General features: G+C 37.3%; 4 protein-coding genes across 6 annotated transcripts in view; 1 reads left to right on the top strand and 3 right to left on the bottom strand.

The window, feature by feature from the left end:
* The window catches only part of ddah2 (DDAH family member 2, ADMA-independent), a 30,207-nt gene extending 13,333 nt beyond the window's left edge, over positions 1–16,874 (bottom strand). Inside the window, exons 1-4 of one of the 2 annotated variants that reach the window (XM_061982809.2) lie at positions 16,642–16,874; positions 15,717–16,204; positions 5,064–5,252; positions 1,515–1,634 (exon numbers count right to left, since the gene is read on the bottom strand). In XM_061982809.2, coding sequence (XP_061838793.1) covers positions 1,515–1,634; positions 5,064–5,252; positions 15,717–16,016 — 609 coding nt within the window. In that variant the 5' untranslated portion in view covers positions 16,017–16,204; positions 16,642–16,874. The remainder of the gene's footprint in view (positions 1–1,514; positions 1,635–5,063; positions 5,253–15,716; positions 16,205–16,641) is intronic. The other variant, XM_061982808.2, reaches the window with a different exon arrangement.
* Positions 16,875–31,081: 14,207 nt separating this feature from the next.
* Positions 31,082–34,791, top strand: LOC133621031 (prostate stem cell antigen-like). The gene is made up of 3 exons (XM_061982812.1): positions 31,082–31,249; positions 31,877–31,996; positions 34,284–34,791. The coding sequence occupies exons 1-3, from the start codon at positions 31,201–31,203 to the stop codon at positions 34,487–34,489; spliced, it is 375 nt and encodes a 124-aa protein (XP_061838796.1). The 5' UTR covers positions 31,082–31,200; the 3' UTR covers positions 34,490–34,791.
* Positions 34,792–36,702: 1,911 nt separating this feature from the next.
* On the bottom strand, positions 36,703–57,709 carry clic1 (chloride intracellular channel 1). 2 transcript variants are annotated; one of them, XM_061982810.1, is made up of 7 exons: positions 57,576–57,709; positions 57,281–57,331; positions 48,757–48,866; positions 48,516–48,641; positions 48,331–48,437; positions 46,572–46,753; positions 36,703–41,883 (listed from the first exon to the last, which is right to left on the bottom strand). In XM_061982810.1, exons 2-7 carry the CDS (start codon positions 57,320–57,322, stop codon positions 41,722–41,724), a joined length of 729 nt encoding a protein of 242 aa, XP_061838794.1. In that variant the 5' UTR covers positions 57,323–57,331; positions 57,576–57,709; the 3' UTR covers positions 36,703–41,721. The 2 variants fall into 2 exon arrangements, with proteins under 2 accessions (XP_061838794.1, XP_061838795.1); XM_061982811.1 differs by lacking the exon at positions 57,576–57,709 and having other exon boundaries at positions 57,281–57,560.
* Positions 57,710–66,207: 8,498 nt separating this feature from the next.
* The window catches only part of lye (lymphocyte antigen-6, epidermis), a 9,652-nt gene continuing 3,770 nt past the window's right edge, over positions 66,208–72,089 (bottom strand). The window contains exons 2-3 of the mRNA XM_061983417.1: positions 70,972–71,082; positions 66,208–66,777 (exon numbers count right to left, since the gene is read on the bottom strand). Coding sequence (XP_061839401.1) covers positions 66,566–66,777; positions 70,972–71,082 — 323 coding nt within the window. The 3' untranslated portion in view covers positions 66,208–66,565. The remainder of the gene's footprint in view (positions 66,778–70,971; positions 71,083–72,089) is intronic.

Below are 72,089 nucleotides of genomic sequence, written 5' to 3'. Positions count from 1 at the left end.
TGCAGTTCTGAGTGTTGCTGGGTCGGGTTTGGTTTTGGAATTAGATTGCATTGTTATGGTATTGCTGTGTATTGTTTTGTTGGATTGATTTATTAAAAAAATAAAAATTGAAAAAATTGAAAAAATATATGAAAAATTGAAAAAATAAAAATAAGATTTTTTAAAAATGAGAATCGATTCTGAATCGCACGTGAGAATCGCGATTCGAATTCGAATCGATTTTTTCCCACACCCCTAAAAAGCAATGTGTATGTGAAGTTAATGCCAATACATTAGGGGTGATGGACGGATGGGCAGAGCCTGAAGAGCTGCAGCCTGCCACGGTAGCCCCCACTCCCTCCCCTCTGATGCAAGTCTCGAGATGTACCGTATTTTTCGGAGTATAAATCGCTCCGGATTATAAATCGCACCGGCCGAAAATGCATAATAAAGAAGGAAAAAAACATATATAAGTCGCACTTGATTATAAGTCGCATTTTTTGGTGAAATTTATTTGATAAAACCCAACACCAAGAATAGACATTTGAAAGGCAATTTAAAATAAATAAAGAATAGTGAACAACAGGCTGAATAAGTGTACGTTATATGAGGCATAAATAACCAACTGAGAACGTGCCTGGTATGTTAACATAACATATTATGGTAAGAGTCATTCAAATAACTATAACATATAGAACATGCTATACGTTTACCAAACAATCTGTCACTCCTAATCGCTAAATCCGATGAAATCTTATACGTCTAGTCTCTTACGTGAATGAGCTAAATAATATTATTTGATATTTTACGGTAATGTGTTAATAATTTCACACATAAGTCGCTCCTGAGTATAAGTCGCACCCCCGGCCAATATATGAAAAAAAACTGCGACTTATAGTCCGAAAAATACGGTATGTTGTAATATGTATATGTGCTTTGCTATGGAGGTTTTTTCCCACTCCAGACAGGGCCCCCTTAGTAACCCAGTCTAGATTGTATTTTTTAATTCATCCTCCCCCAGCTTTGACCTTTTTCCCCATCTTTTACCGGGTGCCTTGTGGCGACCTATCAGCGTTCCTGTTCTGTAACCCTGCACACTGTTTGTTTGTCTAATCTTGAACGGGTTTGTGCTAAAAATCTAATTTCCCCTCGGGGATTAATAAAGTACTATGTAGTCTACATAAATATGACATGTTATCATGAATGTGCCTGTTAGTACTTTACATGTATACTTACAGCGTGTATATAAAACAACGTTTTTGGAGCGCATTATAGGCGGAATAGAGCGACTCCCATTTTGCTAGGGGCGACTTGTCCACGGAGCAGCGGTAGAAAATAAATGGATGGATAGAACGCATAAAAGAAAGAAAAACATATGTCTTACATAAGGATTGTGGATGATTTAACGTATGCACGTGTGAGTTTGCTGCCTCGCCCTTTGGTCCGTACAAGAATGCCAGAGCATGTTATACGTCATGGAGGACTTACTAATGAGTCACTTTCACAGTCTTGGCGTACAAAGCGAACACACCCACCCTGAGAGTCCTCTTGGCCCCGTTACTGTCGCTGAAGATGATGGTGTCGGCGCCTCCCATGGAGCACACCTGCTTCAGCCGAGCTCCGCCGCAGACCGGGACGATGGACACGGAGAAGTCCTGCCAGCCGCACAGCGGGGGTGAAAAAACAAAACAAAAGGTTGAACCCTCACACGTACTTTCCCACGTTGCTTTTATTGAGCCGTCCGTGCAGTTCGGCAGACATTGCAGAAGCGCCTGGTATGAAAAACACACCCGTTTTTTTTATTTTTTATCTATGGAGTGACTCATTCATTTGAACAGGTTTTACAGAAAAGGAAAGTCATGCAATGACGTCCGCTTTATGATGATCTTCTCCCATTGTTCTCAGGTGCGTACGCGCTCCAGTGAGCACGTCGGCTCTACGATTCATCACGCTGCCATGCAACTATGTGTCTGTTGTTGTAGTCCACCGCCTTATTTAGCACCAAATAAACACTATTTGTAAAGAAAGGATTACAGCTCTTGTGCTGTGCAAGTGTACCTAATGATGTGGCCAGTCATATTTAATTTCAGTAGTTCTCTAAACTTTTGACCGACATTAAAATACAGTAGCGTGGTAGACGTACGTATTCATTAAAAACAAGGCCGATGTTTTATTTAACAAGTATATTTAATATTTTTGGCAACTAACATTGCACACAATTTGAACGATAACGTTGTTTTTGAATATAGGAAAATAAGACGCTACTTTAATCAAGTAATTCTTTGGCGTACTTCTACTCAGGGGTGTCACACTTATTTTAGTTCAGGGGCCGCATGGAGGAAAATCTGTGACTATAAAATCATGGCATTAAAAGTAAAAAATAAAGACAACTTCAGATTGTTTTCTTTGTCTTACTTTGGCCAAAAATAGAACAAACACATTCTGAAAATATTACAATAAAAATATAGGAAAAAAAATACCGGCAGCGGTACAGTTTAGATCCATGAAGGAAAGAAGAAAGTGAATGAATGTTTATAACTGAATACATTTACATATGCATAAAAATGTTATGTTATGTTTTATGACAACCTTTTCCCAAAACACAATATAGAATGTGAGATACAACAGGATAATGCATACATTTATCATTTGTTTTCAAAACACTTACAAAAAAATGGGACCCCAAAAATGTACTCTAGGACCCCATTTTTATGACTTGATGGGACCCCATTTTCAAAATTCCTAGCGCCGACACTGATGGAGTATTGGTGCGTGCAAAACAGCAGCAGGTGGCTGTGGCCTGCGGGCCGGTTCTAATAAATGGTAAATGGGTAATACTTGTATAGCGCTTTTTTACCTTCAAAAGCGCTTTAACACTATTTTCACATTCACCCATTCACACACACATTCACACACTGATGGCGGGAGCTTCCATGCAAGACCCTACCCACAACCCATCAGGAACAAGGGTGAAGTGTCTTGCTCAAGGACAAAACGGACGAGACGAGGTTGGTAGAAGGTGGGGATCGAACCAGGTTGCTGGCACGCCCACTTTCCCAACCGCGCAACGCCGTCCCCATAATCAAATATCATCCCGGGGGCCATAGATCATTCATTCTGCCTGCATGATTTGGAAAGACAAAACAGGACATGCAACGCTAACAACGCGGCTAACGGTGTTAACCATCTTCCCTGCGACGGTCAAGTTGACCAAGTTTTTGCAGAACAACTGCGTTTTTGGTTTCAGCACATCAAAGCCCAGTTTTAACTTAGAGGAATTACCCAGGCTGTGATGAAGTATTTTCCAAGTCATGGCCGTGTTTTAGTGGCCCGGTGAAGGCCATAGCAAAGATGCTTGGAGGAGTACGGTAATCTACATTACAACACACTCCAGGCTCCTTATTTTGGGTGAAAGGAGTGTAAAGGTGACTATATGAGTGTTATTTCATGTTTAGAGGGCTTTATTATGTAAAATAAAACATTTAGAAGGTTGTAAACAGTCCAACTATGAAAATATTCAATTTATTAATATTGATCTTAATCCTGAAACCAATTTAGCCGACTGTAGTAGTAGAGTATTTACTATTTACAGCAATATTTTATCTACAAATGTAATGTGTAGTTGTATTCATTTTAATTATAGGAACACTTACATTACCTTACCATAAAATACAATTCTTGCAGTAGTGTTAAATATAAAATAAAATAAAATAATTTCAAGTCTATATTTTATTATTAAAATGTAATATGTAGTTACATTTATGTCAATTATATTTTACACTAATTTAACATTCCGGTAACACTTTAGTATGGGGAACATATTCTAAGTAACAACGACTTAATTTAGAGTTATTTGGACACTAGGGGAACAAATAAGGGGTTACTAATAAGCAATAATTCTGAGGTTATTGAGGGAAGTTAATGGCTTACTGGTTGTATAATAAGGCTATGCAGAATAAGGCATTAATAAGTACTTAATAATGACTAATGAGTAACGATACGTTACTAATTTGCATGTTAATAAGAAATTAATGGTGAATATGTTCCCCATACTAAAGTGTTACCAACATTTATTATTTAAACAAAGTTAACTTTTTACAGCAAGGTGACATTTATTAAAATCAAAGTATTTCTTATTAATATGTTTTTATTATGTAAATATGTTTACATACATTTTTTAATTAATAATATTTCAATAAATGTATGTGAATTATACGTCATTCATTCAAAATCATTTAATATTTGCTGATTATTTAACCAAATACATTTTCATTTTTATACTTAAATAGGAAAGTGACCTCCAATATTATCTTTTAATAATGATAAACAAAATTTTGCTGGACTGTTCACAGCCAAATGAAAATGCTTTAGAGATAGCAACATTAGTCCAAATAGTACAATGTGTCTCAATAAAAAAACATGTTTGCTAGATGTACAGGATTGGTTGTTGCAATACTGTACAGCTATTTTAATTAGAGATGTCCGATAATTTTGGACTGCCGATATTGTCGGACTATAAATGCTTTAAAATGTAGTATCGGAAATTATCGTTTTCGTTTTCAAAAAGTTACATTTATGACTTTTTAAAACGCAGCTGTGTACACGGACGTAGGGAGAAGTACAGAGCCAGGCACTGCCTTTACGTGCCGGCCCAGTCACATAATATCAACGGCTTTTCACACACACAAGTGAATGCAAAGCATATGGTCAACAGCCATACAGGTCACACTGAGGGTGGCCGTAAAACAACTTTAACACTGTTACAAATATGCGCCACACTGTGAACCCACACCAAACAAGAATAACAAACACATTTCGGGAGAACATCCGCATCGTAACACAACATAAACACAACAGAACAAATACCCAGAACCCCTTGCAGCACTAACTCTTACGGGACGCTACAATATACACCCCCCGCTACCACATGTATGTGCAAAAGGCACTGAAGAGAAGGAATCAATGAACGGTGGTCATGTGACCACTAGTGATGGTCTCTAGTATTCAGCCAGACTGGTGTTCTAAACTACAATAGCCTAAATGCAACAGTGCACATGTAGTTTGTTTAGTTGCTCTCGTCTCACCTTGAAAGTGTCCGCCAGCACCTCAGCTCCTCTGTGGTTGGTGTGGGAGGAGATGCCCACAAAGAACTCCCTCCCTGTGAAGAGCACGTCACTGCCCTCCAGCGTGGCCCCTTCAGAGTTTCCCTGCGTGTCGTCCATGTCCACCACGATCACGCCGAGCTCGGACAACATCCTCCGCACCATCTCTGCCTGCGCGGGAAAGGAGAGGTTGAGTTGAACAGACATGTTTGTTTTGGAGCAGGCAGAGTCTGGTTAGTGTATCCTGGATGAACACATGTGTGCCTTAAAATCAAATACAGAATTACAGATTTATTGTTATTATTCATTATCAATAGTGCTATTTCTATTGGTATTTTTATTGCTCCATTTGTAGTGCAATAATGTTCATTGTCATTTCTGTGTTATTAATATTTACTTCACTAACTGCTTCTTTGCAATCACTTTTTGTATCATAATTATACAAAACCCAAGACCAGTGAAGTTGGCACGCTGTGTAAATGGTAAATAAAAACAGAATACAATTATTTGCAAATCCTTTTCAACTTATAATCAATTGAATAGACTGCAAAGACAAGATATTTAATGTTCAAACTGAGAAACAATTTTTTTTTTTGCAAACAATCATTAACTTAGAATTTAATGGCAGCAACACATTGCAAAAAAGTTGGCACAGGGGCATTTTTACCACTGTTTTACATGACCTTTCCTTTTAACAACACTCAGTAAACGTTTGGGAACTGAGGAGACCAAATTTTGAAGCTTTTTCAGCTGGAATTCTTTCCCATTCTTGCTTGATGTACAGCTTAAGTTGTTCCAACAGTGCGGGGTCTCCGTTGTCGTATTTTACGTTTCATATTGCTCCACACATTTTCAATGGGAGACAGGTCTGGACTACAGTCAGGCCAGTCTAGTACCAGCACTCCTTCACTACGAAGCCATGCTGTTGTAACACGTGCAGAATGTGGCTTGGCATTGTCTTGCTGAAATAAGCAGGGGCGTCCATAACGTTGCTTGGATGGCAACATATGTTGCTCCAAAGCCTGTATGTACCTTTCTGCATTAATAGTGCCTTCACAGATGTGTAAGTTACCCATGCCTTGGGCACTAATACACCCCCATACCATCACAGATGCTGGCTTTTGAACTTTGCGCCTAGAACAATCCAGATGGTTCTTTTCCTCTTTGTTCCCGAGGACACGACATCCACAGTTTCCAAAAACAATTTGAAATGTGGACTCGTCAGACCACAGAACACTTTTACACTTTGCATCATACCATCTTAGATGAGCTCGGGCCCAGCGAAGTCGGCGGCCTTTCTGGGTGTTGTTGATAAATGGCTTTCGCTTTGCATAGTAGAGTTTTAACTTGCACTTACAGATGTAGCGACGAACTGTAGTTACTGACAGTGGTTTCCTGAAGTGTTCCTGAGCCCATGTGGTGATATCCTTGACACACTGATGTCGCTTTTTGATGCAGTACCGCCTGAGGGATCGAAGGTCCGTAATATCATTGCTTACGTGCAGTGATTTCTCTAGATTCTCTGAAGCTTTTGATGATATTACGGACCGTAGATGGTGAAATTCCTAAATTCCTTGCAAAAGCTCATTGAGAAATGTTGTTCGTAAACTGTTAGACAATTTGCTCACGCATTTGTTCACAAAGTGGTGACCCTCCCCCCATCCTTGTTTGTGAATGACTAATCATTTCATGAAAGCTGCTTTTATACCCAATCATGGCACCTACCTGTTCCCAATTAGCCTGTTCACCTGTGGGATGTTCCAAATAAGTGTGTGATGAGCATTTCTCAACTTTGTCAGTCTTTTTTGCCACTCGTGCCAGCTTTTTTTAAACATGTTGCAGGCATTAAATTCCAAATGAGCCAATATTTGCAAAAAATTAAGTTTTCCAGTTCGAACGTTAAGTATCTTGTCCTTGCAGTCTATTCAATTGAATATAAGTTGAAAAGGATTTGCAAATCATTGTATTCTGTTTTTATTTACGATTTACACAACGTGCCAACTTCACTGGTTTTGGGTTTTGTACATACTGTGTTTCGGTCTTCATTTTTGGGCAATTTTGCAAATTAGACAATGACATCATCTAAAACAGGTTCCCCAACCTTTTTTCCACCAGGGACCGGTTTAATGTATGCATTATGTATTATCACGGACGGGCTTTTCACGTGTGGCAGATAAAAACAGCAAAACAATTAGCATGAAAAATCAACTCACTATAACGCTGAAATAATGGGAGCCCTGGGCGTGTACATATACCAGTGTTTCTTAACCATAGGGCCGGGGGCCAGTGTTGGGCCGCGAGCGCCCTCTAGAATGTAATATATGCGTTTTTTCAGCCGTGGTCCGCACAGGCCACAGCTGTACTTAGTTGCAATACACTTTTCTACCACTTGTGGCAGTAATGACAATATAAAACTACCATAGTGAAATTCATAGAGAAATTTCTTAAGCGCAAAAATTATGACTAAGGTGGTATTTTCATTTGCACTTTAATTTTATTGACAGTTTGGTTAAAAAACATATTTATTATTAATTTAGTTTATTTATTTTAGCAGAACATAATGTATATTGTATGCAAATTTCTTTTGTCTAATCAGTCTGACCTAAGCCCAAGGTTTATTTGTTAAATTAATAATTTAATCTTTGTCATAAACACATGCTTTTATATCATTTTACAAGGTACGGAACTGTAAGTAGGTCAGATATTTTATTTTATTTAATATGATCAAAATCAAGAGTAAGATTACTAATTCAGGGTTAATATTGGAGTGGGTCCCGGGTCCCTCTGTAATGTAGGTCCTGAGGTGAAACAGGTTAATAACTGCTATATACAATGACCCTGCAGATGAAAATTAACCTTTGGCTACAACCTGACATTAAAATTGTATATGTTCATTAATGTGCATTAATGTACGATAACAAATGGCGACTTCCTATCAGGAGTTGTAATATACATCTATAAACAAGCTTATTGGTGTGTTTAGTTGGACAGGTGAAAGTTAAGTTGGAGAAAATGTGTTAGTTTATAAATTAATTAATGTTTCTGTGCAGCCCGGTAGCAAATGCATCACGGACCGGTACCGGTCCCTGGACTGGTGGTTGGGGACCACTGATCTAAGATATTTCCCTGTGGATGGGACGTTTGGGTACAAAAAAAAACAAAGCATAACAATTACTCCACATGAAGTAGTTTATGCAGGAAGGAAGTTTAATTTTCACCCTTGCACTTCCTTCTTTAAACGCTCCACCTCAACGCTAACTATAGAACAATAGTAATGACAAAAGATGAAGACAACACATAACAATGATATTAATCACAGTTCATCTAAACTCATCAAGTTTTCCTGGATATAAGTTCAAGTAGATTGACTGCTCTTTTTTTTTTAATGATATTAGATGTGGATTTGTGAGGAAGTACAAAAAAGCGGTGGGAGATGGATGGATGGAAAGATGATTAGGTACATAAAATAATGAATAATAAATAGACATTAAAATAGGCTTAATTAAGAGATTAAAGATGAATGGCTAAAAACTGTAGTCAACATTTAACAATGTGTTTATAAATAAATAACACTGATAAAAGATTGAGTAATCACTCACTCATAATAATGGCATCATCAAGCAATCCTATGACCAAGATTTGTGGTTAAGAAAGGTGCTAAAATAGTCCAAAACTTCCTCAACCGGAAGTGAAATGCCAAATGAGACAAACATTGTGACACAAATCAATTTCACATCATGCCTTTTTAGCCGTCATAAAAAGTAGTGATCTTATTTATGAATGTTAAAATGTCACTTAAGTAAAGTTTTATGACTGTGTAAGTTTATTTGTATTTGCATTATTTCTAATTGGAAACATTTTTCACAGAAAACCATAACTTGAGCTCTTTGTGTAATTATGTTTGGATTAAGTATGACAAGTGTCAAACTCAACGCCTGGGGCAAGATGCGGCCCGCCACTTCATTTTATGTGGCCTGCAAAAGACTGAAATCAATATGCGTCAATAAATCACTTAATCTTTCCTAATAATAATGATAATAATAAGGGATTAGATTTATATAGCGCTTTTCTAGACACTCAAAGTGCTTTACAGTGCGAAATGAGAACCTATCATTCATTCACTCCACATTCACAAAGGGTGGTGGTCAGCTACATATGTAAATGTATCCATTCCTTCAGATTTTGACAAAAAAGTTGCATTCAGTGCATGTATGTATTTTAATGTTATTATCTGACAATGCAGCAAACATAACATGCCAAACTCTTTTCTTTTTTATAGTATTAAAGTACAAAACCCAAAACCAGTGAAGTTGGCACGTTGTGTAAATCGTAAATAAAAACAGAATACAATGATTTGCAAATCCTTTTCAAATTATATTCAATTGAATAGACTGCAAAGACAAGATACTTAACGTTCGAACTGGAAAACTTTGTTATTTTTTGCAAATATTAGCTCATTTGGAATTTGATGCCAGCAACATGTTTAAAAAAAGGTGGCACATGTTACAAAAAAGACTGAGAAGTTGAGGAATGCTCATCATACACGTATTTGGAACATCTCACAGGTGAACAGGATAATTGGGAACAGGTGGGTCATTCACAAACAAGGATGGGGCGAGGGTCACCACTTTGTGAACAAAAACGTGAGCAAATTGTCGAACAGTTTAAAAACAACATTTCTCAGCGAGGAATTTAGGGATTTCACCATCTACGGTCCATAATATCATGAAAAGGTTCAGAAAATCTGGAGATATCACTGCATGTAAGCGGCAAGGCAGAAAAACACCATTGAATGCCTGCAAAGTGAAAGCCATTCATCAACACCCAGAAATGCCACCGTCTTCGCTAGGCCCAAGTTCCTCTAAGATGGACTGATGCAAAGTGGAGAAGTGTTCTGTGGTCTGACAAGTGCACATTTCAAACTGTGGACGTCGTGTCTTCCAGACCAAAGAGGAAAAGAACCATCCGGACTGTTATAGCGCAAAGTTCAAAAGCCAGCATCTGTGATGGTATGGGGGTGTATTAGTGCCCAAGGCAGTTCGAACATTAACTATCTTGTCTTTGAATATAAGTTGAAAAGGATTTGCAAATCATTGTATTCCTATTTTTATTTACGAATTACACAACGTGCCAACTGTTCTGGTTTTGTAAATACCTAAAACATCTGTTTGTCACCCTGACTTATGAGTTCAAAGTAAGTTATCAATCTGAATGTAAACAATATAATCAAATGCATAGGCAATCATGTAATATCTAAGGCTGAAACGACGCGTCGACGTAGTCGACGTCATCGGTTACGTAAATACGTCGACGTCGTTTTTATGCTTCGACGCGTCGCATATTTACGTCACACTGCCGTCATGGCGGAGCGCAAAGCAGATGATGCGAGCGGTGCGAGCGAGGGAAAAAAAGCACGCCAAAAGTCGTCAAAAGTGTGGGAGTATTTCAATAAACTGCCTAATAATGTTGTAGCGGTGAACAGCTGTCTCGTCAGCTGAAGCGCGAGCTCGCAACTGTGGCTGTTTAGCAACCAGCCAAACCCCACTTAATAAAATTATATTTTATCTTAGAGCACATCCGCATCCCTATTCACCTAGGCAACCCCAGGAAATGTATATAATTCGGCATTATTTCGGCCAGTCGGCTTATAAAATCAGAGCCGATCAGTTTACGTTCGCGCGCAGGTATAACGCGGCGCGCTCCTGTCTCATCTGCTGGTGCGCGAGCCCAGTAATTAGACCGCTGTGTCAAATCAAGGAGTACAAAAGACGCCAGCGCAGAGTGGAAAAAGGTTTAGTTCATTACAGATAACCCAGAGTTGTGCCAAAAGTATGTAAGATTTAATATTTCTCTTCGTGGGTGTGGCGCACCTGTTGCGCTGGTGAGATGGGGGGGGGGGGGGGGTTGTGTGCATGTAGCGTGCTTAGTCTGGAGTCTAAATACACACAGTGTGTTATGTAACTGTTGTTTAGTGTTGATATTCTTTGCTTAGTTTGATAAATGTTGGAGCAGTTTGCTTCATCAGGAGGGTGAAGTCGCTCAATTTAAAGTGTTGGATTTAACTGTGTTGGTGAGGGTGTAGAAAAAGGGGCATTTTTCTACCAGTAGACAGCGTTTAAGATTGAGTGTTTCACTGCTAAATTAATAATATATTTATATTGAATATGGATTTTAAATATGTATCTAAATAGGTGGTTAATTGGTTAGGTATTTATGTATTTGCATATTGGGTTTTCTGTTGCATTTATCTATTGTGTTTCTGGTGTTAAATGTATTTTATATGTATCTTGGTGCATTTATGTTGAGACAATTTATTTAAAATCTGTTTTAACTTAAAGGGAAAAGATGTGTCCATTTTCTTGCACTTGTTTAATGGTTAAGAGTTTGATAGCCTAATTAATTGTTGTAAATTATGGGATTGATAATTGATTGATTTTTTTACAGCATGTTAATCTTGTGGTGTTTTGTCCTTAAAGGTTTTTCACCTACTAAAGAAGCTAAAGGCTACTAAAGGCTACTAAAGGCTACTAAAGACAGCTAATGACAGCTAAAGAAACTAAAGTCTATTAACACTGCTAAAGACTGCTAAAAAGACTAAAGAAGAAAAAAGAAGCTGTTTCTTGGTTGGAAAAACTGTTGCAAACTAAAGGAAAATAAAAGGAAAAAGTAACTACGGTCTGGTCTTTTGAGTGAAATCCAGAAGCCACATTCAGCATTGGTACATCCCTTCAAGTGTGGGATAAGCACAGCGAAAAAAGCAAAACACTTGACAGTTGTTGTATGCACAGTGTCGAGCGGAAATGGCCTATCATAGCAGCACAACGGCTATGAAGGAACATTTGAAAAGAAAACACCCGACAGCGTTCTTGCCATCACCATCAACTAGTCAATCGTCCGCGTGAGTATACGTTGTCATCATTACACAAAATCATGAATGTGTCATTTGTATCTGCGTTGTAAATTCATAAACTAAAACCCTGTTTCGCTCTGAGAGGCGCGTTTGGCGTGCCTGTTCAGTGTTTACAAAGACGCGCTCCTCTTTAACGCTAACGTTAATTAGTTGTGCAAATACCTTTTACAACATTAACAGTTACATATACTATGTACAAACCAACAATTAACTTTCACTTTAATCATACTATCATTGTTGTGTTATTAAGCAAAATAAGCAATACTTTTACTTTTGTTGAAATGTTTACACTGTTACAGAATATTTCGTTTGGCACTTTTTTGTATTGGATGTTTATCTTTATTTTTGCACATTTTAAAGCAAAATAAGCAATACTTTTACTTTAGAAATGCTTATACTATTGCAGAATATTAAGATTTGCACTGGATGTTTACTTTTATATTTGCACATTAAAAAGCAAATAAGCTACTTTTAATTTTGTTAAATGTTAAAAGTTTTAAATGTTTACATTGTTACAGAATATTTTGTCATGTTGTTGTCAATGTTGACTGAGTGGCCATACTTTTTTTTTTGTATATAAAAGTCATGCCTTTTGAAAAAACTGGCCAACATTTATTTTTTCATCTTCATTTTAAATAAAAAAAATAATCGGTAAAAGGAAAAATAATCTATAGATTAATCGAAAAAATAATCTATAGATTAACCGATTAATCGAAAAAAAATAATCTATAGATTAATCGATAGAAAAATAATCGTTAGCTGCAGCCTTAGTAATATCATGAGGTGATTACATTAATATTCATATATGGTATATTTACCTTTACAAGCAGCCTTCTGAGGACATCTTGTATGTGGCTCCTTAATGAAAACAAGTTTGACAACGTGCAAAAAAGAAACAAACTCTCCAGAATCTTAAGATTTTTAATAATTTTTTAAAATGTTTTTTAGGCCATCCCTGCGCATATACAGTGTTCTTTCGCCACCAAGCGGTTCACCTACTGCGGTCTCAGCGCATCGCAGTAACAATAAGATCTTTGAGATTTGAGTACCTATTTCATTTTTTTTTTTTTTTTTTACCAAAAAAATGAGAAAGGATTTAGAGCAGTGGTTCTCAAACTTTTTTCACCAAGTACCACCTCAGAAAACACTTGGCTCGCCAAGTACCAGAATAACGACCAACATTAAAATAAAGTAGCGTACCAGGCCTAAGTATTCATTAAAAACAAGGCAGCGGTTTTATTTAACAAATATATTTAATAATTGTAAAATTACACACAGGTTGAACAGTAACACTGTGTTTGACTATAGAAAAATTAAACACTGTACTTTAATATTAGGCGTAGCACAGTTTGAGAATCCCTGTTTTAGAGCAGAGGTGTCAAACTCATTTTAGCTCCGTAGTCCACCGCCTTATTTAGCACCAAATAAGTACTATTTGTAAAGAAAGGATTACTCTTGTGCTGTGCAAGTGTACCTAATGATGTGGCCAGTCATAATTATTTTCAGTGGTTCTCAAACTTTTGACCGACATTAAAATATAGTAGCGTGGTAGACGTAAGTATTCATTAAAAACAAGGCAGATGTTTTATCTAACAAGTATATTTAATATTTTTGGCAACTAACAACATTTGAACTGTAACATTGTTTAGCTCTGTGGTCGGCCCTAAGCTGTGTAACACTCTGCCCCTCCATGTTCGAACTGCTCCCACAGTGGAGTGTTTTAAGTCTCGTCTTAAAACCCACTTTTATTCTTTGTTTTTTAACACTATGTGAGTTCTGTGGTCCTCTGTGTTTTTAAATTTTTGATTTCTATTAATTGGTTTTTACCCTTTAAAATCGTTTTTCATCATATTTATTTTTAAAATGTTTTCATATTTATTTATTGTTTTTATTCAGTCATTGGTGGAGCTAAGGATAATATTTGAATATTGTTTTTAATATTGTTGTGCAGCACTTTGGAAACAGTTCTGTTGTTTAAATGTGCTATACAAATAAAGTGGATTGGATTGATTCGATTGAAAATAGGAAAATAAAACGCTACTTTAATCAAGTAATTCTTTGGCGTACCCCTATAAGGGGTGTCAAACTCATTTTAGCTCAGGGGCCGCATGGAGGAAAATCTGTGCACACGCGGGCCGGACTATTAAAATCATGGCATTAAAACTAAAAAATAAGGACAATTTCAGATTGTTTTCCTTGTCTTACTTTGGCCAAAAACAGAACAAACACATTCTGAAAATATTACAATAAAAATATAGAAAAAAATACCGACAGCGGTAAAGTTTAGATCCAAAGGAAGAAAGTAGAGATGTCCGAAAATATCGGCAGGCCGATATTATCGGCCGATAAATGCTTTAAAATGTAATATCGGAAATTATCGGTATCGTTTTTTTAAATTATCGGTATCGTTTTATTTTTTTAAATTTTTTTTATTTTTATTAAATCAACATAAAAAACACAAGATACACTTACAATAAGTGCAAAAAACCTCCCTCCCGCATTTACACTCATTCACACAAAAGGGTTGTTTCTTTCTGTTATTAATATTCTGGTTCCTACATTATATATCAATACAGTCTGCAAGGGATACAGTCCGTAAGCACACATGATTGTGCGTGATGCTGGTCCACTAATAGTACTAACCTTTAACAGTTAATTTTACTCATTTTCATTAATTACTAGTTTCTATGTAGCTCTTTTTATATTGTTTTACTTTCTTTTTTATTCAAGAAAATGTTTTTAATTTATTTATCTTATTTTATTCATTTTTTTAAAAAGTACCTTATCTTCACCATACCTGGTTGTCCAAATTAGGCATAATAATGTATTAATTCCACGACTGTATATATCGGTTGATATCGGTATCGGTTGATATCGGTATCGGTAATTAAAGAGTTGGACAATATTGGAATATCGGATATCAGCAAAAAGCCATTATCGGACATCCCTAGAAGAAAGTGAATGAATGTTTATAACTGAATAAATTTACGTTTGCATAAAAATGTGTTTTCTTTTGTATTATTTTTTTTTTATGAATTAAGTAACGTTTATGACAACCTTTTTCCAAAACACAATATGTTCAATCCCGGGCTCGGGATCTTTCTGTGTGGAGTTTGCATGTTCTCCCCGTGACTGCGTGGGTTCCCTCCGGGTACTCCGGCTTCCTCCCACTTCCAAAGACATGCACCTGGGGATAAGTTGATTGGCAACACTAAATTGGCCCTAGTGTGTAGATGTGAGTGTGAATGTTGTCTGTCTATCTGTGTTGGCCCTGCGATGAGGTGGCGACTTGTCCAGGGTGTAACCCGCCTTCCGCCCGATTGTAGCTGAGATAGGCTCCAGCGCCCCCGCGACCCCAAAGGGAATAAGCGGTAGAAAATGGATGGATGGATGGAATATAGAATGTGTAACAGGATAATGCATACACCACATATCATTCGTTTTCAAAACAGTTACAAAAAAGTGGGACCCCAAAAATTTACTGTGGCACCCCATTTTTATGACTTGATGGGGTCCCTGGGACCCCATTTTGAAAATTCATAGCGCCAACACTGATGGGAGTATTGGTGCGTGCAAAACAGCAGCAGGCGGCTGTGGCCTGCGGGCCGGTTCTAATACTAATCAAATATCATCCCGGGGGCTAGAGATGATTCATTCGCGGGCCGGATGTGGCCCGCGGGTCTTGACTTTAAAGAGCATGGGAAGTGTTTATAAGTGTGTGTTACCTCACTGCGTCTCTGCTCTCTGAAGGGCCTGGTGATGAGCGCCGTGTGCCCCTGGATCACCGCCACGTCCTCTATCTTCCAGCTCAATGGCAGTTCCGGGTCGGCGGGGATCTCGATTAGCTGCAGTCCCACTTTCTGCCTCAGGGCCCCCGTCAGGCAGCCAAACTGGCGCTGAGCCTTGGCCAGGTCCACTGAGACCTCCTTGTTCTCGTCGTTGTCTCCCACCACCTTCCCAAAAGTCTCCGGGATGCCGCGCACCACGGCGTGGGTGTAAAGGCCATACGGGCACATGTTGGCCATCTCTGTGGGCGTCCCAGCGGAGGAAGAAAGTGCCAAAACAAAAAAACAACAGCAAGAAATGGAAGCAACTTCTGGTCTCACACTCTGCTGTTGGACTTTTTAGGGTCCTAAAGAAAAGACAAGAGACACCTTCATCACCTGCTACTTCCTCACCTGGATTCTTACAAAAAGGTAGAAAAATGTCCAACCTAAGAAAGCAATTGAGAGAGTTCAATTAGAGTAAACAAACAGACTTAGAAATACAGTCCACAATTGAGGGCCATGTGGGTTAAGTGAGGATTATGGAGTGTTATTAGGAATATTTACATAGGCTAGCTACGAATATCAATACATCATAAAAATATGGGAAAACAACTTTTAAAAGCCTTTCCTGTTTATATTTTAGTTATAGTGGAACATGTAAATAAAACATACGTACGTAGTCATTCATTTCGTAGTAAAAAAAAGTGAACTTTTAGTTTGTATTAGTTGCTTTTGTAGCTCAGCATCAGTGCAAGCTGTGCTAATTAGCAGTGACGTAAACATCTCACTCGCGTATTGCTCACAATATACTTTTAACACTTGTTCCTTAAGCAAAACCACGTCCCAAAGTAACCAATAATGCCACAAAAGTACATTTTCTTACCACTTTAAAGCGTCTAGGCCAGGCCAAGGTCCACGTTCCCAACCGTTTGATGTCTTTTCCCAAACAGGGCCGTTCCCGTTATCCCCTTTTTTCCCTTTTGCTGGTATTCACCTCCCGCCCATCATCCTGTTGAATTATACAACATCCGGTTGTGGATTTCAAAATAAGCCGCCTTTCCTTAAACGTTGGCTTGTTTGAGGTTGGGGACTCTGTGTCTTTGTAAAATCTCTTTGTAAACATTGACTTTGTGACGTGTGTGCGCGATGAAATCAAACTGGTCTTTAAACAAACGATAACATGTTGAGGAAAGCGAGAACTTCCGACCCAATTTCCGGTTTGCATTTATTTTGACGCGGATGTACCCCACCTTCGCTTCGCCATGGAGGTTACTTTGTGTCTTTATTAACATTTTTCTTGGACACTGAATTTATGTAACCGAATTTTTCTTTTCACATCAAATTATGCTGACAACTTCAGCGTATAAAAATGTGTGAGCAAAATGTGTGTGTTTAAAATTTAAGTTTGTTAAAATGCAGCGTTTAAAAATTCAGTGTAAATAATCAGTGAATAAAAAGTCAGTGTAAAAAGAATTGGTGCAGAAAAAATCTGTGTAAAAAACAGTGCATAAAAATTAATTGTAAAAAAAAAAATCAGTGCAAAAAATTTTTTAGTGTATAAAAATTCAGTGTAAAAAATGACCCCAAATTCAGTGTATAAATGGTGCATAAAAATTCAGTGTAAAAAAAATCAATGCATAAAAATAAATTGTAATTTTTTTTTAATGCAACAAAAATTCAGTGTAGAAAATGGAAAAAAAACAGTGTATAAATGGTGCAGAAAAATTCAATGTAAAAAAACTGTCCATAAAAATTAATTGTAAAAATCAGTGCAAAAAAATTTCAGTGTATAAAAATTCAGTGTAAAAAAAATTACCCCAAATTCAGTGTATAAATGGTGCATAAAAATTCAGTGTAAAAAAAATCAATGCATAAAAATAAATTGTAACATTTTTTTTAATGCAACAAAATTTCAGTGTATAAAAAGTCAGTGTAAAAAAATAATAAAAAATCTGTGTAAAAATGGTGCAGAAAATTTCAGCTTATTCCCTTTTGGGGTCGCGGGGGGCGCTGGAGCCTATCTCAGCTACAATCGGGCGGAAGGCGGTGTACACCCTGGACAAGTCGCCACCTCATCGCAGGGCCAACACAGATAGACAGACAACATTCACACTCACATCCACACACTAGGGCCAATTTAGTGTTGCCAATCAACTTATCCCCAGGTGCATGTCTTTGGTAATTGTAAAAAAAATTCAGTCCAAAAAAATTTCAGTGTATAAAAATTCAGCGTAAAAAATGAATACAAATTCAGTGTAAAAAAAAAATCAATGCATAAAATTTAATTGTAAAAAATTCAATGCAAAAACATTTACAGAAATTATTAATTGCTTCAAAACTCAAGACCCACTTCTCATTGGCTGGTTCTGAGACAAGATCGATCGCTTCAGTCCTAATTTATTGGAAGTGGGAGTTTTGAAGCAATAAATATTTCTGTAAAGATTTTTTTACACTCAAGTTTAAAAGTGAACATTTAAACACACATTATGCTCACGTTTTTTTATTCAATTAATTTGTCAGCATAATCTGGTGTGGGGAAAAAATTCAAAGGCAAAAAAATGCAGTTACATAAATTACGTGTCAAAAAAGCTTTTGTAACAAAGACACAACTTAACCTCCACGTGTCCTGATTCTGTTATTAATTTACAATTAATCAAACTCCCTAAAACATGACCCTAATCAAATGAATTTATTTTTTTTCAGTGACTTTTAGTTCATTAAGCTAATGCTGTTCCAAAACATAGGCTGGTTAGACAAAATAATAGTAACAATATAAAATATTGTGTACATTTTTGTAACAAACATGGGAATCAAAATAGAAAATCTTAAATATTTATAAATATAAATTTACTATAAAGTCAGGATATTGAATCTTAAACTGAGCAGTTGTTTTGTCTGTGTGACATGACAAAAAAAATAATCTCTTAAGCCTATCCCAAATGGGTCAAATGCTGCTGGACACGTGGATAAACATGTTGCACACTGATACAACAAACACTTTAATCAAATGTTTTACTTATTGTCACAGTTCAATCTAAATGTATTTATATAGCCTATTTATATAAGAGACAACATCCCCTGATCTGAACCCACATCCGGGCAAGGAAAAACTCCAAAAGCCCAAAATGGAGAAAAAAAGAAACCTCTTTAAACACATATTTTTAGGTTTGGACAGATGACAACATGGGACTACTTTCTTTACGCTCACAAGGTTCCTTTGTTGGTGACTGAGTTACACACAGCACGTAAAAATTAGTGATTAATGGGGGAAAATAAGAAATAAAAGAGTGGAAACAGCTAAGTGATACAGTGGGAGTGGGTGGATGGCAAGTAGAGGGCACAGACAGGATTAAAAAACACCATCTGTCCACTCAAATCCTGCAGGCAAACAACATGCACGAGTGCAAAAGCCCCACAACACAACGTTGACATAGTAACACAAAACAGTATAATACTAAAAGAGTAATATATTTTAAAACTTACATTCAAGTTTTATTCCATTTCTGTTTTAGATACGTCACAACAAGTCATGTAGGCCTATTGCTTAGTGCAGAGATGTCAAACTCTCAACATTTTATGTGGCCCACAAAGGCACGGAAATACTATGTGCCAAAAAAGTACTTTATCTTTTCTTATTAAATGTTATTGATCTTTCCATTTTAACAGAAAAAAAATGCAGGTACCGCATGACATTGCATACCCTTTAAACTTTATATTATCCAATATAGCAAAAAATATATTATCATACTTTCTAAACATTTTATTTTGTTAAAATACTTAAATTTCTGCTTGACTTAAGGTTTTAGAGAAAGTTATTCATCAAATTGTACACTGTAAAAATTACAAAATATATTTTACTGTAAAATTTCTGATGTTTTTTACAGCATATTACTTTAAATTGAAAAAACTCTACCACTGTTTTTTTTACGGGAAATTCTGTGGATTGAGCTGCCAGTGTTATTACTGTAAGATCTATGGTCGTTATTTTTACTGTTATTGGTAAAACATTGGCAGCTCAGTTGCCAGAATAAAATAAAAACGATGGTAAAGTTTTTCTATTTACCGTAATATGTTGCAAAAAAAACATTGTACGTTTTATAGAAAGATTCTGGTGATTGAGTTGCTAGTTTTTTACTGTTAGAAAAAATACAGATTTTTTTTTACAGTGTACGCAACAAATAAAATATAATAATAAAATGCATAGGCAAATTCATATATCATTCGTAGTTACAAGCCGCCCTCTGAGGGCAGCCATAACTACAATGTGTCCCTCAATGAAAATGAGTTTGAAAACCCTGGTTTAGGGTTTGTCGACATCTTAATTTGAGTTTTTTATTTATTTTGTACTTATTGAATACAATTCAACTCTGTTCTGGTGTATTGTAAGAGAACGACACACACACATTCCCGCAGAATTACTTGCACCTTTTAAAACGTTGTATATGTTTGTTGCTGTAACAAGCAATTCCGGTAGAAATTGCATGCGCATGCTGAAAAGCATAAGCCGAACTGAAATACTAACAGATAGCACGCTAGCCAGATAGCGTAAGGTAAAAGAATCATATGACTTAACAGGTAGCATGCGTCAAGTGCCAAAATATATGACTCTGAGGTGTATGGCTGCATAAATAGCTAATAAAAAGCTAACATGCTAACAGTAACTATACATCAAGTATGACAGTGAGGTGTAATCCTTCAAAATTAGCCCAAAAAAAGCTGGCATGCTAACAGTAGACATTGTCAAGTACCAAATTATATGACAGTGAGGTCTCCATCCATCCATTTCCTACCTCTTGTCCCTCTCAGGGTCGCGGGGGAGCTGGAGAATATCCCAGCTATATAACTGCAAAAATGCTAAACATGCTAACATTAACATGCTAACAGTTAGCATGCGCAAAATACCAAATTATATGACTGAAGTTAATACTTGTAAAAATAGCTTAAAAAGTGAGGATGCTAACAGTTAGCATGCGTCAAGCACCAAATTATATGACTGAGGTTTATACCTGCAAAAATAGCTAAAAAAAGCTAATATGCTAACAGTAATTATGCATCGAGTACCAAAATATATGAATTTGAAATGTATAACTTCAAAAATAGCTAAAAAGCTAACATAGTAACATTAGAATGCTAACAGTAGTTATGCACCAAAATATGACTTTGAGGTGTATGCCTATAAAATTCGCCAAAAAAGCTAGCATGCTAATGTTAGCATGTAAACAGTAATTATACGTCAACTACTAAAATATATCACAGTGAGGTGTGTACCTGCAAAATTATCCCAAAAAGCTTGGATGCTCATGTTAGCATGTGTAAAGTATTAAATTATATGACGGAGGTATATACAGTACCTGCAAAATGATCTAAAGAAGCTGGCATGCTAATGTTAGCATACTAGTAGTATATACGCGTCAAGTACCAAAATATATGACTCAACAGTTAGCATGCATCAAGTACCATAATATATAACTCTGAGGTGTATACCTTCAAAAACAGCCCAAAAAAAAGCTAATATGCTAACGTTAGCATTTTATCAGTAATTATGCCTCAAGTACCAAAATATATGACTCTGAGGTGTATACCTTAAAAAATGGCTCAAAACTTGACATTTTTAAAATAAATTATTGTTATTTCATTCCTGCAACAGGAAGTTGCAGGAATGTACACATGATCCCCTGCTTACATCTCATTGTGCAACATGTGAATGTTTTAATGGGAACTAAATGCAATGTCTGAAAGGGGTACAAATTATTTCCAAAGCAGGACCTCCACCCAGACAAACAATACAAGTACACAGTTCATGAAAAACAATATTTTTTGTTATTGTCATTATAAGTGGGCCTAAACACTTATATTAGAAATGGAAATGACTGCTGTCATTTGATTATAATAATAAGAGAATGTTGTCTGTCTATCTGTGTTGGCCCTGTGATGAGGTGGGGACTTGTCCAGGGTGTACCCTGCCTTCCGCCCGAATGCAGCTGAGATAGGCTCCAGCGACCCCGAAAGGGACAAGCGGTAGAAATGGATGGATGGATGGAGATGTAAGTTGTTATTTAGTGAGGTTTGGGACAGGTGTGCTGCTGGTGTAGCCACAGTGTGCACGTCTAAAGTTGCTCACATGGACTCCACTCAATGCTCAGGGACTTTTTGCATTTGCTCACACATGAACAATTAGAGGGAACATTGATTGACAGAGTGTGTACCTTCAGCGGTGAATGATGAGAAGAGGCAGAGTTAATCCTTAAATGGTGGAGGTGAAGTGGCATCAGAGTCTCTGTCTCTCTTTACTAGCTTCGTCGAAGCATGTTGCTATGTAGCTTGTTTCAGCAGATTTGAATTGCTGTTTTGGGCAGTAGATGGCATCTTTGATCCAAAGCACAATTTACATTTAACTAAAATGTTATTTTCTTTGTGCTCGACAAAAGAAAAGTAGTGAAAATATCTCCATGTTAGCAAACTCGACTTCTGGCTCCGCCATGATCAGACACGCCCCCCCCTCGCTCCCCACACTCACACTCAGACACACCCACACAGAGCGCATGTCTCTCTCTCTCTTCTCCGGCTTGTGACACAAGAAGAATCAGAACTCCGATAAAACACACTTTATACTACATAAAAAGTAATGTAAAATAACGCAGTAACGCATCATGTAGTAACGGTAACGGAGTTACTGAATATAAAAAAATAACGCGTTAGATTACTAGTTACCGCCGAAACTAACGGCGTTACAGTAACGCGTTACTTTGTAACGCGTTAGTCCCAACACTGTACACCAGGCCCGGCCCTAATCAATCTGGCGCCCTAGGCAAGATTTTAGGTGGCGCCCCCCCACATCGGCAGTGAAGTGTATATACTCACAAGAACCCGAATAGCTTTGTCTTTGACCTTTTTTTTTTACTTACAACTATACCTAATATATAAAGGGGTGGAAAAGTGACTATTACCTGCAGGGCAAACATTAGCTAACCAGAAGGCAATAATGTAAACAAAAAACACCTGCTTAAAAGATCTAATACAAATGTCCCTGAGGAATGTAAGGTGGGAGTACTGTAATTACCTAACGTTACATTATTATTTTCCATAACAATTTAGCCCCCTCCACAATATTAACCCGACGTTAAAACAGAACTAGCTATTTATTGATTAGCAATTGCCGAATCATGTAACATTAGCTTAATGCTAAAAAGCCAAGTTACTATCACATTCTGTAACAGACAAATAATTTCATGTAGGCTAACGTTACCTACCTGCTACCTCTGTCTTTTCTCGTTTCTCCTCTTCTTTTCTCTTTTTTCTTCCCTGGGCACCTGACAGTTTTGGCCGTTTTGACATCTTGTGTTGATTTTTTGATGTGGTGACGTCCAAAAAGATACGGGAAGGGAGGGGGCGCACCGTGCGTGGGGAGGAGGGGGGGCGTAATGTTGTAACAAATAATATTTCTATTAAATAGGCTTTACTTTGCATTTTAATTAACGTGAGATTATTTTTTGTATTTAGAAATAATAGTAACAACTTTTTTTTTTTCTCCAACATTTGTGGCACTGGCATGGCGCCCCCTGATGGACGGCGCCCTTAGCATTTGCCTATACGGCCTATGCCACGGGCCGGCCCTGCTGTACACACACACACATATATATATATATATATATATATATATATATATATATATATATATATATATATATATATATATATATATATATATATATATATATACATACATATACATATATATATATATATATATATATATATATACACATATACATACATATATATATATATATATATATATGTTTATACCCAGAAAATAGATTAAGAAGCTTGTATGCTAACAGTAATTATGCGTTAAGTACCAAAAATAGTTTATAATGGGGCGAGCAAGTATACCAAGCAAGAGGTACACGGTATCATGAATTGATTAACGTGGACCCCGACTTAAACAAGTTGAAAAACTTATTCGGGTGTTACCATTTAGTGGTCAATTGTACGGAATACGTACTGTACTGTGCAATCTACTAATAAAAGTCTCAATCAATCAATCAAAAAAGCGGGGCTGCGACTCCTCCCCCTCCACCCAACATAAAACAAACAGGAGTAAAATAAACAATAGGTAATCACAGTTAAAATGCTGCATGAGACACTGCACATTGATACCATTCTGTGAAAATGTTGTCTCCTGTGCAAATTTAAAGAAAGTCAACAATGGAAATGACAAATGAGGTAGTTGATACATAGAAGGGTTTTAATTTATGCTTCATTTTGTTTTTGTTCAATAATAGATGGGCTGTGACTTAAAGTTTCATTGCTTTGTAGAAATGCTGAGTTGAAGTCTAAATTAATTGTGTTCTAATGGTGTTTTTGAAACTGCATAATTGTTTTTTTTAAGAATTTTTTTTACTAATCTGAAGTGTTTTGTCAAGGGGATTATTTGCGATATGTACATTTTCAGAATGTCCTTGTTCTATTTTGGGCCAAAGTAAAACAAAGAAAACAATCTGAAGTTGTCGTAGTTGTATTTTTAAATATTATGTGATTGGGCCGGCACGCAAAGGCAGTGCCTTTAGTGCCTTTAACATGGTCACTACTGTCTAGTTTCTCTTGCTATATTCTTATTTTACTGTTATATTTTCATTCTCATTGTTGCTTTTTATTTTTTATTCTTATTGTAACATTTTTCTATTTTGTTTCCATTATTTACTTTTAACTTTTTAAATTCGATCTCAACTCTGTACACTGCTGCTGGAATTTTAATTTTCCTGAGGGAACTCTCCTGAAGGAATCAATAAAGTACTATCTATCTATCTTTAAGGTTTATTGGCGCTCTGTACTTCTCCCTACGTCCGTGTACACAGCAGCATTTTAAAAAGTCATAAATTTTACTTTTTGAAACCGATACCGATAATTTTGATACCGATAATTTCCGGTATTACATTTTAAATTAAATCTCAATATATGGAGTGATATTTTTGATACATTTTAATAAAAAAAAGTTATATCATGTTATGAAAAGTATCATCTCAACATTTACATCTTTTAGAAAAGGGGTTAAAATGAGAGATGTCCGATAATATCGGCAGTCCGATATTATTGGACATCTCTCATTTTAACCGATAAATGCTTTAAAATGTAATATCGGAAATTATCGGTATCGGTTTCAAAAAGTAAAATTTGTGACTTTTTAAAACGCCGCTGTACGGAGTGGTACACGGACGTAGGGAGAAGTACAGAGCGCCAATAAACCTTAAAAGCACTGCCTTTGCTTGCCGGCCCAATCACATAATATCTACGGCTTTTCACACACACAAGTGAATGCAAGCCATACTTGGTCAATAGCCATACAGGTCACACTGAGGGTGGCCGTATAAACAACTTTAACACTGTTACAAATATGCGTCACACTGTGAACCCACACCAAACAAGAATGACAAACACATTTCGGGAGAACATCCGCACCGTAACACAACATAAACACAACAGAACAAATACCCAGAACCCCTTGCAGCACTAACTCTTCCGAGACGCTACAATATACACCCCCACTACCCCCTACCCCACCCCCCCTCAACCCCGCCCCCCTCAACCTCCTCATGCTCTCTCAGGGAGAGCATGTCCCAAATTCCAGGCTGCTGTTTTGAGGCATGTTAAAAAAAAAAAAGCACTTTGTGACTTTAATAATAAATATGGCAGTGCCATGTTGACACTTTTTTCCATAGCTTGAGTTGATTTATTTTGGAAAACCTTGTTACATTGTTTAATGCATCCAGCGGGGCATCACAACCAAATTAGGGATAATAATGTGTTAATTCCACGACTGTATATATCGGTATTGGTTGATATCGGAATCGGTAATTAAGAGTTGGACAATATCGGAATATCGGATATCGGCAAAAAAGCCATTATCGGACATCTCTAGTTAAAATGTTGAGTTTTTGGAGTATTTCATAGTAGTAACAGATTCTAAATAGCAACACCGTCCACTTGATTTTACATGTTGTTGTGTTTTAAGGCTTTTGGTCATGTGTTGCTACACAACCAATTAAGTGGTAAACAGCTTATCCGGTCTGAGCCCCCTGACTGTCGCCATCACAAGACTGGCAGTCAGCAGACCATCCTGCATGCTCGTCCTCACGTCTCCCATTACACCTTCATGATCATTAGGTTAAACTTCATTAAAATCACATTCCCAACAGAGCGATCATCATTCCTACACGCAAGCATAAAATAGACTGGGTTTCTAAACCTCAATAACAAATAATTGATGAAAATATCAAGCATTGCTTTATAATAATGCTTTTATTTATAAGATAGGGACAGCGCACATTAATAAACATTGATATAAAAACAATATAAATAAATAAAAACAGAATACAATGATTTGCAAATCCTTTTCAACCTATATTCAATTGAATAGACTGCAAAGACAAGATACTTAACGTTCGAACTGGGAAACGTTATTTTTTGCAAATATTAGCTCATTTGGAATTTGATGTCTGCGACATGTTTCAAAAAAGCTGGCACAAGTGGCAAAAAAGACTGAGGAAGTTGAGGAAATTCTCATCAAACACTTATTTGGAACATCGCACAGGTGAACAGGCTAATTGGGAACAGGTGGGTGCCATGATTGGGTATAAATGCAGCTTCCATGAAATGCTCAGTCATTCACAAACAAGGATGGGGCGAGGGTCACCACTTTGTGAACAAATGCGTGAGCAAATTGTCCAACAGTTTAAGAACATTTCTCAATGAGCTATTGCAAGAAATTTAGGGATTTCACCATTTACGGTCCGTAATATGGTAAATGGGTTATACTTGTATAGCGCTTTTCTACCTTCAAGGTACTCAAAGCGCTTTGACACTATTTCCACATTCACACACACATATTCACACACTGATGGCGGGAGCTGTCATGCAAGGCCCTAACCAAGACCCATCAGGAGCAAGGGTGAAGTGTCTTGCTCAAGGACACAACGGACGTGACGAGGTTGGTAGAAGGTGGAGATCGAACAGGGAACCCTCAGGTTGCTGGCACGGCCACTCTCCCAACGGCGCCACGCCGTATATCATCAAAACGTTCAGAGAACCTGGAGAAATCACTGCAAGTAAGTGATGATATTACGGACCTTCGATCCCTCAGGTGGTACTGCATCAAAAAGCGACATCAGTGTGTAAAGGATATCACCACATGGGCTCAGGAACACTTCAGAAAACCACTGTCAGTAACTACAGTTCTTCGCTACATCTGTAAGTGCAAGTTAAAACTCTACTATGCCAAGCGAAAGCCATTTATCAACAACACCCAGAAACTCCGCCGGCTTCGCTGGGCCCGAGCTCATCTAAGATGGACTGATGCAAAGTGGAAAAGTGTTCTGTGGTCTGACAAGTCCACATATCAAATTGTTTTTGGAAACTGTGGACGTCGTGTCCTCCGGAACAAAGAGGAAAAGAACCATTCGGACTGTCAATTGAATATGAGTTGAAAAGGATTAGCAAATCATTGTATTCTGTTTTATATAAAAACTTCACTGTTTTTTTTTGTTTTGTAATATTGTCTTATTTTCTTGTGTTTACAGTTGCTTGATAAAAGTATTCATACACTCTGAATTTTCTCACATTATGAACCACAAACTTTGATATTTTATCGGGATTTTATGTGAAAGAACACAGTTGTAAAGTACCGTACATGGAAATTGATTTTATTAATTTTTTTTACAAATATAGAAATTAAAAGTATAATGTGTCCATCAAGCCACTGGATATAAAGTGTATCCAGAATAAGTATTTACAGCGCTTCACTTTTTCCACATTTTGTTATGTTACAGCCTTATTCCAAAATGGAGTAAATTTGTATTGACCTCAAAATTCTACACATAATACCCCATGATAACAATAGCTATGTACACATGGATACATTTAATCGAATTAAAAGCCTAACCGGAATAAAAATGCTTCATGTAAACACATCATTCGGAATATTTTGACCCGATCACGCACATTCGGATCAAGATGGTTGGTTTATGCTGATTGTCCTTCCCATTGTAGTGCATGAAAAAACTTATATTTTTGCTAAATTATTGAAAATAAAATTAAAAAAATCACACAAACATATTTACCGCCTTTGCTCAATACTTTGTTGATGCACCTTTGGCAGAAATTACAGCACCTCTCAAGCTCCATCAGGGTGGATGAGAAGCATTGGTTCTCATCCAAGATATCTCTGTACATTGCCACATTCATATTTCCCTCTATCCTGACTCGTGGGGTATTGAGTGTAGAAATTTGAGGATAAAAATGACTCTGTTCCATTTTGGAATAGGACTGTAACATAACAAAATGTGGAAAAAGTAGAGCGCTGTGAATACTTTCCAGATGCATTGTACATGTGTGAAAAAGTACCACAGTATGTTTGCGTTATTGTTTTTCTTATTTCTTTGCATATATAATTATCTGGGCTATCAACATGAACAAGTTAATTCATGTGATTAATCACAAAAAATGATCGCATTAATCATGCAATTTTTTTTGACCGCAAGCTTTTTTTACCTTAACCGCTATCAGATAATGCATAAATGCATATGACCGCCCTAATAATCATATGTAATATCAATTATATTAATATTGATTATTTGAATACAAATAAATATTGATTAATATAATTGTCCAGGGTGTAGCCCGAATGCAGCTGAGATAGGCTCCAGCACCCCCCGCCTCCCCGTGAGGGACAAATGGATGGATAATATGTTTATATCATTACATACTAGATTATTATATATAGTTAAATCGTTGACAGAGATGTTTGCTGATAACATTATTTTTTTTGCCCAAAATCTTTGTCCTGTGTGTTCTGATTAAAGTCATGGTCAACAAATAAAAAGTAAAATCCAGTAATTTCCAAAAATCCTACAAAAAAACATTGGCATATTAAGGCCCGGGGGCCACATGCGGCCCGTTAAGATTTTCAATCTGGCCCGGCGGACATTCCCAAATATTCTTTTAGATCTTTAAGATGGAAACTGTAGCTGCCATTATGATGTGCAGTGATGTTTTCAAATGACTGTAAGTCTTCAACTATACAAAGTATTTCAATGGTTGGAATCTGCCCTTTTGCATGATATACTAGTTACTATGGTGATTTAATTAGTTACTATGGTCATCTAAGTCACAGCAGCTCAGACGAGGCACCAAGCAGTGTGGGTGGGGAGCGTTTCCACAGAGTGTTTCCAGAGTGTCAGCCTGAAACGTGGGTGTCAGGGACAGACGCAGAAGGAGATTTTTACAACAAAGTTCTAAAGTTTAGTGATATATCAGATATATCAGATTGTAGGTGGGGTTTTTTTATCCTTCACGTTCATATTTCGCTGTGTTTGTTGCATTTTTGTTGCGTTTCGCTTGATAGTAAAATATGTCGATCGAGAGGCGGTGTGACGTTCATATGTTGTCAATATTCAGTGTTTTATCTTTCATAGTTAATAATGTAAATCCCACATTCTTTATTTTCATGTACATTCTGGGTGTCTCATTCAGTAAACATTTTTTAAATTCCATTCCGTTTAAGGAGGTCTGTCATAACGTTTTAGCATTCAATCAGGCATTATTGTGAGGTTTTGTATTAGTGTTCCTAAAAATAGATATACCGGCCCCCAGACACATTTTTTTCTCAAAATTTGGCCCCCCGAGTCAAATTAATTGCCCAGGCCTGCTGTAGTGGATTAAAAACATGTCCATTGTCTTATGCAGCCAAAAGTATGGTGAAAGTGCAATGGCTGGTTTCCTTTTGGATTTTGGTGATGTCGACAACCGCTTATGTTGTCAAGACAGTCCGAGGGGCGTCGACATAAACAGGTTCCACTGCAGCTGCTATTGCCAAGGCGGTACTTTTTTTTTTTAGTAACAAGAACCAGGACTTGATGAGTTGGTCAACATAGACAGGTTGTCGACATAAGCAAGTCTCACGCGACCAACCATTTTAGTGCATATGCTTCCTCTTTCCATTATCAGTCGTCAGTCTTTTCATCACACTTACAGGGCGTTTTTTACATTTATTTTTAAACCATATTCTGGCCAAAAATGGAGGACATCAAACTAGGGTTGTACGGTATACCGGTACTAGTATAGTATCGCGGTACTAATGAACCAAAAACAGTACTATTCTGTTTGAAAAGTACCGGTATGCCTTATTTTTTTGACGGCGCGTCGTCGTCACGTCGTGACATTGCTAGTTTTACGAGCAGAGGAGCATGTTCGGCAGCGCACAATTACGGAGTACTTACAAGCAGACACAGTGTGTAGACAGAAAAGGGAGAATGGAACCATTTTGTGCTTAAAACTAAAGATAAAGGTGAAGCTATAACACTGAAACGCCCTCAGGAACAGATGCTTTAAAACATGGCTAGCTAGTTAGCGGCTAATGTCAATCCGCAATCTGCAATGTTTTAGCTACTTCTAAATCACTAATCCTCGCCTCCATGGCGACAAAAAAGTACTTTTTTTCAAGTATCATCCCTGCAGGACGAGGAATAGCTAAACACCGGCATCACAATGTAAACAAATGCCATGAGTGGATCTACACCCGACATCGACTGTAATGATACCAAGTAAAATAGCGTATCTAGTCAATACTACTATGATTACATCAATATTTTTTATCGTCACAAAATTATCGTGATATTGTGGTCATAAACTCAGGAAATACGTCCCTGAACATACGAGAACTTAAATTATGACCAATGCATGACCCTGTAACTACTTGGTACCGGATCGATACCTAAACTTGTGGTATCATCCAAAACTAATGTAAAGTATCCAAACAACAGAAGAATAAGTGATTATTACATTTGAACAGAAGTGTAGATAGAACATGTTGAAACGGAAAATACAGTAAGCAGATATTAACAGTAAATGAACAAGTGGATAAATCAGTTTTTACAGCTTGTCCCTCATAATTTTGACAAAATAATAGAATGGGGAATGACACAATATGTTACTGCATATGTCAGCAGACTAATTAGGAGCCTTTGTTTGCTTACTTACTACTAAAAGACAAGTTGTCTTGTATGTTTACTATTTTATTTAAGGACAAAATTGCAATAAGAAACATAAGTTTAATGTACCCTAAGATTTGTTGTTAAAATAAAGCCAATAATGCCATTTTTTGTGGTCCCCTTTATTTAGAAAAGTATCGAAATACATTTTGGTACCGGTACCGGTACCAAAATATTGGTATCGAGACAACCCAATACACAAACGCGGTTCATTATGCATGCATCGTGTTTGACACAATGCTAGTTTCAGCCAGCTGCCGTTCACAGTGGATAAAGAGGAAATGGGGGGGTGTGGACTCGGGCTTCCATTGAATTGAAGATAATTTGGGAGCAGCTGCAGAAATTGGAAGCAAGAGTGCAAGGATCCAGGGAGCGACAGTCGTTGGACTGGAAGCATCATGTCTGCCTCACAGCTGTTTTTTCTCCTGTGTTGTCTTCCCTTGGCAAGTATGTGGAAAAGTGATATTCTATTTGCTTTAACTATGCCAATGTACACTGTATTCACTAATGCACTTTTGCTTTAACTTTGCCAATGTACTCTGTATTCACTAATGCACTTTTGCTTTAACTTTGGTAATGTACTCTGTATTCACTAATGCACTTTTGCTTTAACTTTGCCAATGTACTCTGTATTCACTAATGCACTTTTGCTTTAACTTTGCCAATGTACTCTGTATTCACTAATGCACTTTTGCTTTAACTTTGCCAATGTACTCTGCATTCACTAATGCACTTTTGCTTTAACTTTGCCAATGTACTCTGCATTCACTAATGCACTTTTGCTTTAACTTTGCCAATGTACTCTGCATTCACTAATGCACTTTTGCTGGACTTTGCTAATGTCAGGATGCAGTAAATGCGATGCACTGTTATGTGGAAGAACTTGTTTCTATGTGTACTTTATGCTTGATGATTTGCATTTACAGATTTGTTGAGTTGTGTTATGACAAACCAGGCTTTTGTAGATATATTGGGATAGATGTGTTATGTACACTTGGAATCACATGCTGTCAAGACTCGGATGAAGTGCTCAAATAATATAATTTGCATGCTTTTACTTTGGTGTGTTTCCAGATTGCCTGCTGTGTTATACCTGTCTATTCCCCGCCGTTTCTCCTCTGGACTGCCTGAAGTTTCCACAGGAGTGTCCGGCCGGACAGCGCTGCCTATCGAGTGTCGCCACGGGCAGGCGAGGTGAGATCTCCAAGCCTTGTGTTTGCGGGAGTCAACCAGTATGTGCGTGGGAGGATCTGAGGCACTATTGTAACACAACTGCAACATAAAAAGCTTCATTGTACACACAGGCTGAACGGATCGGACAGCATCGGCTTCATTTTGTTTCGTCTAAAGCAGTGGTTCCCAAGTACCACCTCGGAAAACACTGCAAGTACCACCATAATGATCGACATTAAAATACAGTAGCGTAGTAGGCCTAAGTATTTATACAAACAAAACAGCGGTTTTATTTAACCCTTGTGTGATGTTCATATTGTTGTTACTCAGCCAGCGTTTGTGGGTCTGATGGACCCGTTGCATTTTGTGGCTTTTAATGCCTCACAACCAAACACTTTAATGTTAAAATACTGAACAGATGTTTACCTTATCCCAATAAACATCTGTTCAGTATTTTAACATTAAAGTGTTTGGTTGTGAGGCATTAAAAGCCACAAAATGCAACGGGTCCATCAGACCCACAAACGCTGGCTGAGTAACAACAATATGAACGTTGCATGGAAAATTTCTCTGCCAGTTTCTGCATCCCACAGGGATTCTTCTTTTGTGTTTCTGCACTTGCGGTTCCCACACAAGGTTGCAACATTGTTTGTCAACACTGTCTGCTCTCATTTTCTCGCACATTTGACCCTCTGATGTTCTGTGTACCTACACTCTGTCCTCCTCCTGTCTAGGCCTGCTGTGTGTGTGTGTGTGTGTGTGTGTGTGTGTGTGTGTGTGGGGGTGGTACACAGAACATCAATTTCCACACTTCTATTAGCCCCGGGTCCAGTGGACCGGACATCTAATATGTAATAGAAGTGTGTAGGGGGGGTGTAGGGGGGGTGGTCATTAAATATGTATTCTGATATATGTTCTTCACAGAAAATGAGCCAAAGTCAGTGAGTCTCAGTTTGAAAAATTAATTAATTGTATCATTTTTCTTTTAATAAAAAATGAAAACGGGTCCCACAGACCCGGACACCACACAAGGGTTAACAAGTATATTTGATCTTTTTGGCCACTGTAACATTACACACAGTTTGAACAGTGACATTGTGTTTGAATATTTAATGAAGCGATTATTTGGCGCACCACTAGATGAAGCCCATGTACCACAGTTTGAGACGCACTGGTCCTAAACCTTAAACCAGGGGTCGGCAACCCCAAATTTTGAAAGAGCCATTCGGGGTCCACGTTAATCAATTCATGGTATTGCAAACGATATGTATAAAACTACAACAATACTACAAATAAATACAATACCATGTAAAACACTGCAAACTACTACAATACTACAAATAACATTACTTGCACACAGGAATGAAAGTCAAATAACAATTTCACAGTAGTGTTTTAGTTTCAACAAATAAAAAATACTTATTCTTTCATGATATAAAAGCAATAAAAGAGAAGCATTCCAACAAAGAAAGGGTTTTGTGATGGAAGCAAACAAGTGACCAAGGCATGGGTAACTTACACGTCTGTGAAGGCACCATTAATGCTGAAAGGTACATACAGGTTTTGGAGCAACATATGTTGCCGTCCAAGCAACGTTATCATGGACGCCCCTGCTTATTTCAGCAAGGCAATGCCAAGCCACGTATTACAACAGCCTGGCTTCGTAGTAAAAGAGTGCGAGTACTAGACTGGCCTGCCTGTAGTCCAGACCTGTCTCCCATTGAAAATGTGTGGTGCAATATGAAGCTTAAAATACCACAATGGAGACCCCCGGACTGTTGAACAACTTAAGCTGTACATTAAGCAAGAATGGGAAATAATTCCACCTGAAAAGCTTAAAAATGTGGTCTCCTCAGTTCCCAAACGTTTACTGAGTGTTGTTAAAAGGAAAGGCCATGTAACACAGTAGTAAAATGCCCCTGTGCCAACTTTTTTGCAATGTGTTGCTGACATTAAATTCTAAGTTAATGATTATTTGCCAAAAAAAAATAGTTTCTCAGTTCAAACATGAAATATCTTGTCTTTGCAGTCTATTCAATTGAATATAAGTTGAAAAGGATTAGCAAATCATTGTATTCTGTTCTTATTCACGATTTACACAACGTGCCAACTTCACTGGTTTTGGGTTTTGTATTCGCAGGGAATTTTCAAAAGTCCTCCATAATCTAATGAAACAGCGGCAAGACAAGGGTGGTTGTACTGCATCAGCTTCATCAGGCTGATTGAAAGCCATTCTCATCATTCGGTCTAAAAACAGCTCTCATCCGTCACTGCTCGGTAAAGACCTTCATCTCTCTTGCTTCCGTAGGCGCCCTTCAAGTGACTATGTACGAGAAGAGCTGCGCCGTTCCCTCCCAATGCGGTCTGAGCGGACAGAAATACGCCAGCGGCCTCTATTTCAACTACACCAACGTTTGCTGTAACACGGACCTGTGCAACGGGGCCGCCGGGGCCCTCAGGCGGGGCGGAGCCGCACTCTGCCTGCTGCCTGCACTCGGCCTCCTACTGGCCTGAGACGACACCCGCGGTCACGGATAACGTCGTCACCCAGGGATGAAAATGACTAATAATATGAATGCAGGCAACCCACGAAGTGACCTAAACCGTAGCAATGTAGCTTTCCAGATCGAGCATATTAATATTAGCCTAATTTAACATTTGCGACAACAAATCACCTACAAAGTCATGCCCGTCGTCACACCTGATGGAGGCCAATGGTTCTTCAGGGTTTTATCATGATTATGATATTTTTTTGGTTTGTTACAAACTTATTTTAGTTCATATTTGCACAGCTAATAAAGGTTTCATGACGGCAAGACTGTGTCTATTCATGCATTTGAAATTAATCGCTATGGGCCTGCGCTGACACTAAACATCCATACGTTTGCGTGACCCAATCAATCAATCAATCAATCAATCAATCAATCAATCAAAGTTTATTTATAAAGCCCTTAATCACAAGTGTCTCAAAGGGCTGCACAAGCCAACGATTCAATCTATTATGTCGTTTTACTGCAATTTTCTTGACTCTGTAGATTATTTCAGGTTGATCTGATTATGGGCCCGCACTTACTCCAAGCAGTTATGCTTTGGTCTTATCACTTCTATCCTGTAATTTCTCCGACTTTGTATATTATTTCTAGAATTGAGTCTTGCGATTACACTGAGCATTCACGATCTGGCCCATTTACTTCCATTCTGCTGTTGTACTGCAATTTCTCTGACATTGTGGATTTTTTCCGACTAAATATTTTGAGTTGTTTTGATTAAGGGCCTGATTTGCATTGTGCATTCATGCTTTGGCTCATTATCTTGTCCGATCATTTCTATTCTGTTGATTTACGGCAATTTCCCTGATTTTGTAGATTATTTCTAGTATTATTTTGAGTCATCCTGATTATGGGCCTGTGCATAACCTGAGCTTCCATGCCGGCCAGTTTCTCATCACTTCTATTCTGCTGTTTTACTGCAACTTTTTCGACTCTAGGGATTATGTCTCGTATTATTTTTGGTTGTTATAAATATGGGCCTGCACTTACACCAAGCATTTCTGCTTTGGTCGTATCTTGTCCCATTACTTCTATTTTGTTGTTTTACTGCAATTTATGTGACTAGGGATTATGTCTCGTATTATTTTTGGTTGTTATAAATATGGGTCTGCACTTACACCAAGCATTTCTGCTTTGGTCCTATCTTGTCCCATCACTTCTATTTTGTTGCTTTATCGCAAATTCACTCTCTTTGTACCGGTAGATTAATTATAATATTTTAAGTCACCCTGATTATGGGCCAAGGCTTTCACTAACCATTCACAATCTTGCCCATTACTTTAATTATGCTGTTTTACTGCAACATCTCTGACTTTGTGTATTATTTGTAGGAATTCTTTTTAGTTGTTTTGATTATGGTTCTGCATTGGTATTGTGCATTCATGCTTTGGCTCATTACCTTGTCCCAATACTTCCATTCTGATGTTTTACAGCAATTTCTGTAAATTTGTAGATTTTTTTTTTTTCTTCTGATTTTGGGCCTGCTGTTTTAATGAACATTCATGCTTTGTCCCATTCACATGCTGAATCACTTTTATTTTGTTGTTTTATTGCAATTTCTCTGACTTTGTAGATTGTTTTTAGTACGTATTATTTTGATACGTCATGATTGTGGGCCTGCGCTTACCAGTTTGCCTTTCCAATGACTTCCATTCTGATGTTTTACAGCAATTTCTGTACATTTGTAGATTATTTTATTTTTTTCTGATTTTGGGCCTGCTGTTTTAATGAACTTTCATGCTTTGTCCCATTCACATGCTGAATCACTTTTATTTTGTTGTTTTATTGCAATTTCTCTGACTTTGTAGATTGTTTTTAGTACATATTATTTTGATACGTCATGATTGTGGGCCTGCGCTTACCCGTTTGCCTTTCCAATAACTTCCATTCTGATGTTTTACTGCAATGACTGAGACTTTGCAGCTTTATTTTGAGTTGTTCTGATTATAGGCTTGTCCCATCACTTCCATTCTGCTGCCTAACTGTGATTTTTCTCACTTTGTGGATTATTATTTTTATTATTAGTTAACCCCATAGCTATTGTACTTATAGTATTGTTGTGAATTATTCTTATTATGGGCCTGAGCTTACACTGAGCATTGGTCGGTTGGCCCAATACTTCCATTCTGCTGTTTTAATCCAATTTCTCTGACTTTGAAAAAGACAACTACACGGCACTTATTTCTTAAGACACTTTATTTTGAAGGAATGCACCAATGAAATGTGGATTTTCAAAGTACAAAATCAAAAATGGAAACGATTTTTCCACAGTTGGATTGATTGTCAATGTGATTTACGTTTAGTGTCCACCCTTCTGTGGACGCATAAGTGCGACAACTGTTACATAGCTACATGTTAACGAGCACAAAACATGGTGAATAAGGCTGAACTAGTCAAAGCGTAACAAGGTGAAAAGAACATGGCATTTACATACACAAGTGAAGAAAAAAGGCGAAAAACAAAAAAAAGTAGCATTTAAATGTGAGTTAGATGATCCCTGAAATTGTATTAGATTCTAAGAACACTAAAATATTTAGTTACCATCGCTTTAATTGACTCATTGAGGAAACAGTTCAGTCAAGTAAAAATACATTTTCTGTTACAACAAAGACTCCCCAATTAAAACTCTGTAGCAAAATGTCCAAAAAGACCGTTTCTCCCTCTTAAATTGCACTTAGGTGCTTTAAACCTGCAGCTTATATCGAGTTCAGCACAAAGACATACACTACACACTAAAAGTTTGGGGTATTTGGCTTTTGGGTTTAATTCCAGGATGAACCGAAAATGCACTGTAACTTTTGACAGGTTGGCCTACTTTAACCTTTTCTGAACTTTTGAATATACATTTCTATTAGAAATGTTTCACTACAGAACAACTCCAAAAGTGTGCAGCCCAGCCTTCATGACTACCATAAGACTGAGCTTATTTACGCTGGCGATTACCACAAGCTGAGCTGGAGATTTTGATGTTTTTTATTTGTGCCTTTTTATTATTTCTGTGAATATCCCTTATTTTGTTTCTTTCTTTCTTTCTTTCTTTTTGTTAACATTTAATTGTATGGTTCGTTTAGTTGTGGTCTTTGGGCACCTCACGATTCAATTTGATCCAATTTCGATTCTTGTGGTGACAATTCGATTCAGAATCGATCCAAAAAATCAACACAAATGTACTATTTGGCATAACATCTATAACGAAACCTTTTCAAAAACAGGTTAAAAAACCTGCTTTTGAGTGCTGATGTGTGACGTATACACACAGCGAGTAAGCATAGAGACGCCCTAAAAAAAAAAATATTTTAAAAGTAGATTACCAAAAAAGAAGTGAAAAGATTAATTGATTTTGAATCGGAAAAAAACAGTTGTGATTCGGATGTTTTTGAGCACCCCTACTATTTATAGCCTTGACTGTACTTACTGTGATTTTACTTCTATTTTTGTTTACCTTTCCGTTCTTAATTTGTAGAGCACTTTGGGGCTGTTCTTAGAAATTGTGCTATACAAATAAATAAACCTTGACCTTGCGTTTTTTTTGGTAACACTTCACCTTCCCAGGTAAATACGTAAACCAGGGGTGTCTAAAGGGGCAGCTTGTTTTTATTGGCCTGTGACACACTGAAGAAATGAAATGAATACAAACTTGACAAAAAAAATGAGTAAAAGGAATAATGTAATGAGAAGAATGCTAAACTGTATGAGTACCTCTTTTTTAGCATTAAAAACATATATGCGCATGCGGTATGGCCAAATATGCATTGGATAATGACGTCCTTTTGACTCACACAGAAACAAAACCCAGCATTTGGCTTTTCCAGTGTCTGCTGAGATTAATTCTGGCCCTAAATTTAAAATTGCTCACGTGTAAAAGGTTATGTTGAATTTAAGGTTCATCCAGAAGTTTTACCCAAAAGCAGACTATCCATAATAGCGTAGTGTATACATTTTAAATCTATCTTCCATTTGCCTTCAACAAGGAATTAGCATTGAGCCTTATGGTTGCTAAAAAGCTGCCACTACAGCTAAAATAAGGCATTTTATCACGGTTCAGTTCAAGTATTAGCCTGCTCACAGCAACATTATAATGTTATTATGTGTTTGAGATGTACAGTAACATTAAGTCCCTTCATGAATACTGTGGGGATTGCAGGCTCAATTCCTATAACAATTCCCAACATCCTTATTGTCGAGATCAACTAACACAACACATGTTCAGATTAAATATAAGGCTTTGATCTAATTGTTACTTAGTAGATGTTCTACAGGCTAATATGCACATTTCATATGCTAATCTCACTAAGCTAAATTATAATCATATTCCGGCCTTTTAGGGTTACACTGAAAAGAAATACAAATGATATACTTGCTACTAGATTAAAGTCGTTTTTGAATCAAGTCTTAACTCTAGGGAATAAAGTTGCAATGCACACGAGATAAATCGTAAAGGTATAAAAATTTGTACTAACTCAAGAACAAGGCGGTCATTTTTAGCAAAAATAAAGTTGACGGCTATGCAAAAAACATGACATTTAGCAAGAAAAGTGTTGAACAAAGTTGAACTACAAGAATAAAGATGTAACAATGCTACAACATGGGAAAAAGAAAGGATTTTACAGGAGTAAAGTTGGTATTTTACGAGAATACAGGCAAAGCTAGTCATTATGATTTGGGGGAAAAATTCAATAATACTATGAGGAAAACAGTTTGCATTTTACAAGATTTAAGTCATATTGACTAATAATTTTAGTGAGAACAAAGTTGCACAATTATGAGGAAATGTAACATCGTAAAATGTAACTTCAAGACAAATTAGGTCTTATTATGAAAAAAAGTTAAAATCCTACAAGACTATATATATTATTATTTTATGAGAGGGAAAATTTGCAGGTTTATGAGAACAAATTAAAATTGTATGACAATAACATGGTCAAACTACAGTCAAAAATATCCAAAGTTAGTTTATGACAAGTAGTAATTTTATAAAAAAAAAATATTTTTAAGAAAAATCTGTGATGTCAATGTTTAAAAATAAATAAATATATGGAAACATAATGATTACTATACAGTATGGAAAGTCTCTAACAGACAATCATTAAATGAACATTTTATTACTTCAATATATCTAATGTATTTTTTTCTAAAAAAAAAAAAAAAAAAAAAAAAAAAGTACAAGAAAACACAGATTACATACTGTATATGTAACAATATGCTATTTTTCTAGTAACATTACTTAAATCTTGTAAAATTACAAAACTTTCCATGTGATTCCCCCCCCCCCAGTCTGGCACAATACTCCATAATACATTTTATGCTCAACATTTTTAGGTTTAGGCTTTTTGCAGCAGCAGATTACACCAAATAGTCATTCACAGCTGCTCTGCAGGATCGTAAAAAGGGGAAGCTCGAAACTATTGATATGGTTTCCTGTCTCTGTATCAACCTCCTCAAAATGAGCCCAACTCTACACCCCCTTTCCGCCCTATTGTGTGCTGCGACGACTAAAAATGTTTGCACGTACGTCAATGCAAGTTCTAAACTGTAAAAAAAAAAAAAAAAGCGCCATGTAGACATTAACAAATTCACGCCAAGTGAACATTTTGGTCAATGCTGCTATGCTACAGCTTTTACTACCCAATAATATACATTTACAAATATAAACATGTGATCTGACAGGCAGTTTCTTTATCATCTTTATCATTACTAATTGGACAGTGTGTACTTAGCTATGACCAAACAACCAAACAAGGAGTATAGAGCAGGGGTGTCCAAAGTGCGGCGTGTAGGGCCATTTGCGGCCCACAGCTAATTTTTTAATGACCCACTGCACATTCTAAAAATACTATAAAAAAAAACCAACATAAAAAGTGGAATAAAAGAGCAAACAGGTAATATGTCACAAGAAAAAGTTACAATGTTGACTCTGATAACAAAAGGTTGTTTTTTTAAACTGTCGCTTTTAAAAAACAATGTTGTTATGAATTGTTGACCTATTAAAGGATAATTACTTTAAATCACAAATTCCACTTTAAAATATTTTTGGGGGAAGATGTTTCATATTTTGTGTGTTTGCCATAGGAAAAAAAAAGTTTTCTTCGACAAAAAAGGCATATATATTAAAAACCATGAAAAAAAATGTATTATCTTATAATTGACAGATTAAACGTTGAAAGTAAAAAAAATATAAACGGTATGTCTTGTTTTTCACATTTTTATGAGTGGGGCCCATTTGGATTCACAATAATTTTACAGTTATTTTTTTTAAACTGTCATTACTTTAAAAAAAAAACTAAATTAATGTGGTTATGAATTACTGACCTATTAAGGCTCCCATTACATTACATAAAATATTCAACTTCGAAAATCTTTTTAGGGAAAATATTGCATATTTTGTGTTTTTGCCATAAAAATAATCAGGGTTTTGACCAAGAAGGGTATGAAACAGAAACAAAACTACCGGTACATCAATAGAGAGACTTTGAAGTTGATCAATATTTCAGGATTGAATAAATAATAAAAAACATAAAATAAAAAAAAAGACTTAACTTTTAAGATGTTTTATGACACACCCCTGCGAGTCCCCGAGGTCGAACTTGAGGGGAGCTCTAAAGGTTAAAAAAAAAAATCTAGATATTTTATTTGTTTTGAAAACAAAAAATATCAAAATGGTCCCAGCAAGCTTGAATTTTTTCAGTGTGCGGCTGTTCAATGGAAAAGGTTTGGACACCCCTGGTATAGGGTTCTCAATGCATGTACAGTAGGGGAAATACCGGTAAGTATTTGATCCCGTACGAGCCAGCAACATTTCTGCCCAGAGGGACTGAAATATTGTGGAGAAAGAAAGCAATGTTGGCACAACTTTAAAAAAAATGGAACAACTATAAAGCAAGAGCGCCAACGTGAATATTTGTGCGAATAAATGCGAACAATTTCATAAAGTATTGAAACAGCAAGAGGAATTGAAACTAGAAGAAATAAATAACTTTCTCAGGAAATACAAGCTAACCCCTGATGGATTGATCCACGATTGCCTTAGTACTTTTGCTGTATGTGCTTCTTTGCTATATCTAACATAACTAAGTAACAAATAACCATTTGTAAGCTTAGTTTGACATGGCAAAGCAATTGTAATAACTTGGATTATATAAATTTGTTGTTTTACTAGTACACTTGTACACAGCTCTGCTATATGGTGCTTTCCGACTCCTACTTGAGAGCTTTGGCGACAGAAGAATAAGCGATGTGGATCTCGTCATCGATCGGGCAGGTGGAGGCAAACTCGTCCCGGGCGTACGCTGCGTTCAGGTACCTCCACAGGTTGGTCAGAGACTGAGGGATGCTGAAGTTTCGGTACTTTAAACACACCACCTGAAAAGGACAAGATGCCATTTATACTCTTTAGAAAGTGGCAGAAAACACAGGGTTGAGTGAGGTGGGAGGGGCCTATCGATTCCAAGTAAAATAATGAATACAGTCATTTTTTATGTTTACTTATCCCTGTTCATTGGTTGCGTGCCTGACAGTGGTAAGTGAATTTGCGCGGAATAGAAATTATTAGTTATAAATCAAATATTTTCATAACTAGAGCATAAAACGACATTCTATATACGTTTTTGGCCTATAGACATGAAATAACACCAACATAGTCACCTTTACACCCGTTTAATCAATATAGTAATGCTCTCTGAGGCTGAGCCAGTCAGTGCCCGCAGTACTAAACAGTGCACACTGATTATTTTGGTCTCATCTGGTGGCAAATACTACTGTAGTATTGATCTTGTTAGTTAATTTGGTCATGTTTATTTTTTTAAATGCCAAATTTAGGCCAAAAAACATAAAATATACTTAAAAAAATATGCAATAGAGCACATGTATCAAAAAAATCGACAACATTCTTCTTGGGAACATTTTTCAACCTGAGGTAGTTCCAAAAAGAAGCTTCAGGAAAGAGGCGGCGGCCGACCTTACAGAAAAGCAGTTTGATTGGCAACTAATCTGGCCCGCCACAATATTTTATGTCCGCAAAAGCCGTGAAATAATATGCTTTAATAAAGTACTTTCTTTCCTTACTAATTGTATTGGTTCTTTCCATTTTGACATTAAAAATACATGCACTGTATGCACTTGCTTATTTTTTTAAACTTTAATATAATCTAATAATACAAAAAAAGTAACATTCCAAATAATTTTTTGTTGAAATAAAAATAAAAACTTAAATATCTGCTTGACTTAATTATTTTTTTAAATCAAGTTATCCATCAAATTGTACACTCTAAAAATGACAATAGACTTCACAGAAAAATTCTGGCAACTGAGCTGCCTTTTTTTTAAATCTAGTTTTTCCATATACATTAATATGCTATAAAATTAACAACCGTATATTTTACGGTAAAAAACTGGCAGCTTCGTTACAAGAATTTTACCAGGAAAAAAAGGAAGTGGTACTGTTTTTCATTCCATTTACAGTAAAAAACACAGCAAATTTTACGGTAAAATTTTGGCGACTGAGTTGCCAGTTTTTTACAGTTAAATCTAAAGATATAATACTGAAATGCATAGGCAATAGTATACATGTATTATAAAAAAAACAACAGTAATATTCATGTATTGGCCCTCTGAATGCAACCATAACTGCGATGTGGCCCTCACTGAAGACGAGTTTGACACCCCTGCAATGGAAGGAGGCCGCAAAATTGGACACACGATGGGGCAAGGGACAGTTGCACAATTAACTACAACATATATCCTATATACTATATATACAGTACAGGCTGAAAGTTTAGACACACCAACTCATTCAATGCGTTTTCTTTATTTTCATGACTATTTACATTGTAGATTGTCACTGAAGGCATCAAAACTATGAATGAACACATGTGGAGTTATGTACTTAACAAAAAAAGGTGAAATAACTGAAAACATGTTTTATATTCTAGTTTCTTCAAAATAGCTACCCTTTGCTCTGATTACTGTTTTGTACACTCTTGGCATTCTCTCGATGAGCTTCAAGAGGTAGTCACCTGAAATGGTTTTCACTTCACAGGTGTCATAGTTTTGATGCCTTCAGTGACAATCTACAATGTAAATAGTCAGTCATGAAAATAAAGAAAACGCATTGAATGAGAAAGTGTGTCCAAACTTTTGGCCTGTACTAAATATATTTAAGAGATGTGTGAGGTTCCCTATCGTGGGATCAGATGGGGCCCAAAATTTGTCTTTTTGAACTGATCGACGATCGTCTGGTGAGCAGCTGAGCCCAGTCGATTTTTACCGCAGCTGTGTCCCAGTGTTTACATGGCTAAAGATTGCACCCTCATGAAAGATTACTTCGAAAGACATGCATGCTCAGAGAGACACAATCACATTTCCATATTCCTTGTTGCACACGTACAGGACTTGCATGAATTCCAGGCGGGTGCGTGTCTTGCCAGAACACCGGCTCGATTTTAGAGCAAGCAGCAAAAAAACGCATCCACAGTGCGAAACAGCTTCTAAGATACTAATCCTCACCGCCATGGTGGAAAATAAACTGAGTGTCTTCAAAGAATTGTTATCACTGGAGGATGAGAGTAAAAGGAATGGCTAAGCATGCTACACACACCGAGTAGGACGACGCAAGAAGCGAACTGCTAACGCGTCAATGTAAAGTAGGGGTGATCAATCCAGATAACAATATGATACATACTGTTGTACCAGTGTATAAACTAGGGATGCCCGATAATATCGGACAGCCGATATTATCGGCCGATAAATGCTTTAAAATGTAATATCGTAAATGATCGGTATCGGTTTCAAAATTACCGGTATCGGTTTCAAAAAGTAAAATTTATGACTTTTTAAAACGCTGCTGTGTACACGGACGTAGGGAGAAGTACAGAGCGCCAATAAACCTTGAAGGCAATGCCTTTGCGTGCCGGCCCAGTCACATAATATCTACAGCTTTTCACACACACAAGTGAATGCAACGCATACTTGATCAACAGCCATACAGGTCACACTGAGGGTGGCCGTATAAACAACTTTAACACTGTTACAAATATGCGCCACACTGTGAACCCACACCAAACAAGAATGTCAAACACATTTCGGGAGAACATCCGCACCATAACACAACATAAACACAACAGAACAAATACCCAGAACCCCTTGCAGCACTAACTCTTCCGGGATGCTACAATATACACCCCCGCTACCCCCTACCCCACCCACCTCAACCCCGCCCCCCTCAACCTCCTAATGCTCTCTCAGGGAGAGCATGTCCCAAATTCCAAGCTGCTGTTTTGAGGCATGTTAAAAAAATAATGCACTTTCTGACTTATAAAATAAATATGGCAGTGCCATGTTGGCACTTTCTTCCATAACAGGAGTTGAAGTTGTACTCTTATTTTGGAAAACCTTGTTACATTGTTTAATGCATCCAGCGGGGCATCACAACAAAATTAGGCATAATAATGTGTTAATTCCACAACTGTATATATCGGTATCGGTTGATATCGGTATCGGTAATTAAGAGTTGGACAATATCGGAATATCGGATATCGGCAAAAAAGCCTTTATCGGACATCTCTAGATAAACCATAATAAAGTCATTAGATCGATACATTTTTGTTCATAATATTACTAACTCATTTTTTGGCCTTTTTTGGGGTTACTGTTTACAAACTCAGGGAGTAAGTCTCAGGATACAAGAAGGCATTGATACAGGAATGAGCCAGTAGTAGTTTTTGCTTTTGTATTGTGCGGTACCCACTTTATTGTGTTCTAAAAAATTGTATGTAGATTCAATACGTCATCTGATTTACAACACCAGCACATTCAAAATTTGATAAGAAAAGCTTTATAAAAACTGTTACTTTAGTTACTTATAGTTACTACTATAAAACATGTTCAGTTTTATAATCAATATTAAACGGGATGTGAGGCCGGAGAATGGGATCGAGATCAGAGGTCAAACATGCTCATCGAGAAAACCCCTAATATTTCCATCCATCCATTTTCTACCGCTTATTCCCTTTGGGATCGCGGGGGGCGCTGGAGCCTATCTCAGCTACAATCGGGCGGAAGGCTTATATACCCTAAATAAGGCGTGTCAAACTCATTTTCATTGAGGGCCACATTGCAGTTATGGTTGCCCTCATGGGGCCACTTTTAACAGTGAATAATATACAGTATGAGTATAAATGTGTATATATAAAACATGTGTATAATTGTCTAGTCTTTTTTTACGTACGCTGTACAAAACCCAATCTTCAGATTGTACTGTAAAACTGCCAGCTCAGTCACCACAATTTTACCGTAATATTTGCAGATTTTTTTTTTTTTTTTACAGCATAAAAAATAAAAAAATACATAGAATTAAATTAAATGGAACGGAAAAATGGTACCACTGTTTTTTTTACGTAAAAATTAATGCACGTTTTTTTATACTGTACGGTTGTTGTGTTTTATAGTGTATTATCACTCTATATTGAAAGTGGATTTTACTGTAAAAAAAAATGTCCGGAATTTTTTTTACATGAACAGTTTGTTGGACTACTTGCTTTGAAATCATAAGTCAAGCAGATAATTAAGTATTTATCTTTATTTCAACAATAATATTGTTTTGAAATGTATGATGACATAATATTTTGTTTTATTATTAGAGATGATTAAAGTGTAAATATATGTAATTGTACGCAGTAAATTTATTTTTGTAATACATTTATTAAGAAAAGATAAAGGTACTTTATTTACACATTATTTCCACGCTTTCGGGGGCCACGCAAATTGATGTGGCGGGCCTTGAGTTTGACACCTATGCCCTAAATAATGAAAAACTAATAATACTGTACTGAAAACATTAAAAGTCAGTCAAATGTGAGATTCAGTGCTCAGGTCTTGGTACCAAGCAATTACCGGTCAAAATAATGATTAAAAAAACTTCAACATAAATAATAAACAATAAAACAAAACAAACAATACTCAAAACATCAAACCAGTCCATGAATAGTGATGAATATGGTTCCATAACCTATCAAGGGTTACTAAATGTATCTTACGTGTCTCAGGCCCATTACCTTCACAATGTGGAGCTTTGGAAGCAGGTTGCAGTCAGCCAGAGTAAGCTCGTGGCCGTCGAGGAAGGGGCGAGATGAGGAAGTGACTTCATCGGCGCTATTTTCATCAATTTCGTCAGGAAGTGGGGAACCGAGGTAGTCGTCAAGCTTCTTCAGGGCCTTCAGAAGGCCTTTCTCTAAATCTGAACACAAAGCAAACAGTCGGTCAAAGCTCAAGGGTTTGGTTTGTCTTTGGGAAAGGGGCATTTTCCCAAACATTGAGAATATAAAATATTGAAGAAAAAGGGAACATTAAAAAAAGACTGTACGACTCTGCCACATGTCTCACATGTATGTTCTTAAGGCATTTGAGCATGCCCTTTATTTTAGAATGTATTTTATGTATTTACCGTAGTCATTCAAGAGAGTTACGTGGGGGGCCACTTTGATACCTTCAGGACCTGATCCACTAAGATCCAAATAACACTTGCTAAATAGCGTGTGGAAACTATACAATTGTGTGCACTATTAGTGGAGGAGTTGTGTGTGTGACCTACAAAGACTGTGTACAATTGATAACAAGCGCCAATGTGGTGTGGACCGCCCTATTTAAGTGAAGTTTTATGTGTATACCGGCTGTCACCATGGAGACAGTTCCTTCCACATTTATGGTATCGTATGCTCCGACCTGTGGTGTTTTGTCATGTTGTTGACAAGCAGCACACAAATATGATCTGCGCCTCCTTTTCTGGGCTATATTATAGCATGAGCTAGACAACAAAACCTACCTTTAGCAGAAGGTGCGCTCTGGGAGGCGCTGTGGTATGGGGATGGTGCGTCGGGAATGATCCAGCCACAAGAAAATGCATATTGCAATACGTTTTTTCACATAGGAGGTATATAAAAATAATATCTCCTATATGAAAAAATAAACACCATTTAAAAAATATCAGCAGACACCAAAACTTATCAGTTGAATTTGTTTTAATCAGTCCCTTAAGTCATCCAGCAGCTAAAAAATGTCATTACTGAATATATGATAAATCAAGTCTTTATTTCTGACAGTCACACAGATGGAATATTTTCTCTCTCTCTCTCAATCGTCTGTCTGTGCAAAGCGATCGCCTCCTTTCTTACCCCATTTGTGTGTAACTGTGCCAGGTTGCACGAACATTCCAAATGTTCTAAATGTAGACGCAAAGCAGCAGTTGCAAAACAGTTTCAGTCTTGATTAAATCACATTGCGAGCGCCAAATGATTATATTTGCATCTCCTCTCCCCGGTATTTCAGCAATTCTAAAAATGTACATATATTCTGCATACACATGAAGTCAGACACGCTAACTAGATTGCGCTCTCTATTTTGCTCGTTAAGGAGATGCAATCCTCTGCGCACCAGCTTTACGTGGGCTATCAATTTGCTCGTGTTTTAATATGCGCACACCTTTAGTAGATCAGGCCCTTTGTGCATTCAAAACGCTACAACAAACCAAACGTAGGCTACTATATTCTCAACTATCTACTTCTTAGCTTCATCTTATAGGTGACACGGCAAACTACATATCTACTAACATATCTGATTCATAATTATTTATATAATCTATTAATATTATTATTTACATTTTTTAAATGATTTTAATTGTAATATATTATTTAATTATATATGTAAGTAGACCCTATTTTTGGAACTTGACTGTCTTTCTTTTTTTGGCACATATAAATATATAGTGGCATAAATTTTGCGGTACAATGTAGAGGCGTGTATTTTAATTTCACTCACTTTCATTGGTCTGAGGGTTGGAGTTCTTGATGTAAGCCGAGAACTTGGAGAAGACATCCATGCCTGCTGTGTTCGACTCAGGGTTCCGCGCGGCCAGACGGGGATACCTGAACGCCAAGAGACACGCGTGCTCACGTAAAGTAAAGCCAATGATGAAAAATGAGGCGGTCAGATGCAGTAACTACTTGGGCGGGCAGAGGTTGTCCTCCAGGAATTCCTCAATCTTGTTGGTGTCAGTTTTCACCTCGCTGCCGTACAACAGGAAGGGAGGCTGGGCACCCGGAGCCAAGTCGTTTAGGATGTAGGGTTTCCTGTCGGTGGTGGAGAGACCACATGAATGGATTTTTAACATTTGCCAAGTTAAAACACAAATGTCATGAAAAGCGTGCGACAGTAAAAAAAAAAAGAAAAAAAGGTGACTCCCACCTCTTCATGTCCACTGTAGTAACGTCAAACGTGACTCCTTTTAGCCACAACACCATGAAGAGACGCTGAGAGAAGGGACAGTTGCCAATGCTCTGCCCATCACTCCCAGCCTGCAAATAAAACATACATGTTATGTATTTGTACATACATACATTTAACATACCGTACAACCTGGGGGAAATTCCACAGTTCCAGTGTTACACGGGTCAAATTTAGGTATTAAACATAAGGGGTACTCAAACCTTCAGTCACAATGTTTTCAAAAGCACCCGGCAATGTAGAACATCGTTATTATATATTCTATCCAAACATCGATTCAATTAAGACACGTTACTGTACGAAATCAACCTAATTAGTCTATTCATCATTCCTAATGACACAATAATCGAAAGCTCTACTACAGGAGAGTCCAAAGTGTGGTCCGGGGGCCACTTGCAGCCTACAACTTGTCATTTATTGACCCATGACACATTCTAAAGACAAAATAAACACATACCGGATTAGAACACTTAACAACAAAAATAGTGTATGCAATTTTCGGGAGAAATACTGTATATATCTGACCTACTTATTCTGCACACCCCGGTCAGAGCTCCAAGGTCATCTGACCAGGGCTTTTTAGAATACCCAAGGTCAAGGCTGAAGACTACAGGAGACGGAGCTTTTGCAGTAGCAGGACCTAAACTTTGGAACGCTTTCCCTCTGAATCTCAGAGCAGCAACATCTCTTGATTATTTTAAATCTTCTTTAAAAACGCACTTATTTGCGCTGGCAAATAAGTGCGTCCAATGTGTATGGTTGTTTTTCTATATGTGCCCTGTGATTGGCTGGCAACCAGTCTAGGGCAGACCTGGGCAAATTAAGGCCCGTTAAGCTTTTCAATCTGGCCCGGCGGACATTCCGAAAACATTTTTTTAGATCTTTAAGATGGAAACTGTAGCTGCCATTATGATGTGCAGTGATGTTTTCAAATTACCGTAAGTCTTGAACTATACAAGTATTTCAATGGTTGGAATCTGCACTTTTGCATGATATACTAGTTACTATGGTAATCTAAGTCACAGCAGCTCAGACGAGGCACCAAGCAATGTGGGTGGGGAACGTTTCCACAGAGCGGCGTTTTTTTTGCCCTTCGAGTTCATATTTCACTGTGTTTGTTGCATTTTGTTGCGTTTCGCTTGGTTGTAAAATATGTCGATCAATATGTGACGTTCATATGTTGTCAATATTCAGTGTTTTATCGGTCATAGTTAATATTGTAAATCTCACATTCTTTATTTTCATGTACATTCTGGGTGTCCCATTCAGTAAAAAAAAACTTAAAATTCCATTCCGTTTTTAAGGCGGTCTGTCATAACGTTCAATCAGACATTATTGTGAGGTTTTATATTGATGTTCCTAAAAATCAGATATACCGGCCCCCAGACACATTTTTTTTCTCTAAATTTGGCCCCCCGAGTCAAAATAATTGCCCAGGCCTGGTTTAGGGTCACCTATCTCGCCCAAAGTCAGCTGGGATAGGCTCCAGCTAACCCGCTACCCTAATGAGAATAAGTGATATAGAAAATGGGATAGATAGATGTCAACATGTATGTATCTGCAAGGACAGTTAAGATTGTGCTATTCTATGACAATGTCAGAAAATAACGATACAGTCTATTATAATAACTACTATATAACCAGTTGAATTTCAAAATTTAGGGATCTAATAAATACACTCATGTACGGCCATTTTGGATGTATTTTTTTTGAAAGAGGAAGCACACTCACGAGAGAAGGTTGTGAATTTGCAACGGGGCAGTAAAATATTGAAATTACTTGAAGTTGCAACAGAGGCTTTGAGTTTGTTCCTTTTCCCCCCCCAAAAGTAACTTGTAGCTGAAAGAAAAGCAGATCAAATTGTTCAAAGAAATTAGAGTTGCACCATACTCCTGCTGGGAAAGTAAGTCAGTGACAAGTATCACTCAAATCTGAGGATTATTTATCTTTGAAAAGGCAAACTTAAGATATATTGTTACAGTTATGCCGCTGAGTGTATTCTTTAATACTCTGAATGAAAATATTCAGCATTAAATCTGCCACTGCCACTGCTAAATGACTAAACGTAAGCAAACTAAATATAATTGTCAATTTGATATTGGGTTGTTTGTGTTACAGAAGAGTATGGGGCTGCCCATTGAGGCAGTGCTGCTGCTGTGGTGGCATGATACCATTTCCATGATCACTAGTGGTAATAGTGTGGCTATGTATGTGTGTAGTGTGCATATGTATGTATATATATATATAATTTATGTATATACAAGTTCATGAAGTTTGTATATAGAGTGAACAGGTAGTTCTAGCTCAGAGTAATTTATGATTTAAAGAAAAGGGGTGGGATTAAATAAGTGTAAACTTCTTCTCACCCCTTTTCAAATATGTAAAAAAAAAAGAAAAGAAAAAAAAAAGAAAGTCAATGCTCATTTGTTTTCGTTTTTTATTCTCCATTGTTTTCATTTTGTAATATATTCATATTATAATGCTGTTAAGGCTATAGCACTGTATTGGATCAGGCTTGCTCTTGTTTTTATGCATATTTGAAATAAAAATATATCAATCAATGATGAATCAATCAATCAATCAATATGTAAACATTATGGCGTGAATTAAAATATCAGTAATAGACATGGAGAATGGCTTGGATAAAGTAGGCTCTGCTTCATCCTACTCCTTTTCGGGCATGTTGCATTTTGTCAATGTAACACCATGATGTTGCTTAATTGTAACTTGTTGTTGCATTTCTGAAACAAATAAACCATACATCTAAAAAGTGAACCACTGTTGCAGGTGTAACACAGGGGTGTCCAAAGTGCCGTTTGGTTCCAGTGGCGGTTCTAGATTTAATGGTGCCCTGGGCAGGACCCCCTGTTCTATATGTCTCTCCTGATTTATTAATCTAGTTGCTCACTTCCTTTTCTTAGCCGGTTACTTTCTGCTTTAACGCTGTTCCTACTAGCCTTTCTTTTCCTTTTCTATCTTTTTTTTTATTACTTCAAATTCAAGCTAGCATAGCACCGTGGCTAGCATAAATTGCTCTCTACTCCTTCCTCCTCCGTGTGTCTGGACTAACCGAGCTAACACATAACATTAAAAGAATATTAGTTAATATTTATTCTTTGGTTAGTAAGAACAACCAAACATAAAGTAACGTTAAGATAACATTAGCATTAATGCCGCATTTTAGAACCATATGTATTACCTTATTTAAACAGACATTAATAAATCGCTGGTTGGACATTTGTCCATCGGAGAATCCATTATTTTTCCCACCTCTAGTCATTTGTCGATACAATTGTTATAAGTACACCTCTCTTCTGTATAACATTGAAATCCTATTAATAATAAATACAAGAACAAAAAGAAATATAGATCAACTTACAACAAATAACTTTATTAACACTGTTTTTTTGTCTGTAACAGAAAATATTTAAAGTGCATCAATTTGGTTGAAATTCTTTAAAAAAGTATATCCTTGTTTAAACTGTAAACATCTCTTGACCGACTTGAACCACTTGATATTAAAAAATCAAATTGAATGAACTCATTAAAAAATAATACATTCAAATTGATAAACAACATTAACTCAGGAGCACAATATATACAACACTTTAACCTACAAAACAAAAATGAATAAAACAAAGTGATTTTTTTTTTATCAAAATGAGGAAGTCAGGATGAATTGCTACAATGAGCACGTTTTGTAGTGCACCGCTTTTCGAAGCGGGTTTGCAGCATGATACTGACAAAGCATATACCCCGGGGTCACACAAGCCCCCAGGGGGGCTATTTCAGAAGAACTGGTTTATATCTACTATTTGGGAACAAGAGGGGGCACAAATAAATATGAATTTTTCCTCTTCATCCTTGCAGCGCTCCCTCAAGTGTGCCGCTCTTGGCAATTGTTCATGTGACCCACATCTGAAACCGCCACTGATAATACAGTTTGTTACATATAATACAAAGCTAACACGCTTTCTTCCCATTTGAGCATTTCTACATACTGTAAGTTGCTTTTATCCTAAAAATATCAAACTGGGCCAAAGATCCTTTCATTTTTTTTTTAGTTTCTGGCCTTCAGTGGGGAAAGATTGAGAGACTTCTGAATGGATTTTGGTGTCTTGATTTTAAATAAATTCTGTAAGAGTGGTTCTGGTTAAGAAACAGGTTATAAAAATTCATATCATTGTGTAATTTGCACTAGTGGCCGCAATATACAGGAAGGGTACAACAGCATCTTTCATCCATTGAGAAAACAGTAGTGATACTGTACCGGTATATGGTTGCACAGAGAACTCATAAAAACAGACTACGGTATATATTAGGACTGCACGATTAATCGACATCAAAGTTTTAATTAGTGCAATAATTAATTGAATTTTTCTCCACAGGCACCGGTATTTGAGTGACAGACATGTTCGCCAATCAAAATTGTTGAGCCTCACGTTTGTTCGTCTCTTGCTTCGAACAGGGGGAAGACGTCTCCCTCTGTGCATCGCTCTCAGCACCTGAGCGCGTTTATTTAACAGTAGAATAAATTGAACGCAGTGAGCTGTCTTTTCATTCTTTGTCTCGGTGGGCGGAGAGCGAGACCCCCAGCTTTACACACACAGGAAGCACGGACAGACAGCCTCCCAACCCGCGACTCGCCATCCAGATGCCAAGTAACAAAAATTAAGAGGAAAAAAATACGATTACACAGCCAAAAGTCCCGTTGTGGTAATATTTCAGCTTTAAATTGGAGAGGCAATGCAAACCCATCAACACGGACGAATAAGCGAGCGAGAGTGCCGTGATCGCGTGATGGCCATAAACAACAAGACAAGTTTTTCCAACTTGGAAAAAAATGCACTTTAAGATGTCCAATATTTATCTGAGTTACATTTTTGCCTACAAAAATAAGAGTCCATTTAATTTTTTTTGTTTGTTCATTTATTTAGTTGGCAAAAAGTTGGCTAAATAATTATTTGTTTAAGGGACTATCCGGCTTAGTGTAGACATAGCCTAAAGCAGTGTTTTTCATCCTTTTTTGAGCCAAGGCACATTTTTGCGTTGAAAAAATCCGGAGGCACACCACCAGCAGAAATAATTAAAAAACGAAACTCAGTTGACAGTAAAAAGTTGTCGCAATTGTTGGATATGACTTTAAACCACAACCAACCATGCATCAATATAGCTCTTGTCTCAAAGTAGGTGTACTGTCACATCACGCTGTGACTTATTTTAAGTTTATTGCTGTATTCCTGTGTGTAGTGTTTTAGTTCTTGTCTTGGGCTCCTATTTTGGTGGCTTTTTGTCTTTTTTTGGTATTTTCCTGTAGCAGTTTCATGTCTTCCTTTGAGCGATATTTCCCGCATATACTTTGTTTTAGCAATCAAGAATATTTCAGTTGTTTTTATCCTTCATTGTGGGGACATTGTTGATTGTCATGTCATGTTCGGATGTACTTTGTGGACGCCGTCTTTGCTCCACAGTAAGTCTTTGCTGTCGTCCAGCATTCTGTTTTTGTTTACTTTGTAGCCAGTTCAGTCTTAGTTTCGTTTCGCATAGCCTTCCCTAAGCTTCAATGCCTTTTCTTAGGGGCACTCACCTTTTGTTTATTTTTGGTTTAAGCATTATACACTTTTTTACCTGCATGCTGCCTCCCGCTGTTTCCGACATCTACAAAGCAATTAGCTACCGGCTGCCACCTACTGATGGAAGAGTATGACACAAAATACTATAGTGCAGGGGTCACCAACCTTTTTGAAACCAAGGGGTACTGATTAATGCGAAGGGCGACCAGTTTCCATCCATCCATTTTCTACCGCTTATTCCCTTTAGGTCGCGGGGGGCGCTGGAGCCTATCTCAGCTACAATCGGGCGGAAGGCGGGGTACACCCTGGACAAGTCGCCACCTCATCGCAGGGGCTACCAGTTTGATACACACTTAAATAAATGTCCAGAAATAGCCAATTTGCTCAATTTACCTTTAACTCTATGTTATTATTAATAATTAATGATATTTATCTTTGTGGAAACACTGATCATCTTAATGTGTTCTCACAATAAATATATATAGAAACAGAGAATTATCAATATGCAACACTTTATTTTTATATTTTCTCTAAGTGCACATTTTTCAAATTGAACATTTTCAAATGATCACTTCTAAGACGGTCTTGTGAAATCACAATATCCCATTTTAACTAGATAGCCACTAACATTTTTTAACAAATCATGAATTAATTGCACCATGTTTGTACAAATAATAACTCATGTAAAATACAAAAGTCAACTCTCAAATTTTTAAATAAATCATGTCACACTTTGAACTGGACACCAAATCTGTTATCTGTTTCTTTGTCAGTTAGTGAAGACCAAGTCTTTAAAATATTTTCTTGGATTTTCAAATTCTATTTGAGTTTTGTCTCTCTTAGAATTAAAAATGTCGAGCAAAGCGAGACCAGCTTGCTAGTAAATAAATACAATTTAAAAAATAGAGGCAGCTCACTGGTAAGTGCTGCTATTTGAGCTATTTTTAGAACAGGCCAGCGGGCTACTCATTTGATCCTTACGGGCTACCTGGTGCCCGCGGGCACCGTGTTGGTGACCCCTGCTATAGTGCATAGCTGATGAAAAAAAAAACAATATCTAAGTGGGCTAAATCACATATATTAGAAAATAATCTCTTGAAATTGACTAGTCACTTGGTTATAATAATAAGACATTTAAATTGTTATGTCAGGTTTGAGACAAATGTGCTGCTGGTTTGGCCACAGTGTGCACGTCTGTATTCCACTCAGGGCCGGCCCGTGGCATAGGCCGTATATAGGCAAATGCTAAGGGCGCCGTCCATCAGGGGGCGCCACGCCAGTGCCACAAATGTTGGAGAAAAAAAAAAAAAAAAAAGTCGGTACTATTATTTCTAAATACAAAAAAATAATCCCACGTTAATTAAAATGCAAAGTAAAGCCTATTTAATAGAAATATTATTTGTTACAACATTACGCCCCCCCTCCCCCCCTCCCCCCGCACGGTGCGCCCCCTCCCTTCCAGTATCATGACTCTTTTTGGACGTCACCACATCAAAAAATCAACACAAGATGTCAAAACGGCCAAAACTGTCAGGTGCCCAGGGAAGAAAAAAGAGAAAAGAAGAGGAGGAGAAACGAGAAAAAGACAGAGGTAGCAGGTAGGTAACGTTAGCCTACATGAAATTATTTGTCTGTTACAGAATGTGATAGTAGCTGGCTTTTTAGCATTAAGCTAATGTTACATGATTCGGCAATTGCTAATCAATAGCTAGTTTTGTTTTAACGTCGGGTTAATATTGTTGGAGGGGGCTAAATTGTTATGGAAAATAATAATGTAACGTTAGGTAATTACAGTACTCCCACCTTACATTCCTCAGGGACATTTGTATTAGATCTTTTAAGCAGGTGTTTTTTTTTGTTTACATTGTTATTGCCTTCTGGTTAGCTAATGTTTGCCCTGCAGGTAATAGTCACTTTTCCACCCCTTTATATATTAGGTATAGTTGTAAGTAAAAAAAAAAAAAAGGTCAAAGACAAAGCTATTCAGTTTCTTGTGAGTATATACACTTCACTGCCGATGTGGGTTAGGGGGGGGGGGGCGCCACCTAAAATCTTGCCTAGGGCGCCAGAATGGTTAGGGCCGGGCCTGATTCCACTGAATGCTCAGGGTGTTTGTGCGTTTGCTCACACACATGAAAAATTAGAGAGAACATTGCTCCCATAGCACACCAGACTGTATCTCACGGCACAGTGTGCCGCGGCACAGTGGTTGAAAAACACTGGCCTAAAGGTCTGAGTCTGTCTGCATAAAGCCATCCATCCATCCATTTTCTACCGCTTATTCCCTTTGGGGTCGCGGGGGGCGCTGGAGCCTATCTCAGCTACAATCAGACGGAAGGCGGGGTACACCCTGGACAAGTCGCCACCTCATCGCAGGGCCAACACAGATAGACAGACAACATTCACACTCACATTCACACACCAGGGAACCAATATTTTAAAAGAAAATGATTGCATTTTTTTCTGAAGTGTGGCTCCTTGAGACAAGAACATCTTGATTGACAGTCTAAAAGTAGCATGTCTCCCTTCACTCGTTATTTTCGCAATTGTAAATATAAAACATAAAAATCACAATTTTCTCCCCCCTGAAAACCTGTATAGGGAAAGGTAACGTGCTTTAAACGAGCTTTTTAAAGTAAAAATAAGGCCGAGTGGGGGAGTGTACAACTAAATATAGACTTAAAGTGCATTTAATAAGATTATGCTAGTTTGAGTCAGCACGGGGTGTAGCTGACGCCACTCGACTGTCTTTTAACACCGTAAAGACAAAATAAAAACATGACCGCTTCATATAATATTAAATTATACTCAACTATAGACGAGAAACAAACATCCGTGAAATGAATCAAAGTGGCGCTGTTTCATCTTCCACGTCACACTAGGTCACAGTGTGTGTCATAAAAGTCTCTTACCTTCACAAAAAGTTCCACTTTAGGCGGATTGGCGTCGCTCATTTTCCTTCCCTGGAAAAGGAGAGAAAAAAAAGACGTTTAACTCGTTAACGCGACACAAAAAAAGTAAAGGAGAAGAAGGAGGAGGAGGACTTCGAAACTGGAAGAGCCAAGCCCATCTTCCGCTAACAACCCGCGGCCATTAAACAACATTAAAAAAACACATAAAACAACGCCACGGCCTTCTTAAGTATTAAACCGTAAAGAAAAAACGAACGAAGTTCATTAAAGTCGTTTTAGGTGTGTTTAGGGCTACCTTGAAGCGCTGCTATGGGCGAATGACGCCTGTTGCTGTTGCTACTTTCTCCTCCCAGTTAGTGCGTCCTCTGCGGGCACAACACACGCACAGCGTCGCCATTTCCTGGGGTGGGCAAGCATCCTCACCGCAACATGCGAAAACACAAAAGACGACGGGGAATTTGATGTTATTTAAAAAATAATAATAACAGCTTAACGTAATATAGCATAGCTCGTTTCTGTGGTTCCTGGCACGCACACGAGGAGGCAATAATTAATAGAATGATTTATTACGTTAAATTTTTTAAATAACTTATCCAACGCTAAATATAGGTGAACTGTGAATAAAAATGCATGTTTGTTTTTTTTACAAACCAATGATTACTTATATTTATTACAATAATATCTTATATGCTGTACTTATTTGTCTGATTTTTAATTAAGATTTTTCGCTTCCGCATTGCCAGCAAGTAGGTACGGCGGCTCTAAAGAGTCAAAACATACAAACATACTCGTCTGGTGTAGGGTCAGGCATTCTAAAAAATACTATCACTAAAAAAACATCAAAAAGTGCAATAAAAGAGCACACAGGTGGAAATATAACAAGAAGAAGTTACAACGTTGACTCTAATGCCACAAAGTTGTAATGCAGGCAGCTTTGAAACTGTCATTGTTCAAAAAAAATAATAGTGAGTCAAAATTAATGTTATGAATTATTGACCTATTGAAGGCTCCAATTACTTCACATCAAATAATCCACTTTGAAACATTTTTGGGGATAAACTATTGCATATATTGTGTGGTTTTCTACGACAAAAAGGGGGAAAAAAACATTAAAAAAATAAATACAAATGTATCATTGGTGACTAGATCAAGCTGATCTAGAGATGTAAGGGTTGAAAGTAAACATTTTTTTTTTTTTTTTTAATGTACGACTTATTTCCAACACTTTTTTGAGTTATGAGTTACCTTTTGGATCCCTGAGAGTGAGGGTTAAGGGTTTTTGATTGATTGATTGATTGAGACTTTTATTAGTAGATTACACAGTACAGTACATATTCCGTACAATTGACCACTAAATGGTAACACCCGAATAAGTTTTTCAACTTTTTTAAGTCGGGGTCCACGTAAATCAATTCATGGTACAAATATATACTATCAGCATAATACAGCATACTTGCCAACCCTCCCGGATTTTCCGGGAGCCTCCCGAAATTCAGCGCCTCTCCCGAAAACCTCCCGGGACAAATTTTCTCCCGAAAATCTCCCGAAATGCAGGCCGAGCTGGAGGCCACGCCCCCTCCAGCTCCATGCGGACCTGAGTGACGTGTTGACAGCCTGTTTTCACGTCCGCTTTCCCACAATATAAACAGCTAATGATCGAGGGCAAGTTCTTGGTTTCTTATGTGGGTTTATTGTTAGGCAGTTTCATTAACATCCTCCCAGCGCGGTAACAACACACAACAACAGCAGTCACTTTTTTGGATACCATAAAGCAGTTCGTCTGCCATAAACAGCAATGTTGTGACACTTTTAAACAGGACAATACTGCCATCTACTGTACATGCATATGTGACCCACCCATAATGTGTCACATTTTTGTGTTGATTTATTTATTTTATTTTGTGGTTTGAATTCGTTTTTGGAGCTGTCATTACACATTTATCAGTATTCACATTGGTCAGTAGGGGGCAGTAGGGCGTTTCTTCCCAATTGAATGCTATCACCTGCAGACCGGAAGTGTCTTGTCATTCTGATGAGAGCGACCAGTCTGTGAACAATTGAAACGTCCTGTGTGCTTTTTCCTCCTGTATAACAGGTTAGTTTTGGTGAATCAACTCACTGAATAATATCCATGTGATCTTTATAAGTTTAAGTACACATTCTGATGGTGGAGCCTAACTCTAAAGTGTTTGTGAGTTGTAGTTTGTATTTGTGAATGAATCCAGTGCACAGCTGCAGTAATCAATACAAAAAGGCGACGTGAATGCGCAATGTTTATATAGGAACTTCTGATCCTAATTCAGATTCCCAAATTAGAGCTCCCGTTTTCTTATTGATTTTATAATGTATATTTGTATAATGTGTGTGTTCTGAAATAGTGACAGAGAATAGAACAAGGATGGACAATTCAACCCTTAACTCAACAATGAGTAGATGAGTGTTATGTGTGTGTATATGTGTAAATAAATGAACACTGAAATTCAAGTATTTCTTTTATTTATGTATATATATATATATATATATATATGTAATAAAAAAAAATATATAGCTAGAATTCACTGAAAGTCAAGTATTTCTTATATATATATCTTAACCACGCCCCCAACCACGTACCCCCGCCCCACCCCCACCCCCGACCACGCCCCCCACCCCCCACCCCCCACCTCCCGAAATCGGAGGTCTCAAGGTTGGCAAGTATGTAATACAGTCATCACACAAGTTAATCATCAGAGTATATACATTGAATTATTTACAATCCGGGGGGTTGGATGAGGAGGGTTTGGTTGATATCAGCACTTCAGTCATCAACAATTGCATCATCAGAGAAATGGGCATTGTAACAGTGTAGGTCTGACTTGGTAGGATATGTACAGCGAGCAGTGAACATAGTGAGTTCATAAAGCATAAGAACAAGTATATACATTTGATTATTTACATTTGGTTATTTACAATCTGGGGAGGTGGGATGTGGAGGGGGGAGGGTGTTAGTCAAGGGTTGAAGTTGACTGGAGGTGTTCTTTTAGTGCGGCTTTGAAGGAGGATAGAGATGCCCTTTCTTTTACACCTGTTGGGAGTGCATTCCATATTGATGTGGCATAGAAGGAGAATGAGTTAAGACCTTTGTTAGATCGGAATCTGGGTTTAACGTGGTTAGTGGAGCTCCCCCTGGTGTTGTGGTTATGGCGGTCATTTACGTTAAGGAAGTAGTTTGACATGTACTTCGGTATCAGGGAGGTGTAGCAGATTTTATAGACTAGGCTCAGTGCAAGTTGTTTTACTCTGTCCTCCACCCTGAGCCAGCCCACTTTGGAGAAGAGGGTAGGAGTGAGGTGTGATCTGGGGTGGAGGTCCAGAAGTAACCTGACTAGCTTGTTCTGGGATGTTTGAAGTCTAGATTTGAGGGTTTTGGAGGTGCTAGGGTACCAGGAGGTGCAAGCGTAATCGAAAAAGGGTTGAACGAGAGTTCCCGCTAGAATCTTCAAGGTGCTTTTGTTGACCAGAGCGGAGATTCTGTAGAGAAATCTTGTTTGTTGGTTGACCTTTCTGACTACCTTGGTTGCCATTTTATCACAGGAAAGATTAGCCTCTAGAATGGAACCTAGGTAGGTGACCTCATCTTTTCTGGTGATAACAATGTCACCCACTTTTATAGTGAAGTCAATAAAAGAGCATACAGGTGGAAATGTAACAAGAAAAAGTTACAATGTTGACTCTAACACCACAAAGTTGTCATGCAGGCAGTGTTATGCTGTGAAATTGTCAATGTTCAAAAAATAATAGTAAGTCAAAATTAATGTTATGAGTTATTGACCTATTGAAGGCTCCAATTACTTCACATCAAATAATCCACTTTGAAACATTTTTGGGGAGAAAATATTGCATATATTGTGTAGTTCCGCAGCCTCCGAAGCAGAACCTCCAGGTTCTATAACAGCTTCTTCCCTCAGGCCGTAAGACTCTTGAACGCAACATCAATCAATGTTTATTTATATAGCCCTAAATCACAAGTGTCTCAAAGGGCTGCATAATTAAATTATCCCCTCAACTCCCCCCAAAATGGATTAACAAGCTGGAATAAAAAAGACAATATAATATACATCCATAAACGTGGACGCATGTGAAAAAGTGCAATATATTTATCTGTACAGTAATCTATTTATTTATTTATCCATCCATCCATCCATCCATTTCCTACCGCTTATTCCCTTCGGGGTCGCGGGGGGCGCTGCATGGAGCCTATCTCAGCTACAATCGGGGGGGAAGGCGGGGTACACATTCTTTATATATATTATTTATTTATATATGCACCTTATTGTTTTTTTATCCTGCACTACCATGAGCTTATGTAACGAAATTTCGTTCTTATCTGTGCTGTAAAGTTCAAATTTGAATGACAATAAAAAGGAAGTCTAAGTCTAAGTCTAAGTCTAAGTTTTCTATGACAAAAGGGGGGGAAAAAAAACATTTAAAAAAAAACATGTGTCATTGATGGCTAGATCAAGTTGATCTAGAGATATAAGGGTTGAAAGTAAAAAAAAATAAAAAATTACGACTTATTTCCAACACTTTTATGAGTTATGAGTTACCTTTTGGATCCCTGACAATTTTAGGGTGAGGGCCAAGGGTTAGGTTTAGGTTTAATAAAAACTTATATTCAATGGATAGATCTAAAGTTGATCTAGAAATTAAAGGGTTGAAAGTAAATAAATAAATAAAATAGTGTATGACTTATGTTTAACAGTTTTATGAGTTATAAGTTACATTTTGCATCCCTGCAAATGATAGTGGGATTTTATCTGTAACTGTCATTGCTAAAAAAAATTATAATGAGGGATCAAAATCAATGTTATTATGAATTATTGACCTATTTATGGCTCGAATTACATCACATCAATTAATTCACATATATATATACATATATATATATATATATAATTTCTTTTTGGGTGGGGTGGGGGATATTGCGTATTTTATGTGTTTAACAAAAAGGGGATGAAAACATAAAAAATAAATAAATAAAACTTTATGTCAACAGATAGAGCTGAAGTTTATCTACAGATGCAAACGTTTAAAAAAATATTGATACAACTTATTTTTAAATTTCTTATGAATGAGACCCTTCTGAGTGCCCGGGACAAAACTTGAGGTCATAGCTCTAAAGGTTAAAAAAAAAAAAACTCTATATTTTATTGCTTTTGAAAATGAAAAACACCAAAATGGCCCCCATATGATTTAATTTTTCTGTGTGCAGCCCTCAGTGGAAAAAGTTTGGACACCCCTGAGTTAAATTAAGTTTATTTGGAACATGCATGTAAAGTTACAGTGGATCAAATCTCACGTTCACATACGGTACACACAATTCAACATGTTCGAAATGGAGTAGGAAGAAGCGGACCTTGCATGTTATTATTTGAAACCTGCTCTAATGGTGCTTAAACCGTACTTAAAAAAAAAAGAGAACATACACATTTTGTCTAAAAACAATGTCTTTTGTTTTTACAGCATTTTGTGACATGCAAACTGAACGGAATAATAATCTGAATACTTCAATAATAAAGTTATTGAACACATATAGAAGTCACATTTTATTTTGCAATGTGAACGACTGCATAAAAACATCGAATTTAATAAAAAATCAGTTTTGGGTGTTATACATCATTCAGTGTGAACCTAGCCTATATGTGCCAGACTTCCACACAGTTACATTGAGGAAGGATAACAATGCTTATTAGTTCACTTTTTGCACTTCATTATGTCTCCAAAGCGTAACTCAGGCTCTTATGGTTTCAGTGCGCCAAAGAAAAGGAAAGCCATCATCATGCAAGTGAAAATGAACATCATAAGAAGTTCCTGGAGCATGTTGAGGGTTCTGCTGTTATGAAAGCAAACATAGTAACTGGGCAGCCTAATGATATCCTTGTTAAGATGGAAAAGTTACGATTCACAAGTGCTCAGGTTTGAAGACCAAGATCAATGCTTTATCCCAATTAAACTATTGTAGATACAGGAAAATAATACATTTGTTTAAAAAAGTGGGAAGGAAGTGAAAGTGAAGTGTTTCTGACCAATAAGGGAAGGGTAATGCACTCAAGGCTGGTGATAATTTGCATAACATGAACATAAAGTGAAGTTGCTGGTGTGAATGACACAGCAAGTGAGTTTCCTATTTAATTTAGTGTTGTATTGCTATACCGTATCTGCTGTCCTTCATTGGTTCTTTACACAGTGTGAGTGACTTAAGTGTTGCGATAGTATCAATCTTTCAAAAATATCAGTGTTTTTGCTGTTGCGTTTTTCACGTTTGTATTACAATTTAGTTATATTTTTATTAGGGATGTCAAAGTTGAGTACATTATGCATTGGTGTACACCAGTGTCTTTTTATTTGCAATATAATTGAAAATGTTCAATGACAAGACTCCAACCTGCAAAGCTGATCTGACAAAGAAAGTTGGAGCAAGACTGATGAAGAGTACTGTTTGTCACTCGTTAAGTCCCTGCCTCAGAGACTGCAAGCTGTTATAAAAGCCAGAGGTGGTGCAACAAAGTGGTTTTGTTTGTTTATTTTTTATGCTTCCATTTGTTCGTCCTCAAAATTGAGTGATTCCGTAAGTTTTTCACTCGGTTTGATATAAAAATGAAACTCTTACCGATTTATTTTCTGGATTTCTTTTAATGTTTCTTAAAGCCCGAACGTTGCCATTTGATATGACTATAGTTGTGTGTCATGTCTGTTTTTTTCTACAAAATAAACATCTGAATGAACATCTTCCAAGTCTGGTGATTCCATCATTTTTCCCAGGGATGCAAATAACAACTAACTAGTATACCATCTATTCCACACTCTACTCAAGGACAAGATCCAAGATGTAGTGACCACAAAATCAAAACAACATATCACTTGTTCAAGCCTTTTCTAACATCCCTAACTACAAAAAAAGTTAAAAGTATGTATTATTGGTGCTGATAGCGGGTCAATATCAATATTGCCCAATAGTCAATCGTATCGGAAGTGAAAAGCTTGTATCGAGATACTGTTAATCCTAATTATAATCACGATCAACAAATCAAAGACAAGTCACAATCTTAAAACAATTTCAAGAAGAAAGTATCAGCAATATTTGTATTTACTTGATTTTAGGTCCGAAATAGGCATTACCTTCCAAACCTGGTACATCATTACAGTGTTTTTCAACCACTGTACCGCGTCACACTAGTGTGCCGTGAGATACAGTCTGGTGTGCTGTGGGAGATGATCTAATTTCACCTATTTGGGTTAAAAATATTTTTTGCAAACAAGTAATTATAGTCTGCAAATGATGTGTTGTTGTTGAGTGTCGGTGCTGTCTAGAGCTCAGCAGAGTAACCGTGTAATACTCTTTCATATCAGTAGGTGGCAGCAGGTAGCTAATTGCTTTTAGATGTCAGAAACAGCGGGAGGCAGCATGCGGGTAAAAAGATGTCTAATGCTTAAACCGAAAATAAACAAAAGGTGAGTGCCCCTAAGAAAAGGTATTGAAGCTTAAGGAAGGCTATGCAGAACAAAACTAAAACTGAACTGGCTACAAAGTAAACAAAAACATAATGCTGGACGACAGCAAAGACTTACCGGTACTGTGGAGCAAAGACGGCGTCCACAAAGTGCATCCGAACATGACATGACAATCAACAATGTCCCCACAAAGGATAAAAACAACTAAAATCTTCTTGATTGCTAAAACAAAATATATTCGGGAAACATCGCTCAAAGGAAGACATGAAACTGCTACAGGAAAATACCAAAAAAGAGAAAAAGCCATTAAAAAAGAAGCGCAAGACAAGAACTAAAACACTACACATAGGAAAACCGCAAAAAACTCCAAATAAGTCAGGGGGTGATGTGACAGGTGGTGACAGTACACCTACTTTGAGACAAGAGCTATATTGATGCATGCTTGGTTATGCTTTAAAGTCATATCCAACAATTGTGACAACGACTTTTTACTGTCAACTGAGTTTCGTTTTTTAATGTCAACTGGTGGTGAACCTCTGCATTTTTTCAAAAAATGTGCCTTCGCTCAAAAAAGGTTGAAATCCACTGCATTATTAAAATGTGAAGACAATGTAATGTGCCTATAGCGACATACAGTATATGTGTTAAATATTTGGTCAAATGTTTTTGTGATAAATACTAGTTTATCAGAGTCATCAGAGATATTTTCTTTTATGTTCAAACGTGGATATTTCATACTCCTGCAGCAGGCTCCAATAGAGCATCGATCCATGGTCACAGTCCGTCGATAAAGGGGATATCCAAAATCTGAAAGTATTTATTTTTTGCTATGGACTAAACACATTTAGGTTCGACATCAAAATATCAACAGGTATTTATAACTGCATCCCATACACAACTTGCCAATTAAAAACTAAACCGATCAGGAGATCTTTCATTCTCATAGCAAGTTTGAAGATACTATGTCATATATATATATATATATACTGTACAGGTCAAAAGTTTGGACACACCTTCTCATTCAATGCGTTTTCTTTATTTTCATGACTATTTACATTGTAGATTGTCACTGAAGGCATCAAAACTATGAATGAACACATGCGGAGTTATGTACTTAACAAAAAAAGGTGAAACAACTGAAAACATGTTTTATATTCTAGTTTCTTCAAAATAGCCACCCTTTGCTCTGATTACCGCTTTGCACACCCTTGGCATTCTCTCGATGAGCTTCAAGAGGTAGTCACCTGAAATGGTTTTCACTTCACAGGTGTGCCTTATCAGGGTTGATTAGTGGAATTTCTTGCTCTATCATACATATATATATATATATATATATATATATATATTCGTAAAAAAATATTACCTCTTAGTTATATTCATGTAGTATTTTACTGAGTTAAACACAACTATCTATATATGTAAATAAGCAAATACTCTTTGTCCCACAACCACCTCCATTTATTCATATATTAATTTATATTACAACATCATGTTTTTCTGGACACACTGTAAGATACTCACATATTGTCTAAAAAGCTATGCATGTGATATTGTTCATTTCAACTGAAGACTGGTTTATTTAATCTATGATATCTAAATATCTGGTTTCAATATCAAAATCAATATTCATAGCTGAAGAGGCTGACATGGATGTGCAGTATTTGCGTATAAGTTAATAATAAGATACAGGAATATGCAAGTATTTACTGATATCCATCATATTCATGGTAAAAACGATTTATCCGGCGTGATGTGCAAGAACCTGTATAATGGATCATGCGACAGTCCAACCTCCTATATGGCCAACAGCGAAAAAAGCGCCACCCCGGCAGCCATTGTAAGGGAGAGCTGGAGGGGCGCGGCACCGTTGCACATGTCGGTGACACAACAGTCGAAAGTGGCGGTGTAAGGAGTTCCAAGGGCCGTGCCGTTCATCGTAAGCTCACACAAGTTTCGATCCAGGCAGCCGCGAGTGTATATTCTGATCGGCAGTGGTCCGGGGAACTCTGAAAAAAGTGCAATCATACATTCAAAACACGTACTAGAGGGAGTAATGAACTTCATCATGTTCGAATGGCTGTTAAAGTTAAGGAGTTTTGTGATTTCCAACTGTGAGTGCATCACAGGGCTAGTGACAGTGTGACTGTCCTTTGCACAGGGCTGCAAAGGACAGTCCACCTGGATTTTAGCTTTGTTTTTAAATAGAAAGGTGATCTCTGTTATGTTTGTGTGATATACAGTACTATATAGCGTGTTATTGTGTTCAACGTGTACAAATATTTACTAAAATATGTACTTTAGTCGAGGCTGGAACCCATTATTAATGTTTATTTTTTCCTTTGGAGAAACCTGCTTCAATATACAAACTTTTCTATTTACAAAGCCTGTTCAAAAACCAATTAAGTTCAAAAATGGAGCTTGATCTATATAATTATTTTCTATGTACCGGTAATGTGTTTTGTGGTAATATTTTTAACATTATATTAAATTATAAAATTGCTTCTGTTTTTGTACGATTCTCTTTTCGCCAGACCTTTTGGAAAGTATTACTAACCAAAACCGAGGTACCACTGACTGTACTCGACCTGTATTTACTTGGTATACAATCAATACCAAAGTATGTAGTATTACCCACCCCTGGTTCATATCAAATATAATTTAAGAGCAAAATATAAGCACTGAAACATGCTGAAGTGTTTTTGTTTTTTTTAAACTAAAATCCATTAAAATCCAGATTAAACCTGGTTTGGCATTAAGATGTCTAACCCTGCACATATGTGTCAATTTTGATCAAAGTAGATGAGTTACAAGTGTCCAAACTCGAAAACTAAAATATTTCTGTTTTTATTATTATTTTGGTCTAGGGCTCCTCCTGTAGTTGTGAAGTGTAAATGACTTTTCGACGACTGTGGTAACAAGTTAATATAAAGTAATATTTTTAAGTTTGTAGCCCTTTTAAGAACTACAGCTCATTGGACAAAGAGAAATATCGAGTGAAGGCGGCGTTTCCCAAAATATTTTCAACTCACAGCACAAATTAGAAATGTGTGTTGTGTTGTAATCACATCCTTCCCGATGCTCGACACACCACAGACATTTTCAAGAAGATCAGAGCATGCAGAAGGAAGTTATGATCGTTATAATTTTACACCAGAAGGGTACAAAATTAGTGTCAATATCAACACGTAGTCGCGATCGGACCCCAACCTAAAAGCTTTATATCAGTTTGGAAGGAGATCTGATCTTAAATGCAGTAATGACAGTTCGACGGTTGATGGCGATGTGCAGTTTTTGCCGCCAGGCTCCGCCCACTAAGAATGGATACAAATACAGTAGGTACCGACCGATCCAACACTTTAGGGTGGCATTGCATTTGTACCAACTCTGGTCAAGATCTGAATTTGTGGAGCCAAGTTAAACTGTAAATGTTGAACGTTTGGTGGCGAACCATCAAATCAAAGTTTGGCACCATGCCCCGCCCACATCCTACGGCGGAGGCAAAATTCCCTTGTAATTTATGATCAGCCATCTGTCTCATATCTGTCATTTCAACCACAACTCATTTGGTCAAAGTCTGTAGGAGGAGCTTGTTCAAGTTGTTTTTTGGCCTAAAAATGGCCGACGGAGACCAAGATAGTCGACTTCCTGTTTGTTTTCAAATATGGACTATCGAGACTTTTATGTCCATCCTGTACTGATAGACGTTTCCAGCCATTTTCGTGACCATACGTAAATCTGGTGGCAGGGGCTCATTTTTTTTCACATTTTTAAGGAGGTGCCAGAGTCTGTTTTGAAACTTTGTGTTCGATAACCCCAAAATTTTTTAAAATCCCGCCAAAATGTATACGTTTTTGTGCATGTCAAAGTTGGAGGAAAATAATGCACGGACCAATTACAACAGGGCTCTCGCGGCTGCTGCTCGAACCCTAATTAGCTTCTCATGTAATGTACATAAACGTATAAGAAATTATATAACAGTCTGTCGGAATGGTGATTAATGGAAGCAGACAAACATTGGAGATGGACAGTTTCTGGAATATGAACACTTACCCTTATACTAGAATAAGGTTTTGGCATGCATGAGAAAGTGACAACTAAGCTCTCTCATCGGGCAACGCGTCAACATCAAAACCAACGTTGCAATAGGGGGAAGGAGCAAACTGCTTGGTCAGCATTAATGGGACTGATGAGGTCATCGTAAAACAACACGCATGACTGCCGCACTGTTACCTTAAGCTACACAGTAGTGATGTGCGGCTCGATACGGAAATATGAATACCGCCGATACCAGCTCTTTATGCTCTAACATTGAATTTTCAAATCTAAATATCGATATTAGTATTTTCATACACTTTAGCAGTGAAACAATGTTTATCAGTAACAACAACGCAGTGGGAAGTAACTAAATTAATGAGATCTTGTCTAAATGATTAGTGGGAACTAGGGCTGGGCGATATATCGATATGCGCGATATATCGCGGGTTTGTGTCTGTGCGATATAGAAAATGACTTTTTCGTGATATTCGAGTATGCGTTCTCACGCAGTTGCTTTTAGCTGCGGGCATTAAACTACATGCTGTACTCGCTCTTTCCTGTCTCTGCTTCTCACAGACAGCAAGCGCAGCTTCTACATACGTCACATACTGTCACGTCATACGTCACATGCGTATACGCCCTCGCGCAGCAAAGAGGTAGCAGCATGGCTAACGTTAGCTGTGATGCTAGTGGGGGTCCATCGTCTGGCGGTGGTTTGGCTTCAAGTGGGAATATGTCGAACAGACAACCGTAATTTGTCAAGTGTGGGGCGAAAGCGTTGCTATAAAAAGTAGCAGTAGCCTACTGCTAATATGTAGCATCATTTGAAAAGTCCCCTGCTAGTGAATGAAGAGTGCTCACTCAAATCCAATCCACTTTATTTATATAGCACATTTAAACAACACAAATGTTTCCAAAGTGCTGCACAACAATATTAAAAACAATATTTACGTATTCCGCACGTCAACATCTCCGTTCGGTGCCACACGCCCACACCATCAAAATGCCAAGGCAAACATTCCCAGATCAACACCGTATGAAAAAAATAGTGATTTTTTTTAGTTGTGATTTACTTCTCTGCATGAAAGTTTAGAAGTAGCATATATTAATGCAGTATGAAGAATAATGTTTTAATGTAGACACTTAAAATCATCATACTGCTGTGATTATATGCATCAAGTGTTCATTCAAGGCTAAGGCAAAATATCGAGATATATATCACGTATCGCGATATGGCCTTAAAATATTGCGATATTAAAAAAAGGCCATATCGCCCAGCCCTAATGGGAACTAATTTTCCTCTGCCTAGGTAAGTACGTAATGTGCAAGCGCAGTGGCGCACTGAGCTGTGCTCAGTCATTCAGTCTTTCATTTTTTTTATTGAAGAAAATTACTGTCAATTAGAAATGAATCCCTCGGTATTAGAAAACAGCAAGCGTACGCAGAATTTTATTGCAGGCTATTTGGAGACACGACTTTCAGAGTTGAATATAAATACAATAACGCATTCAGTGCACAGTAACACACTCGACTCTGTGGTTAATTGAATAGAAGAATGATTTTCAAACTGTCGTACGTGCACCACTGGTTGTAAGCAGGCTCCATTTAGTAGTACGCCGTAGAATCTCTTGTTTTCAAGTACAGTGTTTTATTTTCCTATATTAAAACACAGTGTTACTGTTCAAACTGTGTGTCATTTTGTTTTGTTTGTTCGTTGAATAAAACCCTGTTTTAAGTGAATATGTAGGCCTACTATGCTACTGTATTTTAATGTTCATCATTATGGTGGTACTTGGTGAAAAAAGTTCGAGAACCACTGGTTTTTACCACCCTGTGGTAAATTTTAAATGTGCTTTATAAATAAAGTTGATTTGATTTGATTTGATTTGAAATAGAACATTTAAGGATGTAGCTTCTAGTAGATTTGTAACATAAACATCATTATATGATATTGCTGTACCAATTTGATATAATTTGTTTTTACTGTATTCAATTATAGCCTTTTCCTTATTATGATAGCTTTTCGTTGCTGTGATGAATCACATTTATGCCTCTAAAAAAACATTTGTCCAGGTGAACGCAAACAGCAAAGAAAAAAGGCAGGAATAAAAGTCTCCACATCTAAAGTTAAATAAGTTGCAAAATGAACAATAAATTCTACTCACCCGCACTTCCTCGGTAGCAAAGCTGGGTTACGTTATCACATGAGACATCGCTTCCAAATAGACAAAGATCTAGTAGAGCTACAGGACAGAAGCGGCAGTCCAGGCAGTGTGCTGTTCAATGAGAAAAAGAAAAACAATCATTGTAGTGATTTTAAGTGAGGAGGATTCTTACAATAATTCATTGCTGTCTATCTTGCTGCAGAGTTGGGAAATGGAGTCATAGTTTGAATATAGTAAGATTTTTTTAACATATTTTTTAGACCTCCAGTGCAAAGATGGGATTGTTTATTCGTTTCTTGAACACGTGTTTCTACAGATTGCGCTACTTCATTGAAACCAGCAGAAGTGTCGTTGATTTGGACGTAAACCCTCCCTATTCTGGTGTTTAGCACATAATGAGACAAACTGTGCCCTTATGTCCCACACATGCTTTGTGTTTGGTCCGCTAATCACAGCAATTGAGCAAAGTTTTGTTACGAATGTTAGCTATAATTGAATGTACATTCTATCGTCACAACAACATTACTGCAAACTGTGAGTTGCTTCTCTTAGACTGCCTTTGTGTATGTGCACAAAAGCGATGAGTGGCAACACCAAACGCCAGACAAATTCCCCGGACCGACGCACAATTTTTATTCAGTATCATTAGTAATTATGAAAAAATACAGACACTTTGAAATAAATATATGTTCTGTTAAATCGTTAGCGTATGTTACTGGAAGCAAGCTAAAGTATAGCTTTCGGTGTACACAAGGGGTCAATCCTGGGACCAAAACTCTTTAACCTGTATTTTTCCGAAGCATCAAACAGGTTTAAATGTGGTTATAGTGCGTATATATTTTCTCATTCTGTTTTGTACACTCTTGGAGTCAACATGTGCATAGTCATGTACATAGTGTCATGCACATAGTGTATATACCCCCCAGCCCCTATTTTTTGTACCGTATTTTTCGGACTATAAGTCGCAGTTTTTTTCATAGTTTGGTGCGACTTATACTCAGGAGCGACTTATGTGTGAAATTATGAACACATTACCGTAAAATATCAAATAATATTATTTAGCTCATTCACGTAAGAGACTAGACGTATAAGATTTCATGGGATTTAGCGATTAGGAG

This window comes from Nerophis lumbriciformis, linkage group LG21 (genome assembly GCF_033978685.3).
Source record: "Nerophis lumbriciformis linkage group LG21, RoL_Nlum_v2.1, whole genome shotgun sequence".
NCBI lineage: Eukaryota > Metazoa > Chordata > Actinopteri > Syngnathiformes > Syngnathidae > Nerophis > Nerophis lumbriciformis.
The sequence above is the reverse complement of the archived record's forward strand: the minus strand, read 5'-3'. Positions and strand labels throughout refer to the sequence as shown.

What these genes read in the sequence shown, in the direction of transcription:
- LOC133621031 (XM_061982812.1), top strand. Translation starts at nt 31,201, where the DNA reads ATGTCTGCCTCACAGCTGTTTTTTCTCCTGTGTTGTCTTCCCTTGGCA. An exon ending in GTGTTGTCTTCCCTTGGCAA is followed by an intron (nt 31,250 to 31,876) that starts GTATGTGGAAAA and finishes GTGTGTTTCCAG; the next exon opens with ATTGCCTGCTGTGTTATACC. An exon ending in TGTCGCCACGGGCAGGCGAG is followed by an intron (nt 31,997 to 34,283) that starts GTGAGATCTCCA and finishes TTGCTTCCGTAG; the next exon opens with GCGCCCTTCAAGTGACTATG.
- clic1 (XM_061982810.1), bottom strand. Translation starts at nt 57,322, where the DNA reads ATGAGCGACGCCAATCCGCCTAAAGTGGAACTTTTTGTGAAG. An exon ending in GACAACCTCTGCCCGCCCAA is followed by an intron (nt 48,438 to 48,515) that starts GTAGTTACTGCA and finishes CTTGGCGTTCAG; the next exon opens with GTATCCCCGTCTGGCCGCGC. An exon ending in CAACCCTCAGACCAATGAAA is followed by an intron (nt 46,754 to 48,330) that starts GTGAGTGAAATT and finishes CTTTGTGTTCAG; the next exon opens with ATTTAGAGAAAGGCCTTCTG.